At 41.4% G+C, this 70716-nt stretch overlaps 6 protein-coding genes, 2 long non-coding RNA genes and 1 pseudogene across 14 annotated transcripts in view; 5 read left to right on the plus strand and 4 right to left on the minus strand.

The window, feature by feature from the left end:
* Nucleotides 1-10568: 10568 nt before the first annotated feature.
* Nucleotides 10569-12140, plus strand: LOC127775989 (uncharacterized). The gene is made up of 3 exons (XM_052302303.1): nt 10569-10788; nt 10871-11041; nt 11241-12140. The coding sequence occupies exons 2-3, from the start codon at nt 10897-10899 to the stop codon at nt 11885-11887; spliced, it is 792 nt and encodes a 263-aa protein (XP_052158263.1). The 5' UTR covers nt 10569-10788; nt 10871-10896; the 3' UTR covers nt 11888-12140.
* Nucleotides 12141-17665: 5525 nt separating this feature from the next.
* Nucleotides 17666-20678, minus strand: LOC127776033 (uncharacterized). Of its 3 annotated transcripts, none has more exons than XR_008018096.1 (4): nt 20486-20678; nt 19892-20099; nt 18630-18886; nt 17666-18412 (listed from the first exon to the last, which is right to left on the minus strand). It is a non-coding gene; the product is annotated as an uncharacterized LOC127776033 (long non-coding RNA). The 3 variants fall into 3 exon arrangements; XR_008018097.1 differs by having other exon boundaries at nt 17666-18145; nt 20447-20678; XR_008018095.1 differs by having other exon boundaries at nt 20447-20678.
* Nucleotides 20679-21027: 349 nt separating this feature from the next.
* LOC127776034 (uncharacterized) lies at nt 21028-21680 on the minus strand. The gene is made up of 3 exons (XR_008018098.1): nt 21439-21680; nt 21234-21284; nt 21028-21112 (listed from the first exon to the last, which is right to left on the minus strand). It is a non-coding gene; the product is annotated as an uncharacterized LOC127776034 (long non-coding RNA).
* Nucleotides 21681-21777: 97 nt separating this feature from the next.
* Nucleotides 21778-33626, plus strand: LOC127776032 (dihydrolipoyllysine-residue acetyltransferase component 1 of pyruvate dehydrogenase complex, mitochondrial). 2 transcript variants are annotated; one of them, XM_052302350.1, is made up of 20 exons: nt 21778-21928; nt 24028-24102; nt 24199-24255; nt 24567-24603; nt 24664-24697; nt 25896-25945; nt 26041-26085; nt 26203-26276; nt 28989-29058; nt 29224-29619; nt 30489-30549; nt 30624-30668; nt 30762-30845; nt 31522-31598; nt 31677-31739; nt 32127-32197; nt 32285-32345; nt 32420-32480; nt 32566-32646; nt 33181-33626. In XM_052302350.1, the coding sequence occupies exons 2-20, from the start codon at nt 24074-24076 to the stop codon at nt 33237-33239; spliced, it is 1455 nt and encodes a 484-aa protein (XP_052158310.1). In that variant the 5' UTR covers nt 21778-21928; nt 24028-24073; the 3' UTR covers nt 33240-33626. The 2 variants fall into 2 exon arrangements, with proteins under 2 accessions (XP_052158310.1, XP_052158311.1); XM_052302351.1 differs by lacking the exon at nt 21778-21928 and adding an exon at nt 23527-23754.
* Nucleotides 33627-37351: 3725 nt separating this feature from the next.
* On the plus strand, nt 37352-41222 carry LOC127778087 (probable indole-3-acetic acid-amido synthetase GH3.7). Its single transcript, XM_052304739.1, is given in 5 exon segments — nt 37352-37853; nt 37959-38060; nt 38175-39025; nt 40258-40314; nt 40317-41222. Coding segments are annotated over 5 exon segments (1860 nt in total). The 5' UTR covers nt 37352-37533; the 3' UTR covers nt 40847-41222.
* Nucleotides 41223-41400: 178 nt separating this feature from the next.
* Nucleotides 41401-44588, minus strand: LOC127775789 (disease resistance protein RPM1-like; annotated as a pseudogene).
* A 5480-nt stretch (nt 44589-50068) lies between these two features.
* Nucleotides 50069-56554, plus strand: LOC127777456 (pentatricopeptide repeat-containing protein At4g20090-like). 4 transcript variants are annotated; one of them, XM_052304053.1, is made up of 5 exons: nt 50069-52100; nt 52627-52679; nt 52818-52901; nt 53015-54595; nt 54716-56554. In XM_052304053.1, exon 1 carries the CDS (start codon nt 50093-50095, stop codon nt 52013-52015), a length of 1923 nt encoding a protein of 640 aa, XP_052160013.1. In that variant the 5' UTR covers nt 50069-50092; the 3' UTR covers nt 52016-52100; nt 52627-52679; nt 52818-52901; nt 53015-54595; nt 54716-56554. The 4 variants fall into 4 exon arrangements, with proteins under 4 accessions (XP_052160013.1, XP_052160012.1, XP_052160014.1 ...); XM_052304052.1 differs by having other exon boundaries at nt 52818-54595; nt 54716-54867; nt 55456-56553; XM_052304054.1 differs by having other exon boundaries at nt 52818-53119; nt 54518-54595; nt 54716-56552.
* Nucleotides 56555-62930: 6376 nt separating this feature from the next.
* On the plus strand, nt 62931-63855 carry LOC127777527 (uncharacterized). The gene has a single exon (XM_052304134.1). The coding sequence runs from the start codon at nt 62931-62933 to the stop codon at nt 63474-63476; it is 546 nt and encodes a 181-aa protein (XP_052160094.1). The 3' UTR covers nt 63477-63855.
* Nucleotides 63856-66561: 2706 nt separating this feature from the next.
* The window catches only part of LOC127776846 (uncharacterized), a 6802-nt gene continuing 2647 nt past the window's right edge, over nt 66562-70716 (minus strand). Inside the window, exons 6-10 of the mRNA XM_052303408.1 lie at nt 70437-70542; nt 70270-70345; nt 70062-70173; nt 68695-69226; nt 66562-67002 (exon numbers count right to left, since the gene is read on the minus strand). Of these exons, the coding sequence (XP_052159368.1) occupies nt 66912-67002; nt 68695-69226; nt 70062-70173; nt 70270-70345; nt 70437-70542 (917 nt within the window). The 3' untranslated portion in view covers nt 66562-66911. The remainder of the gene's footprint in view (nt 67003-68694; nt 69227-70061; nt 70174-70269; nt 70346-70436; nt 70543-70716) is intronic.

Consider the following 70716-nt stretch of genomic DNA (forward strand, 5'->3'; position numbering starts at 1 on the left):
GCGACGGCGACGACGGCGCCGCGAAGCTACATGGTGCTAGGGCTCTACCAGCGACGAGAGGCGAAGGCGAGGGTGGCGACGGGTAGCGTAGACACCGGGGATCCTTTTAAAGGGGCAAGGAGGCGGCGGCGAAGGCCCACGGCGGACGGCGACGCGAAGGAAAGGTTAGGGTTCGGGAGAGAGAGACGAATCCGATTCGAGATCGAATCCACGAATTTCCAAAGCGAGATAGACGAGGATTCCAAAAGGAAAAAGGGTAGAGGAGATCCCGGAGATCATTTCCCCTCTATTGATTCCACCGGAGAAGGAAAAACGCGGCCGGATTTGGAAGGAGACGGCGGCGACGCGGCGCTAGGGTTCGGGCGGCGGCGGCGGCGCGAGGAAGACGACGGATCCGACAGGCGGGCCCCACCTGTCAGCGGCGAACGCGCGCGCGGGCGGGCGGCTGCGAACTGGGCCGGCTTGGGCCGAGGAGAGAGAGAGGGTTTTGGGCCAACTTTCGGCCCAAAGCCAAAAGAGACTTTTAAAAACCTTTTTCAATTTAAATTATTCATGAAATGCAATTCCATTTATTAAAAATACTTCCTTAGCTCAAATAAATCCCAGAAAAATCTAGGAATTATAGAATTAAGCAAAGTATTTAATGAAATTTTATCTGGCCCCATTTTATATTGGAATTTATTATTTAAAATTAGATCTTCTTTTCAAGACTTTTAGAATCAATTCTAATAATTCCAATTAAACAACAATTTATATATTTGAGATTTTTAGGGTGTGACAATCCGGCCGCTGGATGAAGTCGTCGTCACGCCATCGGTTAGTCGCCTTCGAGCCGTTGCACCATAGCCCGCCATCACGTCTCCTCCGCAAGCCTGCCGCCCCTACCGCCGCCTCCCCTCCCGCCAGATCTGGCGGAGTGGAGGGCTCCTCCCCGCCGGCAAGCCCTCCGCTGCCTCCCCTCCTCAAGCCCGCCGGCTGCCACCACCTCCCCTCCTCGAGCCACCCCGCCTGACGCCGAAGCCGAATCCGGCCACCCCGCCCGCCGCCGACCCCGCTGGCCCTACCTACCGCCGACCCCACCCGCCGCTGACGCCTCCCCTCCTTCCGCCACCGCCTCCCCTCCTGTCGGATCTGGCGGAGGGGAGGACGCGATCGCCGCTGCTGCCTCCGCCGGCCAGCCGCCGGCGGCGGGAGAGAAGGGAGGGAGAGAGACGAGAGAAGAGAGCGAGACAGAGAAGAGGCGAAGAAGAGAGCGAGAGAGAGACCATATCTCCTCACGTCGCCTTGTCGTGGTACGGCCCGCCGGCTCGGCTCGATTTCTGGGGTGTCGTTTTTTTAAAAAACCGGCACCTATAATATCAAATAGGTGTCGGTTTTTAATTAACCGACACCTATAATATATTATATGTGCCTTTTTAAAAAAACGGACACCAAATATAATAGGTGTCGGTTTTTATTTAGAAGCACATGTAATTACTTAAAGGTACTGGTTTTTTGCGATTTCAACTCATGGAGGTGGGAAAAGGCCTATAGGTGCCGGTTTTAGCACTACCAGCACCTATAGTGGCGACACCTATTTGATGTTTTGGAGTAGTGTAAATTAGTACAAATGTGAGTGGGTGAGTAATAAACTAGTACAAAAGTAGATATGTGGGGAATAAAGTATTGTCTTGGGATCATAAATACATTATATTTTAGGACAAATTTTAGTGTGATAATGTCTTATGGGATGGAAGGAGTACTACACCAACGTGCTAGAAAAATAAATGAGTACCATGCATGATGCATCAAGCAATGTCACTACAACAAACCTGGTAATCCATCACGGATTAACAAGATTCTTGTAGTGTGTGCCAATGTTTCGATGATATATGTGAATATGCGGAGTATACTGAACTTATAATGAAACATTAAACTAAGCAAACATTAGGCAGCGAAGAAGGGAGGGGTAGATGGAGGGAGTGTGGAGAGGAGGAATTCGCCGGATCTAGCTACCACAAGCTCGGGGCGGTTAGATCCGACCTCCATGAGCTCACAACGAACAGATCCACACATGGGGCGACTAGCACAACAGTGGCGGGCGGACAAACTTCTTCACAGCAGCAAGTGTTGGATACTCAGGTGAGAAGTGGGGAGACTCTACACCACCATCCTTGACTTTGTTGAATCCGACCGCCAATAGGTAGGTGGTGATGGCTAGATCTATGCATGGGTCCGCATCGTGTTTCCATGATTCAAGCTTCATTGATTCATTTATATTTTGCTCACCGATCTCAATAGGACAGATTCTCAATCCACACTCATAATGCGTACAAATATGGCGTTGGCACTAATTCCTTTTCTAAACTGGTATAAATTGCCTTTTCTGTGGCAGTGAAGCTAATGTAATAAAAAAAATAGACAACAAGAAAGTGTATCAATTAATATCATAGAATTTTGGTGAGTACAAGGAATTGCCACACAAAATTTGCATCTTCACTCGAAAACATAACATCAGGATAGCAGTGTTACTGTTAATGAGAGACAATAATAAACTTCCTTACCTGTTCTTCTTTTCTGATCTTCACTCACCAGTGCATCCTCGTTCGATCGTTGACATGCCCGGAGCTGAATCGACATGCCTTCCTCTTCATCATCACCTTCGGCCTCCATCTGGCCCCATCACTATAACTGGCTCCTGAATACCGATCTCAGCATCTCTCGGGATGCCCTCTGCTCCTCCTGATCACCCAAGCTCCACGCAGCTGAAGATTCTTCAGTCTTCACATCTACTTAACCAGTTACCATAAAATTTCTTCAAGTTTTTGAATCTATAGGTAGTGTTTGAAAAATTGTAGGTATGAGATCTTTCACAATTTTGTGTACACTTTAAGAGTACAAGTTACCAAAGTTTGGTTAAGTTAAAACAGTTGGAGGCAACAGCTCGTACATGCTCAAAATTATGTTTCAATATATAGATGACTACATTCTATTGTAATTAAAACATTTATGACCAAATGTTAAGAAAGAATTTATCATATCCACTGTTGGTATTTCTTAACGACATTACTAGAAATATAATTCCCAGCAATGGCGTAGAAACACTTCTGGTATATTATGGTTACAGAGTTTATCCGCAGGCGCACGGATATACCATTTTAGCATTTCACTCGAGAGTATTCCAAGGGTATCGTATTTGTTTTATCCCGTGGGAAGATCATGTAGATAGAACTCAACTAATAATTTATATATTACTTGTGATAATCATATTCTAAGCAGGGGTTAATATAATCTAAGGGTAGAGTGACACACAAGCATTACTACTCATCCTCATAATAATAAATAATCTAAGCTAGGTGGAAAGAAAAGAGAAAGAGAATCTATTCATATACTTCTAATATACATAGTATACGTACATTTTAGTTAACTGATATACTAGCCAATACCCTCTATCCAATGCCCTCCTGGTACTTCGAGAAGCCACCCCTAACTGCCGAGTTCCTTACGACAGCCCGTCATGACCATCCAACCGGGGCTAAATACGGAGGAATACCCTCCCCAGGAAATTAACTTAGGATTATATATAGGCGCGGAGGAATACCCGTATTGAGCTGTCACCATCAGCGGCCCACCTCTCATCCGCAATATATAACCCCAAATAATGATATCCCGTAATCTAGACACCACGTCTAAACTACCAGATACTACTCTAATGTTATCGTCATGACATAGAGTAATTGCATAAGCAAACACTATACCCGCACCAAAGGATCTCCCAGATAAGCTAGCAGTATATTCATTATAACTTGAACATAATGTAAAGTAGGTACTCATATACTCGGAAAGTATTTCAATACCCGGAATGTATTTAGAAGAGTATACTAATAAAAGTACAAAGCTTACAAAAGAGGAAAGGAAAGCTACTAGAGCCATACCCGAACTCTTCCGAAGGCTTCCGGACTCCTGATTCCTATTCTAATTCTATTCCACCAGCTAGATACTACTAAACTAAACTTGAGAGGAATGATAGAGCTCTTGCTTGAGGTGTGTGTTGAAGTGAAGAGAGTAAGCTCTTTATATAGAGGTAGGTATGACGGTTGTGGAAGGGGAATTGTCCGAAGTACCCTCCAACCGTCATTGGGGTGCAATCTTGGACGTCCATGCCAAACCCTAGCCTCAACGGTGGAGATAGGGGTTCGGCCGAACCCCCTGGTTCAGCCGAACCATGGACTGGCCCAAACCAGCCCATCTTCGGCTGGCGACTTCCTCTATTGCTCCACTCTGCAGACTTGTGAACTTTGGCCCAATTCATCGTGTCAATTTTGAGTTCTTGGCCCATTCATACATAAGTCTGGTTGTCGACATTGTCCGATTGATTTATCGTTTGTGTTGATGTCGATTCTCCTCCACTTTGTTGTCATTCTCTGTAAAAAGGTTAGTAGATCTAATACTAGTGAAATATTATTATTTTAACAAACATATGCATTGCAAGCATCACCAATTCTCTCATGTTTTAGTAATATTGACGGTCGAAACTGATCGATAACAACCGTCAACATCCACAATGAAAACATGTGCCCAAATTGAGCTATCTCAATTTAAGTTTGCCCAAATGCAGCCCATCTCCAAAACTGCTCACATCAACAATAATATGATGATAATAAATCATGTTCAAACAAAAAAAACAGCAACCAAAGATGGCAATATATGAGAATCGATCCCTCTGACAAGGGGTCCAGGAGGCGATATGCAGACTATACCAAAACCCTCGCACGCCAATCCTCCTCTCACTACCGGCGATGCATCAGCTCCCTGAAGGGATTCATCAGAGTTTTGACAGTATAAGAGGTAGATACTACTGGGCTGGTGACAAACATGCTAGGAAATATCATATGATTAAGTGGACTGATCTAGCCTTTCCAAAGGATTTTGGTGGTTTGAGTCTCACTGAAACAAGAGCTTTAAACATTGCCTTGATTGCTAAATGGTTGATAAAAATAGAGTCCCTGGATAAGAGTTTGTGTGTTGAGCTTTTGAGGAAAAAGTATGTGAGGAATTCTGGGGTTTTTCAATGTCCAGATTCTGGATCCTAGTTCTAGAAGGGGATTATGAATATCAGGAAATGGATAAGATTAGGTTCAGAAACGTCTTTGGGAAGGGGAGAGCACATTTGGTTTTGGCATGATGCGTGGTATGGCACTTGCCCTCAGAAAACTTGCTTCCCAAGGATCTTTGAGATTTGCAATCAACAAAATATTTTAGTTGCTGAGGTCTCTACAGATGCTAGTGTTCTCACTTTTAATATGGTACCTCTCGATATCTTCTAAAGGATGGTAAAATTATTCTAGGTAAAAACCAATAGTATAGCCTTTGCTAGTTGGATCATGACAAGGATGGCGCGTGCGTGTTCCATTTTCTTATGGAGGCATTGCCTTTGGAGGTCTATTCTCGCAGTCCAAAGTGTTGCTGTAGTGGTGAATGAAGAAGAAGCTCGTTGCGGCATGAAACTTGTTGTCATGTCGTTCTTCATTTTTCTGTTTATTAATAATTATATGATGACCGAATCCTAGCTATTTAGAGGCCACGAATTGTGTTGGGTTAATTGTATCACCTTGCTACAATATCGGTGATCGATAAAGCTTCTAATGGCTAATGAGACTAGACGAGAGTCTAACGACGATTGACAAATAACACGTACACATAAATCCATACAACTTTATAGGCCATTTATCATTGACAACAGTAAAGCTGATAATGGTGAGTTGTAATTTGTGACTGGAAAATTAGTACGACAGATTCTATCAATTGATATAGTAATTTAATTTCTAATTTAATTAAATTTGTTATTCTAAATTTTAATTGATCTTGTAATGTTCCTTTTTATGCTTCTTGTTATTATTTATTATGGTCATGGTTACCGGCAGTAGCAGCCGGCCTCGTGGCCACGGGGGCATCGGCGGCGACGGTCTCCCCGTCGGTGGTGAGGCCCAGGAGCCCACCAACGGTTGCCTCCCCTTTTCCCCATCTCTCACCATGGACCACCGAATCCGGCCGCCTCCGACCTCTCTGCCCTGCATCCCTCCACCGGCGACTCCAACCTCGACGTCTATGCCCTCCTCCTGGCCGCTATGGCGTTGAATGCATCAGGGATGGAGGCTGCCCCCATCCCCGAGGACTACTGCACCCACAGTGCCTACTCCGAGTACGATTATATATTCCTGCCGTGACATGTGCTTTACTTTTAATCATTTGTTGATTCTTGATTTTTTTTTCTCCATCTGTTAGATAAACATGCATGCGATCTATTTATATTTATTAATGGGTCTTAGTCGACTTGATGAATTTTTTTTTAATGAACATGTCGATGATGTGTTGGTGATGCGATATACTACCTCCATCCCAAAATATTTGACGCCGTTGACTTTTTTAAAAATGTTTGACTGTTCGTCTTATTTAAAAAATTTAAGTAATTGTTAATTTTTTTTCTATCATTTGATTTATTGTTAAATATACTTTTATGTATACATATAGTTTTACACATATCACAAAAGTTTTTGAATAAAACGAACGATCAAGTATGTTTAAAAAAGTCAACGGTGTCAAACATTTAGGGAAGGAGGGAGTATTAGTGATGTTGATCTTAATTGGATATGTCATATTTGTCTACTTGTCTATGTTGATTGGGGGATCTCGGGAGACCTGAGGTTCAGTTGACCACTCGAAGAATAGGTTCAATGCAACGGATTGATCGAGCTGCCCTTTTTTATTTTTTTTCTTGTGGGAACCATCAGTGCCGATTCTTAACCTAGCTGTGATGACCATATTATCAGTTCTGAATGTTTACTGTCGGTTCGATTTCTGGCACTGACTAGGGGTTACGACTTACGACCCGACGATGTGGCAACTGGCAAGCTCTACCCGCTTCATCTTCTTTTCTACGTACGGCTGTAGAAACCTTATCTACCAACGTACAAGGAATTAATGAATACGTACATTGCCCGGTCGTGCGATTCCCAATTTTCTCGAGTTAATTAATCAAAGAAAGACGCTGGAGAGAAGGATTTACGATTCACGAAACCTGTTGTCTGATTTCTGGAGCGCTGATTGTACGCCATTCCGGTGGCGCGCGCGCCCGGCCGCCCATCCGCGATCAGCGCGGCGCGTCCGTCCGGCTAGGTAGACCTCGATCGCAAGCGCCGCAGAAGCCAGAGGCGGCGGCGGAGCGGAATGGCACTCCTCCCTTCAATGGCTCTGTCCTCCCGGGGTAGGGGCCACGTTGGATTTCTTTTATACGTTGGATGCCAACTCGGGCTTGTTTAGTTGGGGAAAAATTTTAGATTTAGTTATCATATCGGATATACGGAAACGTATTTGAAATATTAAACGTAGTTTAATAACAAAACAAATTACAGATTCCGTCAGGAAACTGCGAAACGAATTTATTAAGCTTAATTAATCCATCATTAGCAAATATTTACTGTAGCACCATATTATCAAATCATGGAGCAATTAGGTTTAAACGATTCGTCTCGCAATTTACACGCAATCTGTGTAATTAGTTTTTCTTGTCTACATTTAATACTCAATGCTTTTTTTTTCCACATTTAATACTCCATACATGTGTCTAAACATTCGATGTGATGAGTGAAAAATTTTTGTTTTGGGAACTAAACAAGGCCTCAGGGTATGGACACAAAAGAAGGGTGTTCTCAAAAAGAAAAAGACACAAAAGAAGAACCCTTTAGTTCAAAAAAAAAGCAAGAAGAAGAAGGCCCCATTTGGTGAGGCCGATCGAAATCCCAGCCCATTCTGATTGGAGGTTTAAGTTTACGTATGGCCATCACAACTTTTTTGACAAGTCCATTTTATACACCTTTGCTTTCTCTAAAACACGGTTAAACACTTGGTATTTTAAATAGTTGGTGGGTGTTAAATATGGATTAATTAGATCATGCCATTACAATTTTCACAGTTTTAAAAAATATCACTACTTTTTAACCATTTGAAATACTATTACAATTCCATAGCTATTAAAATATACAACTACTTACCCCTTCTCTGTCACACCCGGAAGTTTTCCCTTTTTCTCTAGTTTCTAATTCATTAAGAAATCGCTCCGCGAAATTATTTAAGTTAATTTGGAGTTAACCCTAATTATTAAATGCATATAATAAGAGGAATTAGTATGGTGGAATTTTTATTGAGTTTCCCATGTTTAAATACGCTAACTGTATTTTTAGCGGAATTTACATAGCAAAGAAATAATTTTAATAAGTCACACCAATTCACAGGATTTAGTTTAATTAAGAAAATTCATTCCTCTCTCTCTTCGGCCGTCGGCAGTTTTTGGCCCACTCCCCCATTTCTCTCCCTCGAGCGCGCACGCCCTTGCTAGGCCGGCCCAAGGCCACAGCTCGCCCGCACTCGACAATGGCCGGGTCACTGACAGGTGGGGCCCACCTGTCGGGCCCGTCCCCTTCCTCCGGCCGGCTGCCCTAGCCGCCGCCTCCTCAGTCATGCGCCGCCCCGCCGCGCCATGTCTCTCTCCAAGTCCCTAACCAACTCGGCTTCCCTCCCCTGCATCTCCCGCGCTGAAACCCCCTCCTATGCGACTGAGATTAAACCCTATCCTAACCGCCGGCCGCCGCTAAATCCGCCGCAAACTGCACTCCCCACTGCTACAAAAAGCATCCCCGTACCTAGGGGTGGAAAAAAAGCTCGGGCTCGTAAACTTAGCTCGGGCTTGGCTCGAGCTTGGTTGGCTTGGCTTGGCTCGGCTCGTAAGCCAAATGAGCCAAGCCCAAGCTTCCTTTTCAGCTCGTTGCTGAAATGAGCCGAGCCGAACTGGCTCGCGAGCCGTTTGTTTTGTCTCGCGAGCCTAGGCCATCATGTATTTATATCGACTATTTTACTTTTTATGGCGTTATTATTTGTCAACTTGAAATTTATCATTAAGATTGTGAAGAATTGAATATAGAAACTTATTTAAATTGTACATGTTGATAATTTGTTCTTACTATTTTTAATAATTACAATATATATATATGAAGAGGTGTTTCGACAGGAAGGCTTGCAAGCCAGCTCGAGCTGGCTTGAGCCAAGCTCAAGTTTTAGCTTGTTTCCCTAACTGAGCCGAGCCAAGCCAAGCCAAGCCTAGTTTGCTGTGACCCCTGCAAGCTGAGTCTCGACTCGTTTCCACCCCTACTCGTACCCTCCTCTCTCTTTTCGCTCGCTCGCTGCTCGCTCCCGTGCCTAGGTCGTCGCCGCGCTGTCGCCCTAGCCACCGCCGCCATCTCCATTGCTCTGGCCGCCGCTCGCCATTGCTAGCCACCACGCCTCGGCAAGCCAACACCGCCATTGGGTTCGTGTCATTGTGGGCCGCCTCGTCCGCCGGTTCGTGACCACCGATCGCCACCGGATCTCGCCGTCACCCCCTCGGCGGTGAGCCGCCATTCATGTTCTCGCCGCTGGCCTCCTTTTCTCCTTTATCTTCCCTATCTAGTCCTCTTTTTCCCTACCTAGGGCCACCATCCTCGTCGTCGTCCTTCGCCGCCGGTCGTCGCCACCGTCGGTGAGGCCCCCTCCTCCTCCACTTTGTTTTGCCGTGTGTGCGCCACCGCCTCGCCGCATCTCCTCGTTGCCACCGCTGCTTTGCGCCGCCCCTCCGCCGACGATGACCATCGGGCTACGCGCTTGGCCATCTCCTCTCGGTCGGGACGGCTGGCTGCCTCGTTGGCGCCACGTGTGTGACACGTGTAGTCACGTGGTACAATCGCCCCCTGTCCTGTGGACTCGGTCCACCGTGGACTCGCTTGCCTTGAGTCACCGACGGGTAGGACCCGCATGTCGGCGACGGTCCATCCCCTCGCTAACATCAGCGCTATCCTTTGTTGCGCAATAAATCGTTTATTTTAATTTTGCTGATAGAAAATTGTTATTAAAACTTTTAAAATTCATATCTAATTCATCCAAGCTCTGTATTTAATATGAAAATTCATATCAAATTCATCCGAGCTCTGTTTATAAAAAATTGTTCTTTATAATATGAATAATAATAGCGCACTCAACACATGTTAATTTCATGGATCACATTAATACGATTGTAGACTGTGTTGATAGTCATGCAATTAGAAATAGCACGGATTTCAATTTAGTAATTCTAAAATTTATAATTTATAAATATATTATCGTGCCCATCTTGCACTCTCAATTTTAGTGTTTTAATTATTATTAAGAAGTTGTAATTGACGTGGACTTTTTTTAATTTGAGTATCTATAATTTCAAAAGGCAATCCACACATTTAATTAGAATTTAAATTTTTACTGTCAATACTAATAGACCGTGCAACGCATCGGTTGACGACTAGTAAGCACAAAACAGGGGATTAACTGCCGTTGTATAGATCAGACAGATAGACGACGACTCAAGATCGAGTCGACCGCATGCTTTTGTGCTTCCATCTATTCCTCTTCCTAGACCAGATAGGTAGAACAAGTATAGATCCCATGCAAAGTCGCTTTTTTTCTCAGCTGAATTGAAATATCTCCCGAAGCATATATTCTGACTCCACTTCCTTCCTTCCTTCATACTCCCCTTGAGCAATGCAATCCATGCATGGAATAATGGACCATTCTTAATGCTGCATTTAGCTACATAGTATATAGGTAGTTAGGCAGCCAGAGACCGTTCTGAATTTCTGAGACTGATACATATTTGATGATTCTCCATCACTAACTATAGCTCACTACTACACATGTTGTAGATTGAGTTCCTTGCTGCACTGCATGTACCAGCTAGCTTAAAGATCAGTAGCTTCACTCGCTTTGTTAGCATTGTAGGGGAGGGATAGTTTGCATATCAATTGAGGAGTTTGTTTGTTCATACAAGTAGGTTGTTCCAATATAGAGCAGGCCGGCATGCAGTCACAGATGATGTATGCAGGTGAGAGGTCGGCGGCGGCGAGAGAGATGGCCATGGAGATGATGGCACCGGACCAGAGGCAGATGGGCAGCAGCTGCTCTCTCTTGGGCAGGTTCATATCTAGAGTCTTCAAGTGCAGAGGTAAGTGTACTTATCACTTCACATATGCTAAATTACTAGCAATAATAATCCAGCCGGATACATATATGTTGATTAATTATATATGTACACATGCATATATGTAAAATTTGCAAGTGAGAATTAATTTCCGATGCAAATTAAGCTTGGCTAGTTGATGCGATGTTATTTTGTGCAAAATTTTATGGTGAAATTAATTAAGGGCGGCAAGGACGCATGCGGGGCGAGAGGATGGACTACTACGGCGCCACGGCCTACCCTGCCGCGCAGACGTGCTACGTCAGCCCGGCCGCGCCCGCACGCGCCGTGGCCTTCGCCACCGCCAACGCCATGCGCCCGGAGCCGATGCAAGCCCACGCCGTGGTAGCCATGCCCATGCCCGGCGCGACGTACGGCGCCGCGTCGCCTCGGCCCGGCGGCGGCAAGCGCAAGAAGAAGAAGTCCAAGAACAAGCGCGTCCGGTTCGCGCCGGCAGGGGCGGAGCCGGTGCCCACCGACGCGCCGCCGCCCGCCGCGCACTACGCACCACCGGCGGCGGCGGCGGCGAGCGGAGGCGGCCAGCTCCACCACCAGCAGCACTACCCGTCCGCCGACGCTGCCGCCGAGCCGTACTCCACGGCGGCGCACGGGCACGGGCACGGCAGGTACGCGTACGCGCCGTCGCCGCTGGCGCGGTGGGAGATGCTGGGCTCGGCGGGCACCCCGCGGCGGCACGAGTACTTCTCCGGCGAGTACCGGTGGTGCTACCCAACGCCGGTGCGCGAGGGCATCTACAGCCTCGCCACGGACGCCAACCGCCTCACCACCATCTTCAGCGAGGAGAATCCCAACGCCTGTGCCATCGTCTGACCAAGAAATTCACAATTGTCAGAGAATAATCAAAAGTTCTTCTTAGGGGACAAACTATATATATATATAACTAGTGATTAGAGGAATATGATGCTTTCAGCGTTTTAATTTGTAGATAAGGTTGGTGACAGTAGTGTGAGTGAGAGTAGCAGTAGTAGCTTTAGTTGGTGAAATGGACCTGTTCTAATGTTTCGGCTTATATTCTCATTGTCCCATGCATACTGGCTTTTGTTAGCACGAGTACTTTTGTTAACCAAGTTGGCAGTGTTAATTAAGTAGGTCTAGAAATAGAATTTGATCAGCACCAACAGTTTTTACCAGGGAGAACGAAAGGATTGATGCATGGATATGATGCTCATTATTCTATACCCATCATCTAATTTGGCCCGAAATTTACATATGTAAAAGGAGATGCTTCGTTATCCCCTACTCTACTCGCAGACTTCATCTGACTTTGCATGATAAAGGCAGAGAGAGGAGCACAGTACTTGGGACTTTGCATGATTAACGAGTAAATTTCACACTATGCCACCTTAAATAACCAAAGTTTTACAATAAACTAAGGCTCAGCCTATATTTTCATATACTAACATCACACATGGTTACACTTCTTTGCACCTTGGACCGGGGTTTACAACATAGATTAGCACACTAATAAGATATGTAGCTGGTTATATACTACATCCTATCAAATAAATCAAATGGGATTTCATTACACCGGGCAAATACCAAATACTTTTGCAGCATACTAAACCCTGCTTGGCACTCCTCTGCATTATAATCCAAAGCTGATTTTGAATTTTATTTTTTTTATTTTAAGATTGGTTTTATGTGTTTTTTTTTTGTTACTTTTGGTGCCCGTTGTATGTATGACTGCTAAGAATACAAGTAAAAATATATATATCTAATGTAATTCTTAAAACTCAAACTTCAAAATTCGAATTGAATTGAGTTGGATTATAATCTAAAGGAGTTCCAAAGCAGAGCCACTGGTATGTTGCGCCAGTATACCTTTCATGTTCTGTTATTTTCAACCAATTTACCTTTCAACATTGTTATGTTGCACCAACAATAATGCTATGGATCTAAACTCTAAAACATCTTTGATAACTTCACCACTAAATATATATATAATTTTGTGATACGGTGCATTAAATATGTAGTTCCGTGAAATGTTTGATGATAAATCTATAGTTTTGTGAAACACATTCTTAAATCTGCAGTTTTTTTCATAATTTAGTTCAAATATATGTAGTTTTACGAGTAAAGTCCATCACTGGTCCCTAAACTTGTACCTCTGTGTCATCCCGGTCCCTAAACTTGTAAGTCGACCGTTCAGGTTCTCAAACTTGTTCCACTGTGTCATCCCGGTCTCTAAACTTGCAGATCACTCGTTTAGGTCCTCCAACTTGTTTAGTTGTGTCACTCCGGTCCCTAAACAGGACGGTCAAAAAACTTTATATCAAAAAATAATTTATAACTTTTTCATGCAAAATCTAATGAAGACAAACTTTATATCAAAATTGTAGCACTCGACGCGACCTACAACTTTGTAGTTGAAAAGTTTTTGAATTAAAACTGTTTAGGGTCCCAAAATATTGTTGCATGTTTATAGATTTTGAAATTTTAATTTTAAAATTACATTTTGGGACAAAAAATGAATTAAAATAAAAAAATTCAACTACATAGTTGTAGATCGCGTCGAGGGCTACAAGTTTGATATAAAGTTTGTCTTTATTAGAGTTCACATGAAAAAGTTATAAATTATTTTTAAATATAAAGTCTTTAGACCGTCCTATTTAACCTAGATGATATTCAAATCTAAGTTTAAGGACCGGGGTGACACAACTGAACAAGTTGGAGAACCTAAATGAGTGATCTGCAAGTTTAGGGACCGGGATGACATAATCGAACAAGTTTGAGGATCTGAACGGTCGATTTGCGAGTTTAGGGATCGGAATGATACAGCGGTAAAAGTTTACGAATCGGTGATGAACTTTACTCTTTTATGAAATTTACTCAAAAAGAAAAGAAAAGAAAAGATGGCGCTAGAGCTTGTCGCCGCTGCTCAGAGAACTTGCGGCGCTGCGACAAGCTCGCCTCTGGCCCTCTGCTACCTTCTGTTTGCTCCTCCGTTGACGCGACCGCTGCTACTTGCTCCGCCGGCACCCCGCCACTGCTTGCTCCGCGGCCAGCACTGCCGCTTGCTGTGCCGCCGTCGCCGCTCATTGTGTGACGCTGAGGCCCTGCTCGCTCCTTTGCCGCCGCTGCTTGCTTCACTGGCTTCGCTGCTTGCGCCGACGACGAAGCCCTCGGTGCCGCCGTCGTCGCCGCTGCTTGCTTGCTCGGCTAGGGTTTGGAGCTACATTTGGGGCTGATTAACAAAGATAATAGTTATTGTTTCCTCATGTAAAAACATAGATAATATATATTACGGAGCACACACACGTGAGCTAGCCGCTACTCCTTCCATATCGGATTTTGGTTGGATGTGACACATTCTAGTACAGTGAATCTGGACAGGCTTTATATCTAGATTCATTGTACTAGAATGTGTCATATTCAACCAAAATCCATTATATTTAGGGATGGAGGGAGTAGTATTCATGTGTAAGTAATAGCGCTGTTTGTAGCAATATTATTATCAAAAAATAAATAAGAATGAGAAAACAAGAAGAAGATGGAACAATAGAAGAATATAAAGTTAAAGTTTTTAGTTTCACACCATTTACTACAAAGAACAATTTTAATAATATTGATATATTATCGATTAATGTGAGTATATACCATACCATGGATCTGAGCAAGCACCCTCATATGTTTGGGCTAGCTAGTGACTAGCCTCCTCTTTTTCTTACTTGTTTCTTTGAACGTATTTAGGTAAGGCAAAATTTGCTACAGGACACTAAAAAAAAATATGTAATTGACTGTGAGACATAAAAAAAAGTAACACGGCTGATGGACACTATAAAATTTGTGTAATTGGCTATAGGACACTGGAAGTAATATTTTATAATTTTTGAGTCAAAAGAGGTGAGAAATTTTTTGAAATGGCGAGATTGCCCCTGACACGAAGCGCTGCCACAGCCTCGTGCACGGCCAACTCCTGCTCACGCTCCATGCCTCCGCCGCCGCTACCGACGATAAGGAGGAGGATGGCGGCGGCGCAGCAGCCATCGTCACTGTGGTGGGCTCTCGACGGACCTGCCAGGGCTCATGCTCCTCCACCTCTCATCCCTCCCTGACCACGTCCGCCTCCGCTCCGTCTGCCGCTCCTTCCGCGCAGGCGCCGCCGCCAGTTACCTCACCAGCAGCTGCTCCCAGCTACAAAAATTTTGTGATTTCGAGTGGGGGAAGATGGCGCCAGGGGCAATTTCACCATTTCGAAAAATTTCTCACCTCTTTTGACCCAAAAATTATAAAATATTGCCTTCATTGTCCTATAGCCAATTACATAATTTTTGTAGTGTCCATCAGTCATGTCACGTTTTTGCTGTGTCTCCCAACCAATTACATGTTTTTTGAGTATCTTGTAGCAAATTTTGCCTTTAGGTAGGCAAAAGATGTTTTGTTTTGAATAAAAAAAGAAAAAATTTAACTAGATTATATTTTTAGAGAGAAAACATCGTGTGCCGCTGACTTTGTCCATGTTCTATAATATGCCACTGAGTTTGTTAAGTTCTACAATATGTCATTGTATTTTGCTTAAATTCTATAATATACCGTCACCGTCCATTTAGATTCCGGTAGTAATGTATAATTTTGTCCTAATAATTGAAATATCCCTAGGAAAAAAATTCCAAAATTTGGCCGAAAATTACGAAATATCATATTATAAACTAGGCAGAGAAGTTGCCCATCTCAAACTTTGTAAGTTTTACAATCTGTATGATAAAATTGTACTTCCTCCGTTTCACAATGTAAGTCATTCTAGCATTTCCTACATTCATATTTATGTTAATGAATCTAGATAAATATATATGTCTAGATTCATTAACATCAATATGAATGTGGGAAATGCTAGAATGACTTACATTGTAAAACGGAAGGAGTACAATGCTAACGGAGGTTAACTAGACAACGATGGTATATCATAGAAGTTAAGCAAAATGTGATGCCATATTAGAACTTGACAAACCCAACGACATATTGTAGAGCAGGGACAAAATCAGTGATACACAATGGATTGTCTTTATTTTTTATGGTTGTTCGGTTAACTACCTATCTACTATGATGCGGTATTTTTAGAAAAAGTTAAATTTTATGGTCCACATCTTACACATTAAATTACATACACTTATAATATAATTTTCAAATTATAAAATGCCCTATTCTCATTTTATAGGAGAAATATGGAAAAATGATTTATTATCTATTTAATTATGAGAAAAATATTCGTCCAAATTAACATATATGTAGAAAATAAAAAACAATATGAAAGAATTATGGATATACCTACTAATGTAGTCATCATATATCATGCAATGAGAAAAGAAGACCATAGTCGAATGCTTTATTATGGAGCAAAAATGATGGTATTATTTTTATCATCTTTTAGCGGAATCTATCTAACCATAATTAATCAGCCCGTGTTAGTAGAAGTCTGTATCATCATGCATGCAACATATCATGAGATTATTAGTTATAGCTAAGTTCACCGGCCCAACCATACTTAGCATTTCACGAGACTATCGGGTAATGGACAATTATCTTTAATTCTGCTAGAGAAAAAAAAAGTACTCTCTCCGTCCCATAAAAAACCAACCTAGGATTGGATGTGACACATCCTAGTAAAACGAATCTAGACATGCATATGTTCAGATTTGTTGTACTAGAATGTGCCACACCAGTTTTAGATTTGTTTTTTTTGACAAAGGTAGTAAATTACAGTCCATACTATGTATTCTTAAAAATTCTTAAAAGTTTCCATATAATGTTATTCTTTAACCATTCTTTTCATTTAAACAATAGCTAACTTTACATTTCAATTTGGACCACCTTATTCTATCCATCTCCAAGTTCGGTGACTCAGCAATCACTCCGCACATTAACTCTCTCTCTCTCTCTCCATTTTCTTTTTCCCTCCAACAGTTGGATAACCAATAGATCTTGCAAGGAGCCTGGATATAGCGCCTTCGCTCTTCGTCAGCTCAGCTCCTGCCTCCCAAAGTCCCTACAAACCTAACATTCCCGACCTCAACGGCAATCATAACAACCGATAGATCTTGCAAGGAGCCTGGATATAGCGCCTTCGCTCTTCATCAGGTCAGCTCCTGCCTCCCAAAGTCCCTATAAACCCAATATTCCCGACCTCAACGGCAATGATAACAATAGTGTGCATCACGATATGAGAGGAGAAAAAGACATGTCGGCTACTAGAGGGTAAGGCTACACATGTAAAGGCAAAGCGGAGGAACAATGGTGGCTCATGGAGAAAGAGCGGTGATGGTGGTGCGTAGAGTTGGCAGCGGTTGCTGGTGGTACGAGGAATTTGTTGTCGACACAATCGTTTAAGTATTGATGATATGTGGGCCACCAATTATATAAAGAAATAGTACTGGCTAGTTTTAAAATAGTAAAAATATTGAGATACTAGTTTGATGCCCGTGCGTTGCAACGGGTCTTAAGTAACGTGAAAACACAATAAACTTGTGCATTACTGTTCTGTAAATGTATTTGTGAATACAATAATAGTTACTTTAAAAACATTCAAATGATGTCAATCAACTATAACACTATGAATTGGACAATCTAAATTGCAAAGCATATACAATGGATTTAAAAATTGATAATAGACTGCATTTGGGGAGCGAATTATAGAAAGTATGCAATTAGAATATAGTCAGATTGTATGGCAAACAAAATTTTGCAGTTTTATGGTTTGGAGCTAAAACTTGGGCTTGTGCAGGCCTGCGTTTTGAGATAAATTAAGCTAGTAATGTGTGATGTCATGCATAAATCGTTCTAAACTTTAATAGTCTGAAACTTGCACATGTATTAATTCTGAAATCTGAACATGGCGTGCAATTTCTTGTCAACCTATCTGCACAGATAGCTCCCATCCACTTTGAAGGAAGATCTGACGATGATATACTACAGTGCATCTATCACTGCATATTAGTTGTATAACAGAACACAGGTGAACCCACAACTGCATGGATCAACATCCTCCCGTTCACCGAGATGATCTCCAAGCTTTATCAAGTCCCATAACTGAAGATGTCCAAATCTGGCACTGCAGCTTATACTATACTATACCTGTGTATCACGTTCAAACTATGATATATCAGATCATAACATCAGATACAATTGTTTGAGGGAAGCAAAACAAAATAGCAAATCCAGGATTCAAGGGAAAATCCTGATACAGTACAGCGCAATGATGCTATTTCATCTGGCTAACACCAGCATCCATGACTTTTAACCCATGAACAGAGGCAGACCAGCTCAAATTTACAGCATATCCCAGAGTCTGATTACATATTTTGGATACATAAACTCCTGCTTATATCCCATTCCTCCAAGCTGATTTTAGTGCATGTGTTTAAAACCATGAAAATAAGAATCAAGTCAAATAATAACCATGAATATAATTTTCAAACAATCACGAAAGGATCTTGAGTATAATACATCTATGTAAGTGTTGTTCTTGCTAGCTGGCCCTTTCACCGTGATAGCAAGAATCGATGGCAACATAGAATTTTTTTTTTTATAAAGCAACAACTAAAGAGTTTTTTTTTACCTCAAGCAGTGGAGGCAGCCATTCATTAAGTTTTAGAAGAAGCACAAGTACACGCCCTTGTTTACCTAAGTATTGGTGGGAACAATATCAAATTCATCACAAAGAAGAAAACAAAGTGCTTGTAGCACCCCCTTCACTAATAACGATCGACATAGCAATGCATGGTCATGTACTCAGTAATAAGGTAGAAATTTTATTCAACCAGCTTCTCGTTGAAGTTCCTCACCTCCATCCTTGACCACCGAAAAATCAGATGCCTGTAAAAAACAATAAATGGTCAGCATGGTCAAAATTTCTTATCAAGGCAAAACACTATAATGAACATATAGTGGGCAGACTATTGTACTCATGTTGACCTACGCCTCCACACCATGCCGCCTCATATCAAAAAAATGTATTCATTTGTATGACAATTGCGCACTACATTTCTGGGAACATCAATAAGATATTAATATTACCCTCATTCAATTCATATCCACAGAAAAAATAAAGAATCTCTGCATGTCCATTTTAACAAAATGATTAGCTGCTTGCTCATCTTGTTCTTGTAAATAGATTATGAAATAGGATGAAATTCATCCTATTCTGTCTGAGAGAGGCAATAGAGAACTGAGGATATACAAAATGATATGAACATGTTAATTTAGATTGCAGCACTAAAACACACTATATCTAGTGTTGTGGCTGTCAATAACCACCTAACATGTTCCTTATGGAATTGGAAGCAATGAACCAATGAGATCAAATCAGTGGTGGAACAAAATTAGTTTATCCTAAACAGTTATAGGAACAAAACTATATATAAATTATTACTTCTAGAAGCAACCAAGTATACTTTTTGAAACAGAGTCTTGCCATTTTGCCATAGAAAGTGTGCTTTAGTAGCCCTTCAAAAATATTTTTTCACTTATCCAGTATGCATACTGTCAGTTGAAAAGAGTTCATTACTAACCTTGGATAATATTGAAAGCACTATTCAGAAAAGGTTAATCTTTTAAGTGAGGATGGATTATAGTTGGACTAACCATCTTCCTTTGTCATTTTGATAAAGTATAGTTTAATTGTTGTTGATCTACCGTGTCAAATATAGTGCACGCGACATCATGTAAAGAATACAACCTTACCCTCTGAGTTGCCATTCAGGTAATTTCTCATATATTTATTCTATTAGGATGACTTTCAACTTTACGTGATGCTTCAACATATATTAATTGTTATTATGAAGATAAAACATGGCAGCATATGCATTCAGCAGAACTTACCTAGAACTATATTATATTGGAGAGGTAGATGGCATGAGGGATGAGTCTAGTCGCCAACCTAGTCGCGTCCAGCCGGGATCGATTCGCAGCCGCTGGGGAGAGCAGAGAGGCGATACGGTGTGCGACGGTGGTGGTGGTCGAAGGGGAGAGAGCGGAGCGGAGATGTGGAGGAAGGCGTCTACTTTGAAGCTGCTCAATCAATTTATCCCTAGACAATTCAGAGGAACCAAAATAATCATTTGTAAACTGAAATGAGATTAAAATGCAGATGGAAACACACAGACATATCCAAGGAGTAGATGCTATAGCAGAAAAAGACAGATTTTATAACGATGGCATCAAATGTACTGACAAATATCCACATATGAAATGCATTCTCCATCAGTTCAAATTACCTCAACACTGTATAGAACTATAGATAGAGCCGCAAGAAAGCATGCATTTTTTTTCCGTAAGAGACAGATGAACTATTCAGATATATAGGGAGGATTTAGCACTATTAGACGGTAAAACCAAACAATGTCCATCAGCTTTAAGTTAGGTTGGACACCATACCAGGTGGAGGTGTAGGGGAGGGGGGAAGCAGGTGGCTACCGTCGATCCGGTGGTGGCGCAGGTGGAGCGGCAGCGCAGCCGACGGAGGAGGTCGGTCGGAGGATCCCTATGACGGCGCAGGTGGAGCGGCTGGCGGCTCCTGTCGATACGGCGGTGGCATAGTTTGAGCGGCAGCGCAGCCGATGGAGGAGGTCGGAGTGCGTAAAATTTCAGGTCAACACATTGTCCCTCATCTGGCAAGCAAAAGCATAAAAACTTTATGTATAATATAAGCAGTAAAACTGAAACAAAGATAGAAAGCAATATGAACCATGAGTATGTCTAGAATAACAGAGAAACCTACTCAGATTTGCTATTTAAATTTGGTTCAGATAAATGCATATTACAAATAATTAAGGGAGGCAGAGCTGAGGCAAGCTTTAGCTAACAGGTTATTTCTACTTGATTGCAACGTCAGTATCACCGCGAAGAAATGCTCAGTATCGATAGTGAGCTGTGAAGCCCAGCATCTCAGAAATCAGGGTACATTCGATGTCATCCAATGGAAAATCGCATCAGTTGTTCAGAATTTACAGCCGAACCTAAGATTTGGAAATAACAGCCTCAATCTCCTATGGGGAAAATCAGTAACTCCATTTGCTTCAAGTGACTCTAGCATCGGTCTCACTGAAATCAACAAGGCACAGATCGTTCAAGCGTAACAAAACCAAAGCTATTGCAAGAACATACATAGATTGAAACTGAAAGGGAGAGAAGATGAAATCTAGGGTTTGGGTAACAAACACACACCTCGAGAACAAACGAATCGAAACTTGTCTTGTCGTTCTCAATCCTGCTCCTGTGAGGAAAAAAATCGAACACCCGATTAAAAGAAAGCAAGGCAGGAGGCGCCTCGCCCACTCCACCCTGCTCGGGCGACACGATGGCGAGACAAACACTACGGCAAGGGCATCCGCGGCGGCGCGTGAGGGGAGGAGAGGAAGAACAGATACCTGGGTGGGGCGTCGGCGGAGGCGGTGGACAGGGAGCTCCGCGAGCTCCTCCATCCCCGGTGCACCACCCTGCCCCCTAGCCAACCCTCCACATACCCGGGAGGCGGGGTGGATGAAGGGAGCGCGACGGCGGAGGCGAAGAGGAGGTGGACGCGGCGTCGGCGGTTGGATCACTAGCACGATCTGGCCTTGTGGGGAGAAGCGATTCGCGCGATGGGCCGATGGGGTCGCGCGTGCGATGGGCTCCCTCAACACCGTCCGATCTCCCGATCCCACGGTTAATAGGACGTGTGTCTCTAGTCTTAGTGTTAAGTAGAGAAGGGCGGAGTATCGCGTAAAAGAAAAAGAAATCTCCCGTCTCCTTCTCGTTGTCTCCTCCGCTCCTTCTCGCGCCGCCGCCGCCAAGACGAGTCGCGTCGCGGCTGAACAGGGGAGGGCCGGGCGGCGATCTCCATCTGGCGAGCAGCGGAGGGGAGGGATCCTGATCCTGGTGCGTCCTCTTTCTGATTCATCTCTCTCTCTCCCACCCCACCCCCACCCCCACCGGGACTGGAATTTGCTTGCGTTCGTCAACCCTACTAGCTTCTCTTCTAGATCTGGAAGAAGCTCTTCTCCTCCTCCTCCTTAATTTGATAGCCTTAAACCTCTCTTAATTCATAATTCAAGTAATAACAGTTTGTTTCTTCACCCAAACTTAGAACCCCCATTTGGATCCGCCCCTGTTCTCTTCTCTGTTATATATATTGCCTTCTAGAAAATATTTTTTTAGAAAATAATTCAGTGTCCGCTCAGAGACCGAGCACCCTAATAGGCAGAGGTCGAAATCTACCAACAAATGAGAGTTGGGCTGTGTTTAGTTCGTGTGCCAAAATTATTTTGAAGTATACAGACACACATTTGAAGTATTAAATGTAGACTAATAACAAAACAAATTACAGATTCCGTATATAAACTGAGAGACGAATTTATTAAGCAGGCTCAAAAGATTCGTCTCGCAATTTACATGCAAACTGTGCAATTGGTTTTTTTTCGTCCACATTTAATTCTCCATGCATGTGTCCAAACATTTGATGTGACGGAAAAGTTGGAAGTTTGAAGAAAAAATTTTGAATCTAAACACGGCCTTGGTAGGACCAAACCTACCAACAAAAGCTAGCGGCTTGTCTCACATCAAGTACTGGTCATGCCTGGTATATCTGCGAAAAGGTTGGTATGAACAATCTCCACACAAATGTTATCAGCTTGATCACCTAGTATTGTGTCGAACGGGTGTCCAATATGCTTGTAAGTTGGTTAATAAGGTATGTGAAGTTATGCTAACCGCATGAGATACACAACTAGTAACCAATTCAAGTGCTCCTAAAAGTGGTCAAGGTCCTCGTTCGTACCTCGACCAGAGATTGTAGTGATCCTCCCACTTTTACGAGTGGTCGAGATACAACTACACCTGGTCCTTGTTCGACAAGAGATAGTAGTGATCCTCCTACCTTTACGAGTGGTCGAGGTATGACTACACCTGGTACTCGCTCGACCAGAGTGTTAGCGATCCTCCCACCTTTATGAGTGGCTGAGGTAAGACTACAGCTGGTCCTCATTTGACCTATAAATACAAGACCCCAAGGAGGAGAAGGAATGGGGCCAATACAAGAGAATCCAAGACAATCCAACAAGCCTATATATACCCAGTACATAGCTACAAAAGCCGACAAGAGGGATCTAGAGCTATCTCCAATATTGCCAAGTTCTTATTTGAGAAAATGGACTATTACTAGCCGTCGAACATATGTCTCCAATATCGCCAATATTAGATTAGGTCGTTATCAATATTGTGTACTCGTGTGATATTGATATATAATGGCAACACTGGTTTCGATCAAACCTGTATAAAAATCCTTGTCTCCCGTTTCTTTTACCTCAATCTCGCATACGTTGTTGCCTGCGAGCTCAGAGGCGAGCGAGAGGCATACTGTGCGCGACCTCGGTCGAGTGACAGGTGCTAGGATGGACTAGGGCTGAGATTACGCCCCTTCATGCCTACAGAACAAGGGCCCACCCGACCCACAGGAGGATGGGCCAGGTTGTTCCTGTCCAAGCCCTCCACCCTTAACAGCATCTTGTGGAGCGGAGGACGGGTTGCGCTTGGGCCCTCGCGACCTGGCGGCACAACGCGGCCTGCGTTGAGGGGCCCAGATCGGCACAAGTCCCAGCCCTACCTGGCCACATGTTCTTCTCAAGGGTCAAGCCTGACAACAGACAGATCACACTGAGATTTCCAAATCCGGTGCCGCTGTACCCCGTCTCCGCTAGCGCCACAGGGTGAGCATCCAAGTTTTTCCCCCTTCCAGTTCCACCGAGGCACACAACTCGAATTCTCCCTCTTCCTCTCCTCTTCGGCTCTTCCCTCCGAAGTGGTTAGCCCCGAAGAGATCCAGCCAAGTAGCTTCCTTTGGCTAGCTAGGAAGTAAGCCTAGACCTGGCTCGCTTAGATTATATCCCAACTCCTGCTTTGCCGCATTCTTCCATGCTAGGGCGATCCCCGATTGGGGAGGTACTAACCTCTTTTTTCCTGCCATGTTTATCTTCTGTCAGGATTTTGGGCAAAGGTGGGGGTGAATTTGCATGAGGGTTTTGGTTGATGGCGAACATTCGGGCTCTTCTCATCGGGTAAGATGTGGATGCTATTCTACCGATTTATGGTAGGATAGTGTTTATGTTAGGCGATCCACTGCTTGATGATTTGCGCGTGTTGACATCCCGCAGGTTGGTACGTGCCAGGGGTTCCTTGGTGGACATTGGGCGATGCGTTTCTTCTTCAAGGTATAACGTTGGACGATTAGTCGCAAGATTGTTTTGTTTGATTGTTCTCCTGGATCCGTGTAGAATTATTCAATTGTTGCTGGTCTTCGTGTGAACACCAAATTCGATGCTAGGGTTAGCTGTCAATCCTGTGTCTAATATGTTCCAATTCATTTTGGTCTTTGAATTACATTATTGAATATTGTTGAATTGGGATGCCAAGTTTGGGGCATGTGCTTGGTAAAATATATTGCGAAAGTTGCAACTGCTTTATTATGTCGTTACATGTAGCTTTGCATTGCACATTTTTTGACAGAATGTTTATCTTCCAGGCCTTCATATCTAGCGTCACTGGGCAGACATTACAAGGTTAGCCAAAAGATTTATCCCCTTCTTATCCACAGTGTAACTTATATGCCATCTTTTCAGGTTCCCATGGAAATTCGTTGGTTATCCTCAACAGGTACATCATGTTATCCCATCCTTCCAATATATGGCATATTGTAGTATGCATATTGCTTCTTTGGTGTGGATGTGTTGAAATAGTACATCCCTTGGATAGGTCGTTGTATTCACAGGCAACTATAGATTATACAAGACAGAATATTTAATGGCTTATGGAACTCTGTGCTCTCGTCATAGTGCAATTGTTGGAACTTGGAACTTATCTCCTCATGGCTTGCATCAATTGAATATGTGAAATGTATATATTTTATCATAAATAACATGGACATGTGAAGTTTTACTTGTTTATTTGCTTCTTGTTTGTTCCACAACATTATCAAGAGAAAAATCTCACTTGCCGCAAAGAGAAGTTGGTATGCTAAGCAAGACATCCATTTGTACATTATGATACGATTATTCTAATTAGCGTAGGTTAGTTGATAAAGTACATCCATTTGTAGAGTTAAGTACGCAATCCGTAAGCCATTAATGTATCATTCTATTTCCTTTGCACATTTATGTGGTGTCTTTAGTGTTCTGGAAGCAAACAACACGGAAGCAGCGTTAGTTTTAAACTAATCGACTTCCCTGCGCACCTGCATGGCTAGGTATATACATGTTCTTTTGTATTTGAAAATAGAGTATGTATTTCATATACAGCTATTGGGCCTGCTCGGCTGCTGTGGCAGCAGCTTATTGGGCTGCAGCAGCAGGCCATGGGCACTGTTTCTGCATGTAGCAGCTGGATACGTCCCACAGCACGTGAGCAGGGCCCTTGTGCCTAATGCTGTAAATACAAATAGTCTTTTTATTGGAGAAAAAAATAAAGGATTTGGATCCCTAAGGATTAATTCCTATGAGTGTCATTCGGTTTGTAGGAATGCTGTACAGGAAAATCAAAGAAATTTTCCTTTCCATAGGAATTTTTCCATCTACTCAAACCTCTTGGAAAAAATCCTATGGATTGATGTGTACATGCATTCCTATTCCTCCACTTTTCCTATTCCCATGGGTTGAAATTCCTCCAAACCGAATAAGCCCTGAAGATGCTAGTATAGTTTGGACAGTTCACAATTAACAGTGCATACCTTTTTTCCTTATATCATATTATTATGTTGGTTTCTAGACCTTGAGAGTGAAATTTGAAGCCTTTTTCTACTGTTATAATATGTAATACAAAGATATCCTTTAAATATATCCTTAACTCTCTCCAACAGGGTTTCCTCCTCATCTGGTGGTTGGGATGCCTGCATTATCCCCTACTATGGTAAAAACATAAGCATCGGCATATTAATATTTACTGATGGCTCATTGTGTTCCCCCTTTCTACATCATTGGCAATCTAATATATTTTTTCATTAGAATCAAGGTAACATTGCAAAATGGAGAAAACAAGAAGGCGAAAAGGTTAGGATTTTGCTCTGGGATATTTCATAATAGAATTGAAACATCTTGTTTCCAATTCAGAGTTCTTTATTTCTTTTTATATATTAGTTTCGATCAAAAGTTATCTGTTGTTTGCAGATAGAAGTTGGTGATGTGATCTGTGAGATAGAAACTGACAAAGCTACGCTTGAGTTTGAGAGCCTCGAAGAGGGGTAATGTCCTTTGTTTGAGCTTTGTCTTTGGCTTGAAGCAAGATTTCCATGTTATTTCCTTAAAATCAGTGCTCCCTCCGTCATAAAATATAGCAACTTATAGCATTCAAAATTTGTCCCAGAAAAAGGGACTGAACTCGTTTAATCGTAGATCAGAGATTATCTGTATCATCTTCTTTGTAAAAACTAGTTAATTAGGTATTATCATCTTCTATAAACTAGTTATCTATGGCAGAGATTATCTATATCATCTTCTTTGTAAAAACTAGTTAAAATCAGTGCTCCCTCCATCGTAAAATATAGCAACTTATAGCATTCTTTGTCCCAGAAAAAGGGACTGAACTATGGCAGAGATTATCTATATCATCTTCTTTGTAAAAACTAGTTAAAATCAGTGCTCCCTCCGTCATAAAATATAGCAACTTATAGCATTCAAAATTTGTCCCAGAAAAAGGGACTGAACTCGTTGATTATTCTAGTAGCTTAAGCACTGAAATGACTGCGTCTTCAATGGCTCCAGTCCAAATATTGTGCTGGTGCTATAAACAGTGGCAAATGAGAGTAGCCTTTGGTGTTTAGCTGGAGACCATGTGCTCCTCCTACGGTTGCTTACCCTGGACGCATAGGGGCTGTTTAGTTGCCACCCTGATGCAAATATGCCTGGCCAGAGCCAAGCCTGAGAAAACAAACTTGTTTGGTTGGTGCCTTAACTCCTTCATACCCAGCCTGGCCTGAGCTCTCTGGCAGATTCATTAGCCTGACTGAGGCGATGAAATTTGGTGGCCTGAGCTCCATGCAGCGGCAGGCTGAGCAGAGTGCTTCCATGAGTACTACTGTAGTTGACTAATCTCATGCTGCAGCTGGTTGCTTTCTTTTATATGTATCATGCACCTAGACCAATAGCTTTTTATTGGGAAGTGTACTGGACTGGTTAAAATACTACAGGAAAAAATAATACCTAATTAATACTTACATTTTTCATGTACATATATGGATCTACGATTAAACATAGTTTTTACAAAGAAGATGATATAGATAATCTGTTTTTACGACCAAACATATTTTTCTCAAGCATATGCCTCATGCATGAATCATCCAAACCTACGCAACACTCAGCCACCTATTTTTTTAGGGATAATGCTCAGGTTGCCAACTAAACAGGCCCTTAGTTTGTTTCTGGGTGATCTGGTCAATTAACACTGTGGTGCGTTTTCTAGTTTTGAGGGTGTTTTTTAGGGGCCCCTTCTTGATCCCCCTCCGCCCTTTTGTATTTTTAAATTATAATGAACTGCGGTTCTCCTGTGTTTTGTAGGAAAAAAAATAACTTCTCTGCTTACTCCCTCATCTCAACCAATAACAATTATCCCCCATTTAATTTCACCCCTCCTTAATCTCTGTGAAACTCTGGAAGTACTTATATTTTGGAATGGATACAGTAGTATTTATCCAGTATGTAACAAACTAAATGTTGTTTTTCCTAGCTTGTACATATACGTTGCTAAGCATGAGTCTAGTGTTTTTTGTAGCTACAGATAAGTGCTTATCATTAGAATTCCCATTTGGTGATAGAACATGTTATGATTCTCCCAGAATAGCATTGAGATATTACATATTTTTCTAACTTCCACTTTATATGTACGTCTTATAACCCTTCTGCCTATTTTTTTCTCGAAAAAAATCTTTTGCCTGTTTCTTTATGCCATTTGGATTGTGGGTTAGAGGTTGGGAAATGATGGTTCTAATGGATCTGCACCCATGTTTAATTGGAGGAATGGGATATGCTGAGGCTCTGGGAAACGGATATGGAGACCTAATGTTAGTGAAACGGTGATCTGACAAAAGTGCTCATTGTTTCGTCCAATATACCGTTGCGGAGCCATTATCCTATCCAACAGCTACTGCGTAATCAAATTCCATTCCCAGCGTGCCATTTGAAAGAACATAATGTGTGATTTACTGGTTAACTAATCCAAACATGTTGCTGTTCATCCATTCAAGTTTAGCCAATCTATTTTTCTATGTTGAAGCGAATTTGAGAAGATATATTCCTTTATTTCCCTCTTTTGTCATATGACATGGAAATGGGCAGCATGTTCACAGTGCAATTTTGTTTAATCTATTCCATTACAGCATGGGAATAACATGACAGATGACAGATCACAGTTATATGTAACTACCTGCATACCATGGTTGGCTAACATGCTTTACATTTTACAAAATGAAACATTGATGTTCTTCTCCTAGCCTCCTAGATGTATTGTGGATTTAGCTTTGTTATGAGCTTTTCACACTTGCCTTTCTTTTGTGACACTATCTTTTCTTATCGTGAATATTTGTTTAACCTGTGTTGGAGGATATGCATCTTAATTCCTAGGGCATCGGAAATAGACTAGAGACCCATGGAATGTACATAAGGAATACGCTAGGGAATATGCCATGGATTATACACGTAATGTAAATAACTACCCTTGTTAGGGCCATGCAAGCGAGGAGCAGAATGAGGATTTTCCCTTCCCCCAATCTCTCTCTCTATATCCATGGATGAACCCTGGGGGCAACACACTCTTTACACAAAAGCCGTTTTCACTCCTTGTTCTCTTCCCTCACTTGGTTTCCTAAGACTAATGGTACCCGTACCCCGTTTGTTGTTTATGCAAAAATAATCTGTGCGTACCCTTTAAATTTCTGAGTGACTATTTGTCAATGTTACAGGTATCTGGCCAAGATCTTAGCACCTGAAGGTTCAAAAGATGTTCAGGTTGGACAGCCCATTGCTGTCACGGTATAGCTTCATTTCATTGAACCGTTCATTTCTATGTCTGAATCAACTGCTTATTTACACCATTGGCTTGTGTGCATTTTCTTTTTAATTTGGCCATGAACTGTTTACTCATGCCATGTTCTTGCAAGCATAATGTCATACTAACTATCCACAATCCATTGGAAGGTTGAAGATCTTGAGGATATTAAAAATATACCTGCTGATGCTTCCTTTGGAGGTGAACAGAAAGAGCAGTCAATTGCAAGTGAAGCACAAAAGGTTGAAACGTATGCTGCAAAAGAGAGCTCGATAATAACCCGTATAAGCCCGGCAGCAAAATTGCTTATCAAGGAGCATCGTCTAGATCAGTCTGTACTGAATGCATCGGGTCCCCGTGGCACTCTTCTGAAAGGGGACGTTCTTGCTGCATTGAAGTTGGGTGCCTCCTCAAGTTCAACCAAGCAAAAGAATGCTCCAGCTGCACCATCATCTCAGCCAACTCATGATTTCCAAGCTCAATCAGTCACCATTCCACAACAAAATGATGCATACGAAGATATCCCCAACAGTCAGATACGCAAGGTATTCTTTGTTTCATTATTTTTATGATAACAGACATCATGAAATATCTAGTCACACTTTATGATATCTTGTGCATGTGAAGAAAAGCTAAAAGACTAAAAGCATGATCCAAGGCTGATCTAATGGAAATTAATTTCAGTTCATTAAGTCTAAAACGTCAAGAACAAATTTTCATACTACTAGGTTATTAATATATAATAGCATAGTTTGTCACATTTTGAGTTGTTAAAATGTTGAAATGGCCGTTAGGTCATTGACAGGCTTGCAATCACCTTCGTGAGGACATGGTTTTGCCCTTGCCCATGCCAAACTCTGCTTATCCCCCATCTACCTATAGAGATGTCTGTAGAGTGGTGTAAAGTTTTTTTTGAACAACTATGCATAACTGGTACAGCCACTGGTCACAAAAGCATGCCGTTTTAGATGTCGGCATTGTCTGAAAATGCAGCTTTGACCACTAATTTCTCTTGCCACATATTTGTAAAAGTTAAAAGGAAATAATAATATTTGGAAATTATGTTTTGAGACAATCTACATGTGATCGCCATATACATATATGCAATATAAATATCTAAGAACAAATTGATGTTTAAACTTTGAAAGTTTGATTGGAAGCATATCCCCAAAGACATTATTTTGACTAGTGGGAGTAATAACTAGAGATTGGCTTTGGCTTTGTGCTTTCAGGCGTCAATTTTATAGCCTTTTATCATTAATTCATTTTCTTTTCTTTTTCTCATAGTTGCCTTGTTGAGCCTTTAAGAAAATGAACTTGCTTAAGTTTGTGTTTATAGCATTACAATGCATAGTGAATGATGCATCTTCTATTCTTGTTCTCAGTGTCCAACAGGTTCTTTTTTATATTGTAGGTGATTGCAAAAAGGTTGCTTGAATCAAAGCAGACCACTCCACATTTATATTTATCACAAGGTGTGTATTCATCTAATGCACATTTTGCAATACCTTGGTTGTGCTGGCATAATTATACGTTACATTGTTGTCAGATGTTATACTGGATCCCTTGCTCGCTTTCAGGAATGAACTGAAAGGTGTGCTATTTATCTTCTTTAATTTGATATATGAAGATTGGTTAGCTAACCTGAAAAGGTTTTTTTTCTTTCTCATGCTTTCTAATATTTCAGAGCAACATGGGGTTAAAGTTTCAGTAAATGACATTGTCATAAAGGCTGTTGCACTTGCCTTACGGAATGTACCAGAAGCAAATGGTAATTCTTATCTGAATTCATGCAAATGTGAAACTTGGTGGTTGTGTTACTATATCTTTGATTGTAATAGCAAGCATATCAGGTGCAAATCCTTGTTACCCTTCTTGCTGTACATTTAATCTCCACACTGATCTTGAACAAGTAATGACAGTTTTCAATCTGTTTGATCTTGGAGGGCTCATGCACCATCATCCGTAGTTATACTTCCAGCATTATTGTTTTTACATATGCTAGTGTCGATAATGTCACAAGATCCACAAGATCAAAGTCAGTGAACATGAATCATTCTCAAGTTGTTAGATGGCATGCGATGGAGATTTGCATGTTGGCACCGAGAAGGCGCACATGATACATCACCGTTGGAATACTATGAGCTATACTACTGGCAGTTCACAAATAACATGGTGGTACTGGTGGATATAGGCTAATTTCGTAACAGAATGGCAAAGGGTAGAAATACTATCACCTGACTACAATCATCTCAACCACTATTGATTTGCACCGCCCGACCAAACGGATGAATCCAACGATGTCATTGCATTGGAATGTTAGAAACTTAGAATTTTTGCTGCAAATGGACTAACTGAATATTCAATTTACACATAGTGGTTTAAGTCAACTTCTTTGTTTGGTCTAATGGATAGCTCATCATTATTCTTTTCTCATGAATTTCCAGCATACTGGAACAATGACAAGGAACAAGCCCAGAAGTGTGTTTCAGTTGATATATCTATCGCAGTTGCTACAGAGAAGGTATTAAAATTAAAAAGTACTGTTTATAATTTTTATTAGCCTATCCATGCACATTAACAATGACCTTTGCAACTTTAGGGCCTGATGACTCCTATTATAAGAAATGCAGATCAAAAGACTATATCAGCAATATCCTCAGAGGTATGAGAGAATGTTTAAAAGGTTCAACCTGACTGTCATAGTTTCAGAAGTTCTTTAGCATGAAATGTCACAGGCACATGTAACGCTTGTAATCAACTATCTTAAGACATGGTCTTGGAATGATTTAGAAATGTAAAATCTGTGGTCAACAGTTTTCATAGATACCTGACTGCTGGGACTTTCTTTGGAAAGTTGAGAACCATTTCTGGAAAGACCTGGGTTTTGTCTAGTGGAAGACAAAAGTCTTTGTATATGAAAGGCAGGACTATAAGTAGATAGTTGCATCTCGCTATCAGTTATCATATATTCCTGATTTTCGACCTTTAAAGTAGTCTTCATGTTTATGGTTATGAGATATAATCAGTTTTCCTTTCCCCATCACTGTAGGTTAAGCAGTTGGCTGAAAAGGCACGTGCTGGGAAGCTTGCTCCTAATGAATTTCAGGGAGGGACTTTCAGGCATGTGATATTTTACCCTTTTGTCATTGCTTTTGGGAAATCCTGTACTGCTGTTGATATTTGAATGTTTTGACATTGCTTCTGCAGCATCTCAAATTTGGGAATGTACCCAGTCGACCACTTCTGTGCAATCATCAATCCTCCTCAGGTTCTACCTCCTATCCTTCGATGCAATGGGATCCTTGAATCTGTGCTGATAATTGTTACTGTCATTTTTCTCAGTCTGGAATTCTTGCTGTTGGGCGTGGTAATAAGATTATCGAGCCTGTGGTGGACAGTGATGGTACATTTCCTTGACCATGTGTAATTCCTTCTAAAAAACAAATGCTTTTGTATTTTAACTCATATTGATATGTCCACTTGTTCAGGAACCGAGAAGGCTACAGTGGTTACAAAAATGAGCTTGACATTGTCCGCTGACCATCGTGTATTTGATGGTCAAGTAGGAGGTACTGATATCCTTAGACCTGTAGTTTAAATGTTCAATTAGCCATCATTGTTTTCTCCTTTTATTTGTTTTAAACATAAGAGTAAATTTCACAAAACTACAGGTTTTGTTGTCCAAGTTGCAGAAAACCACACATACTTTGACACTTGGCACTCAAGTACATATATTTTGGTAGTTTAGTTTCACAGAACCACAATATCAATGAATGGATTAACTCGTGATATGACGTGGCTGTTCCACTTAGGACAAGGACGTGGCATCCTATTACCAACCATCGCACGAAATTAATAGGATGCCTCGTCCTCATCCTAGGTGGAACAACCATGTCATCTCACAGGTGAATTCATTCATTGATAGTGTGGTTCTGTGAAACTACACTACCAAAGTATATGTACTTGAGTACCAAGTGTCAAAATGTGTGTGGTTTTCTGCAACTTACACCATAAAACGTGTAGTTTTGTGAAATTTACTCTAAACATAATCACTGATTCCATCTCTTAATTCGTCTTTCCTTTTTGTTTTTCATGGGAAGCAGGCAAGTTTTTCACAGAGTTGTCACAGAATTTTGGTGACATTAGGAGACTGCTATTGTAAATGAAAGTTAGTACTAATCGTGCTTTCAAATATTCTGTTGGAGAAAGGTTGGCCAAGAAAAATCTTTCCCATGCAGCTCGGAGCTTGGTTGCTTCACCTCCAGCCCGTACAAAAGTAACCAATTATTTTTTATTTTCTTAATAAGGTTAAATCGGCATTTCCAAGTATTTTTTTTTCTTAATTAATAATACTGGGATTAATGCCCCAAGAATTTTGCAGATACAGTGCCATTTCGTCTTTATGTGGCTGTGCAACATTTAATCCTTTATTAGATCCCGTTGTTTCATGAGTATTTCTAGCTGACGGAGCTCGCTCAACATTTTTTTTCAATGATTTCTGATACACATTGCAGCAATAAGAAAATGCTATATTTTTGAAGCATCATCATCACATTCTTTTCAGTATAGCTCCAGTCTTATAATTCTTGCGTTCTTTAGCTCTTTTATCGATTACCGAGCGATGGTTGGATTTGTACAATCATTATTTGGAAGTTTTACGCGTGCCAAATGTATCACGGTATTTCACGGGGTAATGAGAATAATATATGTTCCCATTTTGTCTTTTAGTTGGTTATTTTATTACTTCATCCGTTTCACAATGTAAAACTTTCTAGCATTGTCCATATTCATTTAGATGTTAATGAATCTAGACATATATATGTGTTTGGATTCATTAACATCTATATGTATGTGTGCAATGCTAGAAAGTCTTACATTGTGAAACGGAGGGAGTAGCAATTTTCAAGTGGTGGCGGAGCTCGGGCGATCACGCTTGGGAGGTTGCTCGGCCTGACAGTTAAATCTGGCATAAACGAATAGTATGCACCATTTATTCATCAATTAGAAGTTGATCTACATGATCTCTAGCAGATTTATAACTAAGGCTATGTTTGGATAATGGCTTAGTTTGAATAATGGGATGGGAAATCTTATCCCACCTTTTAGAAGGATAACTTTTAATCCTAGCCGTTCATTCTTCATATCTCGTTTCATCTCAACCCTTCACTCATATCCATATTTCAATCCCATCCCTCTTAACCTATTATCCAAACAGTGCCTAAGAGTTTATATCTATCGTCTATCTCAAAAGGTTGAGCTATCCGTATTACTGTGGCTCAAAGCCCATGCATCTACATATCTATCGTCTATCTCAAGAGGTTGAGCTATCCGTGTTACCGTAGAAATAATACATAACTATCGTCTATCTCAAGAGGTTGAGCTATCCATGTCACTGTGGCTCAAAGCCCATGCATCTACGAGTATTTAAGAGGAATGGAACAGAGGGAACGAGATGTGTGCAGAATTAACAAGAAAAATCTTCACCTCCTGATCTCATTCTGATATTCTTAAAACAATCATCTACTCCCTCCGTTCCAAAATATAAACATTTTTAGCATAGTAACAAGTCAAACTTTTTAACTTTAACTATTGATAGCAAAAGAATAAAAAAGATCAATCATGTAAATTGATGTTACTAGATTTATCATTAAACAAACTACCATAATATGCAATTCTTTTTATTTGAAACACCTCATTTTTATAAATATTGTTGGTCAATATAGCATCTCGAAGACCGTGTCAGAGTCTAAAAATGCTTATATTTTAGAACAACGGGAGTATTTAAAGTAATCCCATGATAGTACAAGTTGATTAGCAAACCCTACTAAGAGCATCTTCAAAAGACTATTCAAATTGGACTCTCCAAACATCCACGTAGCTAACTATCCAAATGATCTTTTCACAAAATACTAGATCATGAGTGACAATGTACCCAATCTAGGAGCTTTATCAACCGTCAAAAACAGGGGAGTTCCCTAGCCCATTATATAACTAGATCAATGTGATGCCAGCTATTTATTTAACTCCGTTGGCACAAAATTATCGTAATGATCGTTTTTAGAGACACAATTGACAAAAATAAAATAGCAATACAGCCCGAGTCTCTCCGAGATAGAGCCCAAATCGTTACACCTTTTGTGTGGGTCAGAACTTACCCGACAAGGAATTTCGCTACCTTAGGACCGCCGTTCACCGGGGCTTCAGTTGCCGACTTTCCTGTCATCAGTTCTTTTAACTTTCTTGACTTTTCGGTACTAGGCAAGTATCAGTTCCCATACATGATCTTGCGACTTTGCAGAGACATGTTTTTTTTAAGGTAAACAGCCACCCATTCCTCGAGTCTACTTCACAGTTACTCTGAAGAGACTCAAAGAGCCGACAGAAACACAGGTTGCAACTTGCAAAGACCAAATCGAGTGCCCATCTAGACAGACATCCAAAATCCGGACATGGCGATTTGGTGAGGGGAACTTTCCCAGATCCCAAATCTTACCAAGTGAAAAGAGAATTTGACCATAGAAGCAGGAAGAGCCACGTCATTTGGTGCATGATGGTCATCCGATTGAAAAGCAGGCAAAAATAATAGAACGAATCAGAACCGTATGATCATGCTGATCAGTAAAAATATTTGTATAAAAACCCATATATTCTCATATATTTACATTGAACACCTTACATCTTATTTCTTAATACATTACATTATTGTCTCCCCTATCATTATTTATAACTGTACTACAGAGCTGAGATGAAAACTCACATGCCTATTTATCCTAAAATAAGTTCAAATTTAATTTACAGGTTTGTTTATCCCATTAATTTTTAGCATTCATGCTATTATAAATGATGCATTACAACGTTTCACGTAAAAAGCCAGTCACAATCATTTCTGTTACTTCTTTTGAAATGTCCACCAGACAGACATGTTTCTTTTTTTTAAACTACAAATATATTTCTTAAAACTTCTTTTAAAATTTATTATCAGAATGGTTAAAATCGCGCGAATGTGCGACTTCATAAGCTAGTAAATTGGATAAAACCTAAATATTATGTGGCTCAACCAACTCCTGTGGTCAACTACACACCCCATCGAAAAAAAAGATAGATAGATTGACTAGTACACAAGTGGATGAATGATTAGATGGCCTATGGGTTGAGCCCTACAACAGATTAGCCTACCATTCTGACAATATCGGAGAAAATTAAAGAGAGGGTGGATTCTGACACTTTTCGAGGTGACGTACTCGCTTCCGCTTGTGTCCATGTCGCCCCGCTTCCTCCCTGAGTCTGGGATGGTTGTCAGCCCGGCTACTGCCATTCCCGCGCTTTTGCCGCGCCTTCTCCCGCTTTTCCCGCCGTCGCACTCCATTGTGTTGCCGTCCTCGTCTGCCACTATCGCCCGCCGCTGGCCTCGTCCGTCACCGTGCCACCGCCACTGGCCTCGTCTGCCATGGCTACTGTCGCACTCCACTGAGTCGCCATCCTCGTCCGTTACTGCCGTCGTCGCCCTCGTTCGTCGCCGCGGCATCGCCGCTGGCCTTGTATGTCATGGCTACTGTCGAACTCCACTGAGTAGCCATTCTCGTCGGTCGTCGCCGCCGCTGCCGGCCTAGTCTGCCATGGCCGCCGTCGCACTCCATAGGGTCACCGCCACCCTCGTCTGCCATGGCTGTCGTCTTCGTCGCGCTCCACCAGGTCGTCGCCCTCGTCCGCCATAGTTGTCGTCGCCTACATCCGTCGTGGCCACCACCGCCCTAGTCCCTTGCTGTCGCCGTCGCCCTCTTCCACGGTCGCTGCGTTCCTCGTCCACCCTGGTCGCCTATGTCCGCCTCAACCGTGGCCCCTATCCACCGCGGCCGCTGCCGGCGCGTTCTTCCACCACAGCTCGTCCACCGCGTGCATGCGCCGCTGCCATCGTCCTCTTCCGCCGCAGCTGCTATCCACCTTCGCAGCTACCGCCGTTGTTGTCCACTGCATCCAATCCATATCGGAAGAGAAGAGGTAAGAGGAAGGAGAGAGGAAGACATGGAAAGATGATGTGTCCATAAAAGATAAAATATTTATGGTACAGTAATTTCTATTATATAGACATTAGGTAAAACTTTTACTATAGATGATATGGCTATTTTTTTTAAGTCAATATTATTAACCTTGCTCTATGGTGTGTTTCACTCTCCCTTGCTTCAGGGGCAGCACCACGCCGTCCGACCTGTACCAAAATGGAGTAGGCCACTGACTAGTGTGGGGTTAAGCTGATAGTGTGCTGAGCTACGAGTAGTCCAAAGCTGAGTGATGTTGTTTCCAGCTGCAAGTCAAATCCGATACTACTATTCACAAAGCTGATAGTTCCCCTCTTCCTCCCTGTGCTTTTCCCCTTTCCTTTCTCTGATTTCTCTCAAATGAATTACTGTTACCAGTTGGTGTGATTCTCCAGCCGAAACTTCACCAACCAAGCAGGAATGGCGCTCCTGCTGCCGGAGTTCGACCCGGCGGACGTCCGCGCCGGCCGCGACCTCATCCACCGCCTCACCGCCGACGCCGCCGGCATCCAGCGGCGCGTCCTCCGCGAGATCCTCTCCCGGAACTCCGGCACCGAGTACCTCCGCCGCTTCCTGGGCGGCGCCGCCGGCGACGACGACGACGTGCGAGACGCATTCAAGAGGCGCGTCCCCGTGTCCGGCTACGAGGATGTCAAGCCGTACGTAGACCGCGTCGCGTCCGGCGGCGAGCCCTCCTCTGCCCTCCTCTGCTCCGACCCCATCACCTGCCTCAGCAGTAGGTAAAATTTCCGCAAATCGGGGGCGGCGTTGCTCCGAGTTGGGATAAACCCTAGCTCTTTGCCCTCACTCACGGTGCCATCTAATTTCCATGCGAACGGCGGCAGCTCCGGCACGTCCGGCGGGCAGCAGAAGCTGTTGCCGTCCACCGCGGAGGAGCTCGACAGGAAGGTATTCTTCTATGCTGTCCGGGCGCTCGTGAGGAACATGTAAGAGCATGACTTGTGGTGCTTTGCTCATCATTAATCAACTGGCATATTCTTGAATTTCTGTAGCAATTAACTTGCTCAATTAATATACTATATTTTGTGCATTTCTACTAGGAGCTTGCACACCGATCATGGTGAAGACGACGACGGCGGTGGTGGCGAGGGAATGTACCTCATGTTCGTCTTCCACGGTGACCGGACATTGTCCGGCCTGCCCATCCAGTCTGCTCTCACTACCTACTACCACAGCAGACAGTTTCAGGAATGCGACATTGGCGGGTTTGATAAGTGCACAAGCCCCCTGGAGGCAATCCTCTGCCCCTATGGCGAGCAGAGCATGTACTGCCAGTTGCTCTGTGGCCTACTTCACCGATGCAGAGTGGACCGTGTTGGTGCCAGCTTTGCCGCTGGGTTGGTTCGGGGGATCAAGTTCTTGGAAAATCACTGGGAGGAGATGTGCTCCAACATCCGGAGCGGGCAGCTCAGCGACTGGATCACGCATGCTCCTCTGCGTGATGCGGTCACTGGACAGTATCTTCAAGGATCTGACCCAGCTTTAGCCGATGAGATTGCATCCGAGTGTGCGAGGAAACCTTGGGATGGGATAGTCAGGAAGCTATGGCCTAGGGCACGGTATATCCGGACCATTGTGACTGGTTCAATGTCGCAGCACATTCCAATTCTTGAGGTGTATGGTGGCGGGCTACCGTTGGTCTCACCGATCTATGCATCTACAGAATGCACTGCCAGGATAAATCTGAGGCCACTTGATCCACCATCCCATGTGTCATATGCATTGCTTCCAAACATTGCTTACTTTGAGTTCTTGGAGGTCAAGGATGAAAATGGTGAAAAGGTACAAGGAACTACCAGGCTTGATGACAATTTGGGTGAGGTAAAAGTTGTTGACCTTGTGGATGTCAAAGTTGGTCGATGCTATGAGTTGATTGTCACTACCTTTGCAGGTAAGCTGTTGGGCTACTTTTTATCCCTTTTTTTCTCAGACATGGCTAGGTTTATCTTCTATCTGATCATTGAAAGCTCTCATCGATTTCTTGTAGCTATGCTTGCAATCATAATTTGTGTTTCATCGCATTTTTCAAAATCAGTTCTCTCCAATGTTAGGTAAATTGATTGATATCTGGATAATCATCTTTCAAGACCCATGACACCTATTTAAGTCCTCAATTAGCTTGTGAATGAGAAGTCCGAAATTTTATACTTGTTATATCAGCTACTATACGTTTATTATATTCAGGACACACATTTAGTGGAACAATGCAAATTTTGAATAATTACTTCAGATCCCATGGAAAAGGCAAAACCTAACATTTTTTTACGGAATAGCAGAATGTCTGCTATTAACTTCATTAATGGAGGAGCATACAAAAACAAGGTTTAAAGTTACAAGAAAAAGATAGCACTTGAAAGTTGAAAACTCAATCATAAGTAGAATGGACCAAGAAAACCTTAGAGCAAGATTCTCCATTAACAGTAGAATGTATCAAGTGCACCAAATGAGATTGTTTTTTTTTTTCTTTGTTAATTGTTTCCCCCTCAAGTTCTATTACTTATATGTAGTCCTAGTGGTGTATTAATTGGATTTTGCTTGTGTCATCCTGGCTTTGTTTTGCTTGTATGATATCCTATATTTGTAAGACAAATTTTGCTACAGGACAGTCAAAGTTTGTGTAATTTGCTGGTGGACATCGTAAAAACGTGCCACCGTTGAAGAACACCCTAAAAAATAGTAATTTGTTAGATGACATTTCTAGTCTAATTGGGGAGATAACTCTTCAAGAAGACGAGAATGCCCATACGGCCACAAGCTTCTAACCTGTTGTTGAAGTGAAAATTTGGAAATTATACAACTCTCAATATCCAATTATTCCAAGCATATCTCATATTTCATCTTCACTCTAGCGCTAGGTTACAGGCTTGTGGCTCCAGGGGCATGCTCGTCATTTTTCTCTCCAATTGGGCTAAAGATGTCCTTGCGGCAAATTACCAGTTTTTTGGAGTGTCGTCCAGCTGTGACACGTTTTTGTGATGTCCACCAGCAAATTACGCAAACCTGACCTGTAGCAAAATTATTGAACAAGGGTAGATTCCAACATTTTAGAAAAATAGGATTCTGAATCAGCCCAGGTAAACAGCATCCTGTATTTTGACTTTGTGACTTGTACATTTATAATAGGTCTTTACAGGTACCGGGTGGGTGACCTGTTTACTGTGAGTGGCTTCTACAACGCGACGCACTGTTTCACTTCTCAGGACGGCATGATTGCATCCTAAGCATCGATTACGAGAAGATAAGTGAGGAGGACCTTCTCAATGCCATTGCAGAAACAGATAAGTTCCACCTCAGGCCTCTTGGCTACAAGCTTGTTGGTAGCACTGCATATGCAGACATATCCACTTTGCCTGGCCACTATATCCTTTTCTGGGAGCTGACCAATGCCTGTGATAGCAATGTTGCCATTGACATCGACCGAACTGCCATGGAGAAGTGTTGCTTGGCAGTGGAAGACCGCTTCGATGAAATGTACCGAAAAATTAGGCACCGTGGCTCAATCAGTGCGCTCGAGATAAGGATTCTTAGCCATGGTGCGTTTGATGCTCTGATGGATTTCTTTGTGTCTAGAGGCACATCAGCGAGTCAATACAAAACTCCGACAGCCATTCGGTCGAAAGAGGCGATGATGGTATTGGAGGAAAGGGTTGTAGGAAGGTTTTTCAGCCAAGCAACTCCCAGCTGTCGTTCAGCCGAATTTGAGAGGAAATAATAATTGTACTGCCTGTTCGGTTGGCGTCTCGGTGACAGGAGAGGGCATGTTCCTTATGAAAAGTTCAGTCCTGATCACGAATAAGTGGCGCAGCATTGCAATTCGTGCACTGGAGAAGGATGATCCACTCATCTCCATCTTGGCACGTCCTTTTTCAGTCTGGAATTTGGTCTCAGGAGTATCATTTCTTCTTGTAAATTCAGAAAGAACTTCTGTACTGCTCCTTCCACATAGCCTTTGGCCTTCGGCCGGCGTAACTGTAGACACAACCCTTGCTCCGAGGTTTATAAGTTACCTCCGAATTTACTGATTGACTGTGTTCTCAAGTCCAAGTTTCCAACCTCACTATCTCGTTTACTGTGCACACGCTTTTCAAACTGCTTAACTATACGTGTTTTGCAAAAATTTTCTATAAAAAAGTTGCTTTAAAAAACCGTATTAATCTATTTTTAAAGTTTTTTAAGATAATAATTAATTAATCATGTATTAATCTATTGCTCCGTTTTGGCCGTTAAGCTTTGCAGCAAAAATGTGTTACTTACGTTCCTGCAAATTTTCGTATGAACTTGTTTTGCCAACTTCATATTAGAAAGAGAGATCCATTCCTTTTTTTTAAGGAAGAACAAAAGGCTGTTTTTTTCCTTCGCTATATTACTACCTTTTGTGATCAAAATTATTTATGGCACGTACATTTGCTTCGCCTCATTAGCATATGCAACAATCCACATATACAAGCTTTTTAAACAGGCATACAAAGTCGCGCAAAGCGTGATTATTTGGCTAGTATACAGTTGGAAGTAAAAGAGAAAAAAAAGGGCATCGCTTATGTGCTGCGGGGAAAAAAATGAATATTGTCCTGGTAGAGACTAACTTATTGGATCCTTTCTGCAGCCAATACACCATTTCTGCTGAACCCGACATAAACACGATGGACGTGAGAAATCACCGTCTCTGTCTTCTGTCGGACCCTGCCCACAAGCTCTTCTGCAGCACGGTCCAGAGTGAGCTCCTCAAGAGTCCTGACATGTTAGATACCGTAGGGCAACTGCTTTAGGTTTGGACAGACCAAGAGCTTGAGGTCAGTTAGGCTTGCCACAGCTCCTCTTTTCATCTCGATTTCATTCAGGTGTGGTGCACCTCGTATACTGAGCTCCCTGAGCTTGGGAAATGAGTTCTCATGGAAGTATATGTTCTTCCCATCATAAGCATCATAGAGTTGTAACTTCACCAAATGTGGTAACCTCTCAAGATTAAGGAATGTATCTCTGTCAAGCCTTGATCCCACAAGACGCAGAGACCCGAGGTTATTCAGATTACTCAGTGACATGAAGTGAGGCAGTGATTCCTTAGACAATGTACCTTTCAAGTACAGCTTCTGAAGTAATGGAGGGGGTCGAAGTGCTTCAAGATTCAACACTTCTTGGCTGCTATCTGCCTGGATCCCGAGTCGGGTAAGATGAATCATATTGGTGATGGCCAAGAACAGATGTTCACAATGGCAACTTTGCACCTTGCTGATTCGGAATGTTCTCAACTGTACGAGAGCACCTAGGTGATGAACCAATTCAAAGCTAGCTTCCATCATCAGCAATGTTCGCAGGCTTGTTAAGGAACAAATACCGACAGGTGCTGGCACACCAATGGAAGGAACAAATTGCAGAGAACCTACCACTGGTTTTGAGGTGACAATCAGATGTGTTAGCTTATGAAGCTTTGTGATCTCTAATGGTAGCTTCACAATTTTACCCTTAAAGGCATCCAACACAAGGAGATTTTAAGCCTTCCGATGGATCGCGGAAGCTTGGTGATTTTAGTTCGCCTGAGACCCAGAAAGCGCAAATTGAACAAGCCAAACACCTCCTTTGGTAACCTATCAATTGAACTATCCATGAGATCCAAAACAGATAACAACTTAGCAGATCTTGATATTGTTGTCAGTGAAGTAAAAGTTGTTGAATTCTTTAAAAGTAGCAAGGAGCGGAAATGCGGTGCGTGGCCTGCAATTTGTGCAATATCCCCTCTTTGAACTGATAAACGCCGTGCTTCTCCAATAAGATGGGTGCTTGAATGGTTAAAGGCAATGCAGAATTGTTGTTCGCGTGCCTTGGAAAGGGCAAGAACTCGAAGGACATCGTGCATTTGGAATTCCTTGACACATCCAGATTCATTCCTCTTCATCACCAATAATAGGCATCGGTTGACAAGTTCAGTCAAGTAATCCTCTGCTGTTTCCTCAGGTGATTTCTGCTCTGTTTCATCGATAAATCCCTCAGCGACCCAGAGCCGCACCAGCGACTTTGTCTTCATAACAAAAGCTTCAGGAAACATGGAGCAGTACAGAAAGCGGTTCTTGATATTGTGCGGTAGGTCTGCCAAGCTGATCTTCAAGATTATGTTCATCATGTCCATGACAGAATTGTTGGTAAGTTGCATCTCAAGATTTTTGTGCACCTTCTCCCAGTCTGAATGTGTCGAGCCTTGAAATGACAGAAGGCGCCCAATGCATATGATCGCAATTGGCAAGCCATGGCACTTGTCAACAAAATTTTGTGCCAATTGGAGCAATTCTGGTGGACAATCCCTATTTCCATTCTTCCAGAATGCCTCTTTACAGAATAAATCCCATGCATGGGACTTTACCAATGGCTGCAAATTAATTATGTTCGTCTCAGGTGCAAGCAATGCCACATCATAATTCCTTGATGTAAGAATTATTCGTCCAATAATATTGGCACCACCAAATGCATCCTTGCTATCAAACCAAACATTCGTACTCCACACATCATCTAGAACAAGGACATACCTTTTGTTCTCAAGGTAAGAGCGAATCGTCTCGACTAGCCTTCTGTAGCTTGATGCACCTTCATCATCTGGGAAATCTTTCTTCCGGTCGTTCTTGCGAAACTCTTGAACAGTTGTTCTTAGCAGATCATCCGCGTCATAGCTCTGTGACACGGTGATCCAAGCACAGGTGTCAAAGTCATCCTTGACAGCATTGTAAACATTTGCAACCAGTGCCGTCTTGCCAATTCCGCCCATCCCCCACACACTGACTATCCTGTGCCGCTGCTGCTGATCTTGCACCCATCTCATCAGCAAATCTCTGTTCTTGTCAACACCAACGAGGTCATCATCCCTCTTGAAGTGCACGGAGTCTGATCTCCAGTTTGAGTTTGAGCTGCTTCCCACCACCGACTTCACGCCTCTCACGACGACGCCCTTCAGATCATACCTAATCCTCCTCTCGGCAGCGCTTTTCAGGCTGACCTTGATGTCCTGCAGGTTTGCGGCCAAGCGAGACCATGTGCCGATCTTGCACATCCGCTTGAATGGCATCCTTCCACCTCCTTCGCCGAGCTGGTAGGTGAACTCGTCGACGGCATCCTCGATGCCGAAGGCGAGCCTCCTGATTTGCTTCACGAACGCGGAGGTCGTCTCGTCGGCGTCTTTAAACCGCTCGGCCGCCTGCAATAAGGCACGGATGCTCTCCAGCTCCCCCTTCACATCCCGGATCTCAGAGAAGAGGCGCTTCAGAGCTGATCCCTCCAGCCCGAGCAACGACTTCGCGAGCTCCACTGCTTCACTTGCCAGGGCATTCCCAAGTTAGACGATTAGTGAGCCCACAACACCCTCCGCCATGGCTTAGCTAGCTTGAGCTAAGCTATCGTTGGGAGTTGAACACACATTTCTTCAGTGTTTCTTCCTGCGGTTGGTAGCTAACTCATCTTGATCCCTTGTGTTTTTTTTTTTCCAAGAGGAACAACCGAACAAGCTCAGTTGCTCACTGCTTTATAAAATAATCCATCTCTCCCAAAATAAATCAACCTAATATGGGATGTGACATATTTTAAAACAACGAATCTGAACAATCTAGAATAGGTTGAGTTATTTTGAGACGGAGGAAGTAAGGCTGAGTTGGACAGCGCAGGTTTCGGACCGTGTAAGGGCCGGTTTAGTTCCCAAACATAATTTTTCACGCTATCACATTGAATGTTTGGACACATGTCTAAGGTATTAAATGTAGAAAAGAAACAATTACGCAGTTTGTCAGGAAATTGCGAGACGAATCTTTTAAGCCTAATTGCGCCATAATTTGACAATGTGGTGCTACAATAAACATTTGCTAATGACGGATTAATTAGGCTTCATAAATTCATCTCGCGATTTCCTGGCAGAATCTGTAATTTGTTTTGTTATTAAACTATGTTTAATATTTTAAATATGTGTTTATATATCAGATATGACATGTATTGGTAAATTCTTTTGCCAAACTAAACAGGTCCTAATTGAGGTTGGTGTCGCGTAAAGAAAAAAAAGGTTGGTGACCCGTGTGCACTTTCATGTACTGTAGAATCATTACTGTAGATGTCGGACGGAAGGTACACCGCGCACGCATGGCGCCGTTTGGTCAGCAGACAATTTCCAAGGCTCACCTATTTTATAATAAGGTAAAACGGTTTATTAGAAAGTAAAAATTATTTTATTGATAAAATTTTTATATATTTATTCGTAGCAACTTAAAGGTTAACGTTAAAAAAATTATGTTAAAAATATCTAACGATCAACTTTAAAATCAAATTTTAGCTTTTTTTTTCTGGTTTATTAGACCAAGGTGGTGTTTGGATCCAGGGATTTAACTTTAGGCCCTGTATTTAAACACTAATTTAGAGTATTAAATATAGACTACTTACAAAACTAATTACATAAATAAAAGCTAATTCGCGAGACAAATTTTTTAAGCCTAATTAATCCATAATTAGAGAATGTTTACTGTAGCATCACATAGACTAATCATGGATTAATTAGGCTCAATAGATTCGTCTCGCGAATTAGTCCAAGATTATAGATGGGTTTTATTAATAGTCTACGTTTAATATTTATAATTAGTGTCCAAACATCCGATGTGATAGGGACTTAAAAGTTTTAGTCCCATCTAAACAGGGTCCAACTGATGGGATCTCCCGTCAAGATGCGAAGGAGCCTTGAAGAAGATGGCGCCGTTGTTCTACCATCGCAAAGCACACGGAATCAGCTAGTTACAAAAATGCCTATGATTACTAAGGCTAGGTTCGTTGAAATGGGTTGGGAATCCATCTCCTGTGCATGGAAAACGAAGCAGTCCATTAGCATGTGATTAATTAAGTATTAGCTATTTTTTTAAAAAATATGATTTTTAAGCAACTTTCGTATAGAAACTTTTTATAAAAAACGCATCGTTTAGCAGTTTGGGAAGCATGTGTGCGGAAAACGAGTCGGAGGGAGTTGGGAACTACTCTCTCCGTCCCAAAAAAAAACTCAACTTCCAAAGTTTGGGCCTGATTGGTACAGCACTAATCCCGAGAACGCAAGCCACCATAACAAGTTTTACCTCTTGTTGAAGATCGAAACCGATGCAGCTCAACCCGAAAGTAAGAACTCGTTGAAGCAAAACGAAAGTAAAAGGGTGGCGATGCGCCGAGATTGTATTGAACGTGTGTTAGTTTGATTACATGGGGCTCGGGTCTATTTATACCCGAGAATTACAAAATATGTCCATATCGGACACGACTCTTATCTCTAACAAACTCTAAGATACTATAAGTCTTTGCGGCAGACTTTTGCCCAAACATATCTCTAAGTAAATTACATAAAATATCCTAATCAATAGATACAATTGCTTTCTTAGGACTCTATCCATGCGTGGCAATCATCATGAAGCACGTTAACCTAACCCGACAACATATGACGTGTCATATTGTCGGATTCGGCTCAATCGGTTAACCCTGTCCGACTCGAACTATGCCGATCTTAGTCGTAGCCGATTCGAACTTCAGCCGATCCTCACTCTGTTTCCGGGACAATCTCTATCTCGAACTCCGTCTCGATTCCTCCTCCACATCCGATTCTTGGATTACCAAATTTGGTCGTTAACACACATCCCTTGAAAGTTGGAGCAAATGTTTGGAGACAGTGTTCTCCAAAATCAGCATGACGTAAATGGTCGTCGTCTTTATGTAACCATCATCACTTTGATCTTCTAGCTCGTCGTCAATGCCCAACAAGTCTTGTGCATGTGTAGACCTAAGTAATAACAAAGTTCTTGATTTATGCAGTATATAATTGTCGTCAATATTGAAATATGTTTCAGCTAGGAGCAAGTTCACCTCTTGTTGTAGTTTATTTGCACGGCTACATGTGATTGGTCCTTGAAATGGTGTACGGATTGTCTCTCATTAGCGGCTAAGTCAGTTGATTGTCTTGTGTGTTCATGTGACGGGGGCTGGGGCATATCATAATGTTATAATATTTTTTTAAATAATTTCACATGATAAAAAGGATCAACTTGGTACCGCTTGACAAATATATAACACTAATTCAAATCTACATGCAGGGAGAAACATGTGATCATCGGTTTTACTTATTATTTAGAAAAAGTCAGAAAAATAAAGTCCCCAATACCTCGTCCTTCCCAGAGCATGCACACAACAATGAATAAAGTCCCCTTTGGCTCAGGATCTTCACACTCCAATCCTCCCCCCTTCCTACCTTTTATCTATCAAATTAAAAGACAAACTATGAATAATATTGAAAAACCCATATTTTTAAGCTATACATCTAATTTCTAATCTAATTGTTGCTCTATTAAATAATTAAACCAACAATTCATGATCCATAATGGAACATAAAATAAAATAAGAGTTGTATGAAGTAAATTAGAAAAATAGAAAAATGTCAATATGGATTGAATTAAATCAATTGAGCAGAATACAATAAATTTGTAAAAAATAGTTATTACTTTTCACAAATTGGAACAACCAAAGTGTATGTTCCATTGCCATAACCATGTTTAAGTGATTAGATGTTAATGACCTTCCATCTATGCTATATATCATGGCATTATGAATTTCTCAATGTATTATTGCATATATAAAACACATAATTGGTTAAAAACTCATATATGCTACTATTAACTTTAAATTTAGGACTCATGTTGACTGGTCTTTTTTTAGAAAAAACACTATAGATCACATATAATAGGAAGCGAGTTGTACAATATGTATGTCTCCTACGAATTTATTGACAAGTTTTTTTCTAGAAAATGAAGAATTACTGATAATTGTTTATAGTAATAAATTAAATATTATATAGTTCAAACCTTACAAATATCATGTAAAATAATATCTGAGCAATATAGATGGAGAAAATTTATAAAGAAATTGTACTTTTTCAAGCATGAAATGTGTCATCTAGTCGATATTCCATCTTACAAGTTAGTCAAGCTTATCCGACTTTACATTTCACGCGTGCTATCTTTCTAGTTAATCTTAACATATATATGTGCAACATTCGTAAGTCATAATTGAAATCCTAAAATCACGTTATTGTGCTTCCTCTCAATTGTAATATTAAGAATCAACGTGCTCATTAAAGATGCAATGGAAATGGTTTAAAATTTCATGTTCAAAATTTTCAAACCATACACGATGACTTAAAAACGACGGCAATTCATTTCGACGGCTAGGGGTGCCTGTGATTTTGGTGGTGTTTGAATCCCGAGACTAAATTTTAGTCCCGGTCACATCGGATGTTTGGACACTAATTAGAAGCATTAAACATCGATTAATGACAAAACCCATTTCATAACCTGGACTAATTCACGAGACGAATCTATTGAGCCTAATTAATCCATGATTAGCATATGTGGCACTAAAGTAAACATGTGCTAAAAAAACTAATTGCATAGTTTGCATGTAAATTGCGAGACGGATCTTTTAAGCCTAATTACGTTATGATTTAATAATATGGTACTACAGTAAACATTTGCTTATGACGGATTAATTAGGCTTAATAGATTCGTCTCACAGTTTTACATGTGGAATCTATAATTTATTTTATTTAATACTTCAAATGTGTGTCCTTATACATAAAAACGAAATTTGAAAAGCAACTAAACATGGCCTTTCTCTGAGAACAGAGGATAAGCCTCCTCTACAACTGACGAGACAATACGAGAGGTGAGTATATAAAGTACTGAACAAGTGTACGGAACAATCCACTATATGATAGAACAAAGAAAGGCTAAGGATCATTTTGCATAAATTGCATTTTATTACTACAAACTTATAATACGAGGGCAGTAAAAATAGAATTTAAATACCAGAAAGTAAATACATAAACTAAGTTATGAAATTTAGATAAAATCCAACAAACCCAACATATTAATTTATCCTGCACACACAGATCACTCCAAAAAAAAAATTCACAAATCTATCTCTCATGTGAAATCCCGAGTATGTCCATAACCGAAGACGCGGCTATTCGAATGGATTGACGCCCTATAGAGGTTATACAACTTTATCTACATGATACAGTTTGGTGCCACTAAACACCTAAGAGTAACAATTCCGCTACCTCACCCTAAACACTGGCTTCCCTCACGGACGGTCCAGTTTTTGAAACATCGGTATACCTCGTGGTAACCGCACAGTTTTCACAGTAACCGTGAAACCGTGGGCTGGCGGTAACTCTCCCAAAAATGGTCTGGAGAACCTTGCTTGGCATGCGCTTATGTTTCGTTGTTGATGATCAACGAATGATTAAATTCATGGTGGATGAAAAGAGTAAATAATATAGGATTAAATGGCCAATGCTCGCATTGATCGGGAGATGTAAAGACTGATGATTGATTTTCTCTTCACTTTTTTCTTAACTGCTGGTGGATGGGATTGAAGCAGCAGGTATGGCAGCCGTTGGGTGGCATGTGCGCGTGAAGGGAAGGCGCAAGGTCAAAAAAATATTGTTTTATGTGTAAATTTCTAATCTCACAAGATTTTTACTCATATTAACATGCAACATTCGTAAGTTATAATTGAAATCCTAAGATTGGAATCATGTTTAGATTGTGCTTTCTCTCGATTATAATATTAAAAATCGACGCGCTCGGTAAAGATGCAATGAGAATGGTTTGAAATTACACAATGGCTTTAAAAAGATTGTAATTCATTTCGACGGCTAGGGTGCCTGTGATTTGAGATGAATTTTGATTTTCGAACACCATTAATGACAAAAAAAAAAACCAAACGAATCTCATTGTTATACCAAAAGTTTTGCACTTGCGGAGTTGCAGTGGGCACTGGGCAGTGCCATCGTCCTCTCCGATAAACCCTAGAGCGAGATTTTTGCCAAAAATCCCCAAATGCCCCTCCTCGTCCCCTAAACCCCGCCCCGCCGCTTTCCTCTCTCCGCCATGCTTCTCCTCCCCCCTCTATGCCCCCTCCTCTCCCCCTCCGCCGCCGCCGCCTCCCCGACCCACCCCTCCCCGCCGCCGCCCGCCTCTCCCGCTCCGAACCCTTCGTCTCCTCCTCCTCCGATGACGACGACGACGACTCCCCCCTCTCCGCGGATCTCTTCCCGCGCGCCGGCGCGCCCACCCTCCTCACCGTCGCGCGGGGGCTCGCCGCCGCCGACGACCCGGTCCCCTCCGCGTCCACCGTGCTCGCCTTCCTCCGCCGCCTTCCCCACGACGCCTCGCCGCACCTCTTCCCCCACCTCGTCGCCGCCCTCTCCCGCTCCCGGGGGGGCGGGGGCGGGGGCCCCCTCCTCGCGCTCCGCCTCTTCCTCGCCCCGCTCCACCCGGCCGCCGTCACCCACCACTCCTTCAACTCCGCGCTCCTCCGCTTCCCGCTCCCGCCGCACCTGCTCCCGCCCTTCTTCTCCCGCTCCCTCCGCCGCTTCCCCGGCCGCCTCGCGCCCACGCTGCTCTCCTTCAACCTCCTCCTCAAGTGCGTCTGCTCCTCTCTCGTCCCGAGGGATCCCCGCCGCTACCTCGACGTCGCGCTGCGGATCCTCCACGAGATCATCCCGGGGTGGGATCTCGCGCCGGATAAGTTCACCTACTCGACAGTGGTGTCCGCACTCGCAGATGCCGGCCGGGTGGATGACGCGGTGGCGCTGGTGCACGAGATGGTGGCGGATGGGGTGGTTGCGGCCGAGGCGTTTAACCCCGTTCTGAGGGCGATGCTGCGAGCCGGGGATGTCAAGGGAGCAGCCAAGCTGTTTGGGTTTATGCAGCTGAAGGGGTGTGTGCCGACCGCCGCGACATACAATGTGTTGGTGCATGGTCTGTTGGTGTGCGGGAGGGCCGGGGCGGCAATGGGGGTGATGAGAAGGATGGAGAGGGAGGGGGTGGTGCCAGGGGTGATGACGTACGGGGCAGTGGTGGATGGACTGGTGAGATGCGGGAGAGTGAAGGATGCGTGGAAGGTCGCGGAGGAGATGGAGAGGAACGGTCTTGCACGGAATGAATTTGTGTACTCAACTGTCATAACAGGATTTTGCAAGTCTGGGGAAATTGACTGTGCGTTGAAGGTGTGGGAGGCGATGGTGGCAAGTCCGGTAAGGCCAAATGTTGTTTTATATTCAGCAATGATTGGTGGCCTTGCCAATTTTGGGAAGATGACGGAGGCTGAATTGTTATTTCGAGAGATGATTGATTCAAAATGTGCGCCAAATATCATTACTTATGGGTCGATGATTCAAGGATATTTCAAAATTGGAGATACGTCTCGGGCTCTTTCTGTCTGGGAGGAGATGATAGGGGCTGGGTGCGTGCCAAATGCTGTTAGTTACAGCATATTGATCAATGGACTCTGCAATGTAGGGAGATTGAAGGATGCTATGATGGTCTGGAAGCACATGCTTGACCGTGGCTGTGCACCTGACACAATTGCTTATACTTCAATGATCAAGGGCTTATGTGTTTCCGGAATGGTGGATGGTGGTCTTCGATTATTTTATGACATGCTGGCAAGTGGTCATGCTGATCCAGATGTCATCAGTTATAATGTCCTGCTGGATGGGCTGCTCCTGGCCAAGGACCTCCCACGGGCAATGGACTTGCTGAACAGGATGCTTGACCAGGGGTGTGATCCAGACACGGTGACATGCAATATTTTCTTGAGGGAGTTTGGAGCTGGAGAGAGGAAGGGGAGGGAGTTCTTGGAAGGCCTGGTTGTGAGGCTATGCGACAGAAGAAGGAATATGGCAGCTGGAGAGGTTTTAATGGTAATGCTGGCTAAGTACATTGTGCCAGAGGCTCCCATTTGGGAGATTGTGGTCAGAGATGTTTGTCGGAGGAAGAAGGTTTGGAGAGTGATTGACAAATGTTGGGATGAGATTTGGGGGCCTTGATGATTTCTTCCTTTATGATTTTTCATTCTTGATACCAAAGGAGCATGGAGCTCACATACTGGAGGTTCTTGACACTCCATTTGTTGTAAGTTGTAATTTGTAACACTGACTCATTCATTTCTAACAAGATTTTGACTAAATAAATTGATTTCTATACACCATTGTGCTTGTCGTTGAGCATCGAACTTCCCTTTTGTCCTGATCTAAATGGTGTAAAGTGTATACATTGCTGTATGGGAATGCCTTTGGTGGAACTTTATGAGTCTGTCACTTTTTTCTCTCTCTGATTGGCCTCGCCGCCTACTTTATGATTTATATCCCTTCTTCATAGAAGAAACGGGTTGCTTGGGAGTTATAACAAAAATATCATGTTAAAAAATTCAGCACAACTATTATTTGTTTTGTCTACCAAATAAATTTGTAAAATATAAGTTAGTTCTATGTGTAACAACTTTGTAATGTCCATGCTTTTGTTATAGTAGGCTTTGTAATTTTCTTGTCAATTCTCTACTGCAAGATATGGTGCCTTCAGCTTATTTTGACATGCCAATTGATTGGAATGGGTAAACAAAGGTGGCAAATATATTATCATTATTCATATGTTTTTGCAGGAGTTGCACTTTGGCAGTATGGGTTTTATCATATTCTGGATTTCATCCTACAAGTAAGTTATCTATTTTTGTTTATTCTGCCTCATTCAATCAGCATAAGTAATGCCCTGTAGTTTGGATTCAAACGTTTCGCCTTAATCCATGCATTTCTTTCCTCAGACCTGTGCACTGTTTCTCACCTTTTTTGTCAGTTACTATATTCCAAAGAAAGACATGTGGGTGCTTCAGTTGCATTGCCCTGGATTCCGTCTTGCTGATGGTCGAAAATCATACAAGTGAAGTGTTTTTAGAGCTTGTTGTTTTACCTATTTGAAATTCTGAAAGGTTTTATCCCTTAGTTACTTATGTAATTCCTATCAATGGTAAATTTCTTACTCATGGTTTACAGGATTTTACATTGGACTGGTTGCAGACAGTGACTCAGTGAGCCAGTGATGCGAGGAGCATTCCTGAACCTTCTAGTTGCTCTTTTTGCCTTGGAACGTGACAACGTGTCAGAACCTGAAATATATAACTGAATTTCTTAGTTCATAGTACTATAAAAGAACTACACCTTGTGCTTTGTATGGCCAATTCATTATGACAGCATTTTAGGAGTATAGCTATGGCTTCTCCAGCATTCTTGGTTTCAGAGATAACTATACAGTGTCTCTTTTTCATTGACATGGGTCTTCATACATTTGTTTTTGGATACCAGAGACATGGGTCTTCATGATCAGATCCTCATATTTTTACTTAATATTTCAAAATGTTAGTGGAAGAACTGCTCATGTGCAAGAATTATTCTGAATATCTATATGGATGTAACTAGTTATTGTAAGATGTAAGTACTTACCTGAGGAATAGTGTTATTGGAGATAAATTGTTCATTATTACAGATCTTAGCTGCAATATAGATTTCGCACGGAAACACAGTGTGGCACAAAGATTTATTTTGTATGCTTCAGTACTTCCTAAATATCAAATGATTTTGGATTGCAGTGATTTCGAACTTGCTTGCCTCTGTTATTTGTTTCGTTGTTAACAACATGCTTGAAATTTGTTTTGTGGTTCTTATAATATTCCCAATATATTGAAATTTGTGCTACCCTGACATGCCCTTTTGTGGTAATTCATCAACTTTTTACAGAGAATTCTCATCTTTAAATAAGAGGATAATTTCTGTTTGTGAAACTTTTTGCATCCATAGATTATTAACTTCTGCTTGATATATATGAGAACAGCATCAGATAAAACAACAAAGTCGGTAGTATCTGCTGAATTTTGATATCTGAAGTAGATCAAATTTATCTACTGCTGTATTGCGTGCTTGCCTAGATTAGTTTAAAGCACCATTTGGTGCTTGCAGATCTCTATTCTCGCTAATCGCTATCTTTCATTGCTTTAGCAGAACATTTATTTTACTATAAATAGGCTGCTCTGGCAGTTTTGCATATATGCTAGAATTACCAAGACATTGCTGTGATCCAGTACTAGTTCTAACATACTACTTAATTAGAGCCTGATCCTTCTGCATCACTAGCCTTCATTGAGAAATCATCTTTTGTGCTATGCCAAACTATTGACCGTTTATGAGATTGTAGTTTCTTGTTTTCACATAGTAGATATTCTTTCTGAAAACTTGAAAATGTACCAATTATTTATAGGTATTTATTGAGTTGTTTGTGCAGGGTGAAAATAACATGAACTGCTTTATTGTGTGTACATGATTCTTTCCTTTAATCATGTGCTCGTGATTTGATGTGGTCGACACTGATTGTAGAATGGCTCAAAAAGATGGCCTGAGCGATCTTAGAAATTTGTCTCCTCATGTTCTTGTGAGAAGCAGTTTTCCTTCTGTGCAAAACATGATTGCTTAATATTTCCAACACACGCTGCTCTGTCTTTGCAGGCCATACTTAACATGTGTGACAATATTGGCGGTACCTTAATCGACATGAATGGACCTCTGCCTATGGCATACTAAATGGTAACTTGCCAATGCCCTTCCATTTTTGAAGCTGTTAAAATCACAGAACTTCTCTTTTTTGCTTTTCTCCGAGATGGATTTCTTGATTTGAGATATGGTGCTGCATTCACTAATGTCCAGAGCATGGTGGCACTGCACATAATGAACTGCCACGGTTTGCCTTCAGCGGCGTCTGTCTACTCACCTGTGTGCTTCTTGTGAGTTGTGAAGCATCCATCCTGACATTGCGCCATATTTCACATGGTGGTTATTAGTAATATAGAAGAAAAAAGGTAAGTGAATCAATGAGGATACGGATTGTTTCTGGAAAAATTTTACACTGTAGCATGTTCAGCCATTCAGGATCATTCCGAGTTATATCATCTTCCAAATGTACCCACATCTGTTGTAGGAATTTTACAGGATTATGCTCAATTCCTCCAAAAATCATTGTAAGTGTCCCTTTGATTCATAGGAACAGTGTAGGAATTTTAGAAGATTCCAATCCTATGGAAATAATTCTTATGAAGGCCTTTGAAACAAATGATTGAATCATATCTTATCATTTAAAATTTCTATGGAAATATGGAATGAGCAATGCTATAGAGATTTTGGAGGAAAGCTAGTAAGAGGTTCAATTTCTTGGAAAAAAAATCATTCGAGTTTATCTCTCTCATCCGATTCTTATATTTTTCTGTGGTCTAATCGAACAGTCATTCTTGTGTTTTCTCTGTTACTCTATTTTACCAATCGTGCGTGAATTCAAAGGGGCCCTAAGGTTCCACCATCCAAAGGAAGTCCTTAATTGATTCTCTTTTGTGGTAACCTTTCTGTTAAACCTCTTAAAAGTTTTATCCTCATTTTCATTCGTTCTGCTGCAGGGGTCGCAGCTCGTGCATACAGCATTCGGAGGAGCAAGGTTAAACCGTTCGATGGAATCATCATGGAAATTACCAGCTTTCTATATCCTCGACATGTGTATGTCTGAATAAGCAGAACATGAAGTCTACAGTTGTACGGTGTACTGCATAAAGTCAGAAGCTGCGTATCGTTTGTTAGGTACAGTGCCATGTCGAGGCATTTACTAAGTGGCCCAGGTCAACACTGATGAGAGCTTTCTTGAAAAGTGGAGACGCGATGGTTACTCCTTGGCCAAAGGACAGTCCTTCCATTTCCATCACAAGAACGGCCAACCATGGAGGATTAGCTCTCAAGTCATGTGGGCAGCCGTCCATTTTACGATGGACCGCGAGCCCTTCGTCGATGCCTTTCGTGGTCTGAAATACTTCATGCCCTGTCAGGTTCCCCAAGCTAAGGGTGCATTTAGTTTCACGTTAAAATTGAAAGTTTAATTAAAATTAGAACGATGTGACGGAAAAGTTAGAAGTTTGTGTGTGTAGAAAAGTTTGATGTGACCTTTTTTTGGAGTTCAAAGTTTGGAACTAAACATGGCTAACTGAATTTTGGCTATGTATGTCTGTTTTGGATATAGAGACTGGTTTAATCCATTTCTTTAATTAAAAAAAGTGAATTTTGATTACTTTCTTCTGGGTTCAAATTATGGTTTATATCATCTAGCTTTTCTTTATTGCTTTTGAGTTAATACTGATTGGCTTAGATTTTTTTTTCTTATTACTCATGACACATGATTGATGTAACAAAAGAAAGCCAACTCTAAAGAATTAGAAAACGATTAAAGAAACACCTAGACAAATTTAAAAATGAGTTATAGAATTCAAATATGATTCTGGCTTATAGGTTGACGAGCTGACAATAATGGAGAGCGTATTTCAGGTCACATTTTTGGATGGCCATTATATTCTTTCCATGTCGAAGGTGAAGATAAAAGCTCCTGACCAGGCCAAACAAATCCAGCGAGGCATCCAAATCCAACCAGTCAATCGATTGTCCCCCACTGCAAGTACTCATACCAGTACACTACAAGCTGACCTAATGACCATGACTTGCTCCTTTACTTGTGCTTTTGAGTCAAACCATCCTGCACCTGCAATGCAATTTCCACGGCAGTTACACGATGGAGACAGCCCAAACCGAACATGCCAGCCTAGGCACGTAGAAGAAGAACAACGGTTTTTTTATGGGCGATGCAGGCTAGTAACAACATTTCTTATTCATGACGAAATGGAAATTTGACGATGTGGTCGATCCATACCGTATAAGATGTGTGAATTTGTCATCCTTCTTGCATTCGCGTCTCCTTGCATTGTAAGATCGATCGGCTCAATTCAATTCATGTAGGAGTTTGGGACAACTTCATAACTTCTGAAGAACGCCACAATATTAGGTGGTATCTCATTTGTGGATGTTGAACAATTGGTCCAAATAGAGTTAAATTCGTTACGCACAAACTATAGCTGTTATATTTCCATTCAAACAAAGTAATAATGTGCATGGAAGATGTCAAAGTTGTTACACTATAAGCAAAATTACCCAATATGCTTAAACAAAATATGGCTGTGTGCGTCCTGGTTAGCACCAAAGGTAAATATACTACTATTAAAAGATAATAGTGGTGTTGGTGACGAGTCTGCCACCACCACCATCACTAACATGTGGGCCATGATATTAGAATTTTGGGAGTCATTTGTAGTATATAGATTGCAAATCTTTAATTTTCTAAGCATGATATTTTTTTTATGAAAGGTTGTGTTTCAACCAAATAAAAATATATTTTTTCAACAAGGACTTAATTTTGCTATTTTCAATACTTCGTTGCAACGCACGGGTTTTTGGTTAGTTATTGAAAAATGAGCAAAATCCCGCTACTGTTTTTATCAGGACTCCCTTTTCACTTTTTCCTTCTTCATTCTAGCCTTCATAAATCCAGAAACGTTGCGAAGAACAGCCGGCTGCTAAGTAGGAGAAAAGCTAAAGACCGATCACCAAGCCGTACGCAGCCGTCATTTTAGACATTACACTCTTTCATCGCAAGTTAGGCAGAGCAGCAGATATGAACTAAGCACATGTTTGCCAAAAGCAAGTCAAACTATTCACGGTACGCCCGTATGTGCCGAAATCTGCTTTCAGAGATCGGATGCCAGTGCCCTTGCCACTCGATACCTTTTTCATTTTCTTTCAATAATCATCTTATGGTGTGCTAATCATATAGGCAGCCGAAAATCAACAGCGTCGTATATTTAAATATACAACATCATACGGAAGAAGTAACAGAAATTCTCAAGACTATTGTAATCCTCTCTTCCTCCTTATCTCCTTCACAACATATATATATATATACCAATCATACAACATATATATATACCACACTCAACTCGCACATCAAGATATAAAAAAACAAATGCAACGTATGAATAGTAACGTATTGTTCACATTCGAATTTATCTTTTTATTTCTCTATGTGTAGGTTGAATTTAAACTTAATTTTTGTGAACTGATAGATATATACCATTATACTCTATATTATAGATTTTTTTTATAACTGTTTGCATTAAATTTAAAATAAAAAGGTATACGAGGGAACATCCCCGATCAAAATCGTCTCCCCAGTAACGGAGCACAATCTTTTTTCAAAGCTGCACTTCTTAGATGCAGTAATTATCTGCCCTTTTTTCTTGTATGCAAACCATAAAATACTTGCAACTAGAATTTCTGTTAGGCAGTGTGGAGAAAAAGAAATTCTTTCTTCCATAGTTCCATGAAGCAGGGGATCTGCCCCATTTCCTGTATAACCAACACATGATATCAAGTAGGTTGGGCTCTGTTTTTTCTCCTTTTTTAGCAGAAGTAGATGTTGGTGGTTATGACTGAAGACTCAACGAGGATGTACTAAAAAAAATCATATTCTTGCAAAGCACCACCTCCTAGATGCAGCAATTATCTGTTTATTTGCATCCCAAGCCATAAAATATTTTCCAAGTAGAATTTCTCAGAGGCAGTGATGAGAAAAAAGAAACCATTTCTTCCATGAAGCAGGGGATCTGCCCCAATTTGATATTGACATCAAGTAACTTGCCATGTTCCTGAAGATGATCTCCGACAAAAGATGGCAATGGAATCTTTGTTGGTAGGTAGGGCTCCTTTTTTCTTTCCTTAGCAGAAGTAGAATTTGGTGGTGGTGACTGAAGAAGATTCAGAGAGCGTGTGATCCTAACTCCTAAGCATGCAATGATGCACGTGTTTGGTGAGATACATAATTAGTAAAGAGATGTTGGTTATCACCTAACTGAAGCGGGTAATGACCGTCGTGTTTTGTAATTGACTGCCTTGACTAGGAAATCCTGAGATTATGCGTGATGCTCCCAGCTGCTGAATTTTGACTTGAAATGTTGAGACAACCTACTCTGATGGATGGAGCATTTTGTTTGTCTTTTCAGTGCATCCATTCAACGGATTTCATCCTGACTGAAATAGTTGGACCAACTAATTCAACAGCAAGCATAAGTATGAAAGTAAGGGAATGGACTTCGCAATTTATGAGGTTTATGTCTATGGATGTCTCACAAACAAGACACATCTTGTTTTCTTGGACAAAATGGCTTGAAACAAATACACATCTTGTTTCATGCAGAAGCAGAAACTACCTAAGCATACCCTGAACTGAGAAATAATTTTCCTTACAAGCAAATCATCAATTTACATACTAACTCTCAGTTACATTAGATCCTTGCATTGCTAATGAATTCATAATTTTGTAACCAATCAATTTTCAGAATTATTATCAGGTTGAAAACCTTAGATTCATTTGGATCGGGCGATGTCGTCGTTCTGTCGGTGTGTACTTCGAAGGCTTTGTTTTTAAGAGTTTTTCCCTTGTTGAACTGCTGTTCTTTAGTTCAGTGTGTCCGGTTTTCCTTTAATTAACCGTGCCGTTTTGAGGTTTTTGGATTCGGTTTTTCTTATAAATTAGATCAACTCTCTTCTTCTATAGTGAAATTGCATGAGCTCTCTGCCTGTTCCTCGATTTTTTTTTCAGAATTAACACATGACATTTTTGTGGGTTTTCAGTTCACCAGCAGACAGGCCTGCATCACTTGCGAGCTAACTGAAGTTCAGGTTGGTAGGATACTTCATTAAGATTCAAAGATATCAACTTGACAGATAAAATGGAACTCCAAACTTATCTGGAGCAATACATATCGCACGATTTCTTACCTGAACCCCGTGTCCAACAACTCATAGATTTGGTCTCTTTAATTTCTTTCTCTAAGATAAAATGACCCAGCCTCTTTTCTTACCTCAGGGGGTGAAACGATTTGGTCAGGTCTCTGATGTGCACAGAATTGAAAATCAACTCTCCCAAATGTCAAATGACATCACTGATCAAGACTGTTCCTGGTTAAGCCTGATGCACGCCGCAAACCATAATGCCATATCCTAATTAGGAGTTCCATTGGTCCAAGCAATACCAGAAAGCGACAGAAATGTAAGCCGACTAGTTAATTTCTATCGAGACAATCGAGGTAAGCATAAGATATGATTTCATCTAGCAAAGTTTAAAATCATGATGATAATAAGTATTATCATAGTTTTACTAGGATTTTAATAAGGTTAGAGATTTGGCTCTGGCATTTATCCCTCGGAGTTTATGTGTTTGTTGAACGTACTAATGAGTATATATATGGTTTCGTTTGGTGGAAAACTTTTATAGTAGCTGCAGTTTTTTTCAGAATTTTAAGCTCTCTCAAATAATTAACAATCCAGATTCTTATTCATATTCTGACAGTACGTAGTTATAGAAGTCAAAAGAAGTTAGAAAATCCAGCTTCTTACCATCTCTCTTTTCTCCCCTAATCTTGAGCTCTCGAAACAGGGCCTAACATACTCATGTGATGCATGTAACGGCGAAAACTGTTCTCAAGCAGGCCGGACGTTCACCTAGCTCTCTGTCATTGTGCCTCCAATGTACCGTCGATGTCTGAAAAAAGTGGTCGACTGCTAGCTCCGTCAAGAGACGCGTGCATGTATTAATTCCATGTACTCGAAAAAATGAAAACGAAGGACGAAGAAGCGAAGCATGTTCAGATTTCTTATGGGTTTTAGGCCTTCACCGTTTTGTTGACGGCTTCTTGCTCTTCAAAAGGGTCGTATTTACGCGCGTCAGAACTGCATAAAAACGCAGCTGACGTATATATATCTGGCCATTCATGGCCATGCGTGGCCGATTGCCCATCGACACGAGAGATATGGATCGATGTAATATATTTATCGGATCATAAATAAACACTAATATCTCGAGAGGACGTTAACTCGTTATTATATACCATCTAAATGTTATAAAATATAATATACGATATATCGTTCTTCAAATTCGATCTTTACAAGTTTAATAATAATAATAGATTTAACTGAAACACTTTATATTTAAATTTGTTGTTTTAATTGTGAAAGATAAATTTAAACTTGCATGTTGTGAAGTGATATATCATATATTAATTTATCTTGCTAAAAAAATTTTAAGGACACGAGGAAAAATGAAGGGAAACCCTATCTCTAGGATTAAAAAGTCTCTCACTAGAGATGTTATCAAAATATTGGTCGTGATTCAATGACGGGCGAAAAATGGCCGCCACAGGTCAGCCGCCATGGGGGCCGTACATCGAGGAATTAATAAACAGCAACGTGATCAATAATTCGTTAGTCAATTAACTTGATGGTATTTTCCGAGTGACAGTGCATTAATTTGTTTGTACAGTTATCGCCGTGCAGAGTCTTAGTACGGACTCCCTCCGTCAACAAATAGATGTCATGTTAAGGTCCGTGCGTCCAGTAGATCGATCTTCTAAAGCTATTTATATTTTGGTGCTCCGTATATGGAAAAATGAGTGCTGGTTTAATATATTTGAAATTATCATGAGATTTAAATTTGTCGTAGAGAAAAACATTGGATATAATATAAACTTTATGAGTGAATTTTCACAAAACTGCATATATTTGATAAAACTGTTATGTGCACTAAAGCTTTGTTTTGCGAAACTATAGATTTAACACGGAACATGAAAAATTTGAATTTAGTTACAAGGTTGATCCTTGTCTTATGTTCAGTTTTTGTTTTTTAGTTTTGTAGTATATAAAACTGCCACTAAATTTAGTTTTGCCATAACATGGTTATAGGATCTGCATTGGTGCAGAGTATATCATAGAGTAAATTTGGCAAACTACATATCCTTATCAAACTATTCCAAAACTACGTATTTAAGTCGGTGTGTCATAAATCAATAGTTTTATAATAAATTTAATATTAAATTTATAGTTTTGTGATACAACGTATTAAATCAGTAGTATCATGATTGTTTGGTCAAAATATCTATAGTATTATTCTATTCTATCTTCATTATTAAGTTTCATGAAGAAAATTGACTAAAAGAGCAAAATATTTTAATCATTCCTCTGAGGCTCTCACCATGTAGGCTCCCCGAGGCCAAAGCATTTTGAGCCGCAACAAACCAACAGTTAAGTTTTAATAGTGGAAAAGGCAAGTCCTTGACTCCTTGTGCTTATGATCTCTTCTGGACCTCTCCTTGTGCTTATGATCTGTTCTGGACCTTGTTCAGTTTATGTAGCTTCCGGTTCACCCAAAAGCCCATTTTTTAGGTTAAACTCCAAGAAGCAAAAGATGTCTTTATTAATGATATTTTACTTCGACACTATATTGATCGAGCTTGGCTTAGATACAGTAAAAAAATTGCTCCACCTCCATGTATGCTCCGTCCATGCCTAGAGACATGAAATCGACATGGACCACATTTTTTAAAGTTGTATGAGTATAAACAAAATGAGCATACGTCTAGTACGTCGACACATGCATGGTTTTATATATAAAAACAGTTGACTCCAATTAAATCACATAATTATATATAAAATGGTGTTCTTTCATTACAAGTAAAATCCTCAAAAGTTGTTTCCAAATTTCATGTTTCATTACTACATACTTCCTCCGTTTCACAATGTAAGTCATTCTAGCATTTCCCACATTCATATTAATGTTAATGAATTTAGATAGATATATATGTCTAGATTCATTAACATCAATATAAATATGGGAAATGCTAGAATGACTTACATTGTGAAACGGAGGGAGTAATTTGAAAAGAAAATCGAAATGTCGCTACCACAAATGAAAGACTTATCACCACCGCCACTGCTATAACGATGTTCATGATCCAATTAGACTCTCCTACCGCTATCTCTATCATCTTATTTACGTCAATTTACCGCGTGGATACACTTGAGCCAACTTTTAGAGGTAAAAAAGACCCATTTGCATAAGATTACAATTACATTAGATCAGACTTTAATTTGCAGTGCTAATTAATCAGGCAAATCTTTCCATGACCCCACAAATTAAGTCTGACTTTCCCCCCATCCACGGCTATATATGGCGCGAAATCAATCAAACCCGCCGCCTCCAAAGCAGAAAGGAAACCCCGCGAAAGGAAAAGCCTCACAAATTAAGCTGGAAGCCAACAAGGAGAAGGCGACGACGGCGGCGGCGAGCGATCGCAAGGTTATGGCCGGCGGCGCGAGCCTCCTGCACGCGGTGGCGGCGCTGATGAGCACGTGCACGCGCCGGCTGCAGCGCGCGGCGAGGCGGGTGTCGTCCGCCGCCGCGGGGGCGGGGAAGCAGGGGGCGTCGTCCCGCGCCGTGGTGCCGTGGAGGAAGGCGCTGTCGCTGCCCGCCGCGGCGACGGCGAAGGTGAAGGCGGCGGCGGCTGGGGCGAGGCGGGAGGAGGGGGACTCCGGCGGGCTGTGGCGGAAGGAGATCCTGATGGGTGAGCGGTGCCAGCCGCTGGACTTCTCCGGGGTGATCTACTACGACGCCGACGGCCGCCGCCTCGCGCACCCGCCGCCGCCGCGCTCCCCTATGCGCAGCCCTCTCCCGGTCTCCGGCAAGCTCGCCGCCAACGCCCGCGCCGCGTACTAGCTAGCCCGCGCCGTGTTCTTGGGCAGGGCAGCCTCTCCGCGGACGAGCGGCGGTGGTCGCCGGCGGCGAAGCTTGCTCGCGGCTGCTCTGTTCTTCTTGTGGGTGCTCGTGTTGTGTACATGTAGCTGATCATCACTAGATTAATTTAATTAATGGTGTTCTTGCTGCCTGCCCTTCTCTTAATCTCTCCTTGTGTCTTCTCTAATGGTCATGTGTAATGATAGATTTATTATGCAGGGATTTTATTGATAATTATATATATTGCAAGTCGATCAGCAAGATTTGGTCATTTGGAGTTGTGTTTGCAGTTTTTCTTCTTGTTTGAATTACGTTACGCACTTACGCTGATGGGGTTTATCAGTGGTGCAAATTGATCTGATCTTCACCGCAATATATTTATTTCATTTTGCAATTATTTTGCTCGCACAATATAATTTCTTAGCATTGTTGTACGTCAACAAGTCTTAAATAAAAGGACTCCTACAGGCCACTTGCAGGGAAAAAACATCTTTTTACTGGAGTGAAAAAAAAATATTGGGAGTAAAATTCTGGTGATTTTTACTGACGCACACATGCTCGCCTTCAAAACTGAACCTGAGTAAAAAAAATAAAAATAGAAATAAAATTTCATGTCACTGTACTTTGTGATTAATGGTAGAGTGTTATGTTTTATTAGTTCCTTTCTGATTGTACCTGCAGTATGCATCATTTCTGTGCTCATCAAGCAGAATTTTTTTTTACAGAATTAATGTATGTAAAATACAGTTTGATTTCCTTCATTATCTATTATTCCGTGGTTTGTGACGCGGGCAAAGTGGTACAAGCGCGGACTTTGCAGGTAAACGAGAAAAAGAAAACACCAATAGCATGTCAATTGGGACTTGTCTTAGTCACAGTCTCGCAGATGATCAAACTTGTTTGAAGATATTCAATTGTGGACGACAGAGCTTAGATATTTTAAGCAGGTCATAAGGGAGAAAATTGTTTGTAAAATAAACCCAAAATAAATGGTGTATTTCTTATTGTTTGTCAAGACCATTAATTATATTCCTGTCAGATTTTGGCTCCCAAGTATTACCTTTGGACATAGAGGGAGGTTCTTGGCTGTCTACTATTTGACAGAGCTACATTGACAATTTGGGGTATCTAATGACATCATGTGCTTGATCAAAATGATTAATCCAGCTTCTTATAATGTGCAATCATGTGCCAAATAATACACAGATTGTGTACATTTGAGGGGCAGAATTCATATAATCTGCAACATCATGTCCCATGCAATGATATCCCAACTGAAAACGGTGTATCACTAGATCTCCAATAAAATGGTTGCACTTGGCACTTGGAAGAGGGCCAGCCAAACTTATACAATCCAAGCAACAATATTATTATGCGTGTACGGATGCATCATGCTGGCTTCCACGAGTCCAAAGGCATAACACTGAAAGTGAAATCCTCATAGAGACATCACTCCCTAACTCCCCTATTCTTGTAGCCTCAACGAACCCTATATCTTGCTTCTTGGACACTTTAGGACCATTTTGTTTTGATGAATTGGATGAGTAATTGACTGTTCGATCCTATAACTTGTTTGGTTTGATGAACATGGAGTATTACCTCTTCATAGAATTATCAGAAAAATGCACCTGCTTAATTTATCCAAAAATAGAGAATATAGTCATCTCACCAAAATCATGCATGGGATGATATCTGAAGATTGATCTACCCGTCCTAGATAGTTTGATTCCTCGATCTAAACAACCCATAAAGTTACAAATCGTCCATCTTCAGTTACTCAATATTTTTGTTGCTGTAAGTGTTGTACCATTTATTGTGTTGCTACAATGAACCACAGCAGGTAGCATATCGCTTAACTTAAACAGGAAGAGTTGTCCATGCATAGAGAGATTTGGTGAGACCACTCATGGTCATGGATAAGATCTAACAGTGTGCATATCAATGTGATGAGTGTTACTTGTGGTTCAAGACATGTTTTGCCCAATTTACCAAGAAAAAAGAACACGTATATCTTACAAGCAGACAGGCACCAACCAACCAGTGACCAAACATGAACAGGAAGCTCATGGTGTGATCATTTCATGCCATGATATGATCAATATAATCAAGTTCGGTTCTATATATAGATCAATCAGATATGCATCATATCCAAGAGTCCCAGAAGCAAACATCAATTGCTACCGGTTTGCCCATGGCGCAATCGATGGCAAAACAGCTAAGAAACCATGAGACCACACCACCGGCTGGTGCCCACAAGGCTGTAATGGTCTGAAACTCTGAATTTCTTATAACAATTGCAGTCAGATGGGTCTCAGCAATAAGAATTTCTTGCAATCATGTCCGTCCATTTTTATATCCAACCGTGTACAAACCCTTTCGCATCTTTGCGTACATCAGATCAAAAATAGACGGCTCAGATTGAAATCCACCGGATAGATTTGAGGAAAAGGGTGCACCACATGCCATTTTTCAGGCCATGCCATGTTGCCATGCACATGCGCCCCACAGTGCCACACAAAACACCCCAAGGAAATGTGCTGATGCCACCACCCTCAAGGATCATCAAAGAGCATCCCCATTGGCAAATGCATGATTGCAGCGGATTGTTCACAAGGGCCCCACTCGGGAGAGGGAAACGTCAGAGGGGAAGTGTAGGAAACCGGGAAAGAAATTGAAGGCATTAATCGAACAACCACCAACTATTTCAGGCTTGCCAATGAGCGAGCAGTGGACGTGCCCTACACCATGTTTGCCTCTGAATTTTGCGTGTGAAGGAACTCCAGCTCCATAACAGCAACTTCATTCAGTGTCTGAGCTTGTGTACGAGCTCTTTCAGAAAGAGAAAGAAGATGGGTTACTTGACGTTTTGTAGCTAGCGACAGGGCGTCAATCAGCTCAGCTACCCTGTTGCTGCACCTGATCCATCCTGAAGCTCACCCATTTCTAGTACTCCATGAGTTAGCACAGTGTCTACATGGCTCAGGATTAGCAAAAAAGTACTCCAGAAACCATTGAAACCTACAATCACGGAATTGGGTCACGGCTAAGTGTAAAGGAAAACACATGCTTCACTTCATGTTTATTACTCAAATGGAATGGTGTACACCAGTGTGAAAGATAACTGTCCAGGTGAAACAGCATCCTTGGAGGAAGGCAACATTAATATCTACATAGATCATGGTAAATGAAACTATGAACAAACCAGGGTTTTACCGGTGACACTAAAAGGCAGGAAGCCACGAGGAAGCACAAAATGAAAATAATGATTCTGGGCCCAAGGCAACATGCACTGACTTTACCCTACTACGGACAAGGAATTGTTTATAACTGACAGCCGAAGCCCTGATACCACAGAACATAAAAATGTTAAGAGAAAAGCTGACATACAACAATGCAAGGGCAGGTTAGTTTGCAGGCTTAGTCAGCTGGGACTCGCCATCTCCTTACAGCCCTCTCAAGTACTTCAGCTCGTTCATGTACACGTGCTGCTTCTTCTTCCACCCAAGACCTGATATCATTTGGCCAGTGTAAAAAATTCATGGGTTAAAATTGTTACAAAATTCATGGGTTAAACAGTGTTAAATACATATTTGAGCATCCAAGGTGTACACTTGTTTAACAATACCTGATATCACCTTGGGTTAAACTTGTTAAACAAGTGTACACCAGTGTTCTTAAAGCGACAAGGCACCAGTGTTCTTAAAGCGACAAGGCGAGGCAAGGCAACGCCTTACACACAAGCACAAGAGGCATACTAGAGATATACGAGGCAGAAAAGAGAGGAAGAACATGAAGGGGCGAGGAAGAGCAGGGAGACAGATCCATTGGCGATGAAGGGAGCAGCAGGAGGGAGACAACCATCTCCTCTTTCCATCTTCCCCTCTTCTCTTTCCATCTTCCCATGTCGCTATGTTTCCAATCTCTGCCCGCCCTATTCTCTATTCTCTTTCCATCTTTCACCCTTCCCTCTCCCTAAATCGTCGCACACGAGATTTCCATCCTATCTTCACGCGATTTCCTTCCCAGCATGCGCAATTCACTACAGCGCATGCGCCCTTGACCCCACCTTGCCCATGTCTACCTGATTTCATGAGATATTAGGATCCAAGACGTGAGGAAGGGTAGGCGGTGGCGACGCTCTGCTCCCTGATGGTGCTCAGATGCCTAGGCAACGCTTTTAAAACCATGGTGTACGCCACTGTTAAACAAGTTTACCCCCTCCGTCCCAAAAAAAAAAACACAATCCTAGCTAGGAAGCTAGACACATGCATGTCCAGGTTCATTGCTAGAATTGGTCTTTTGTTGGGACAGAGTAGTACTTACCAAAATACTCAAATACCATGGCTACAAGAATTGGCCTGATCCATAAGTATAAATTTTGTGGGTTAGTCTGTCTTTGGGCTTTGAACTCTTCTAGAAGCCACTGTCCATCTGGAACTTAAAAACCAGTTTTTTTCACCCTTAACTTTCAGAACCTGACAAACACCCTAGAGCCTATATTCTACAGCAGTTTGGTTTGAAATAGCAGTGGGTTTCTCTAACATGAACTTTCTATTGGACAAGTACCACTGATGCAGAGCTAAGTGATGTGCAAAAGCAACCATTCTTTCAAACAAAACCACTATAGAATAGGTTCCAGGGTGTTTATTGTCTGGTTTTAGAAGTTGAGGGTGAAACAACCCTTTTTTTTAGTTCAGGCTGAAAAATAGACTTCAAAAAGAGTTCAAGACTCCAAAATGACCTTTCTTAAATTTTATTCTGATGACTGATCTTCAGCATTTCTTCAAAACCATCAAATATAGTAGAATTTTAGAGCGTTCATGTTAAAAGTTCAGTAAAGAGTTACTTTATTGTTCGGAATCTAAGATATGCAAACTAAATCAAATCTAAGAGTTGGGTACATAGTTCACATCAGATTAACCAGCTACCAAACTACTTGCATGTGTTTGCAAAAGATCATACAGATAGCAGCAACATCTATGAAGATATATCCAGAAAAATATTTTCAAGTGAAAGAGTTGGGTTTAAACCACAGCATCTAAACTACCAGCTCCTTTAAAGGAGTAAAGAAAGCATCTAGTTCTGAACTACTGCGCATTACATTACATGTATTCATACAAGTGCAGGCGCTAATAGTTTCAAATATGAAAAGATCAGGTAATAATTAAAAGGAAAATGTAAAGACTGTATAAAGACAGACCTTAGCATAGTAAGAGCTTCCTTCTCAGCTTCAAGATAAGATTTAGATTCAGAGACAGCTTGATGCTTCCTATTCACATCAAATGAGAGCTTTTCCAGGTTTTGTTCCTCAGTCATGACCTCTAGACTTTCCATGGCTAGTCTATCATACATCCCATCAATCTCTGACCTCAAATTCATAAGTTCCTGATTCTGATGTTCTAGAGCTGTTCTCTCTTTCAGTAAGACCGCAAGTTCCTTTTCTCTATCTGTTTTCTCATTTGCAAGCTCTTGCAGCACATGTTGAAGCTGCTTATCAACTGCAACCTCACGGATTTCCTCCACTTTCATCTTGTCCTCCCAATATCTTTTTATATCTCCTCTATTAATTAACTCTTCCATTATTTCACCCATAACAGAAAGCTGGGATTGATTCTCTGCTTCTAGTCTGTTCAATTCATCACGTATTACTTCTTCCATTCGGCCACTGGTCAGTGCAGCAGCTGCTTGCGCTTTTGTAACAGGTTTATGTGGTTGAAGGCATCTTGTGTTTCCTACAAAATGTAATTATTGTTCAAGTCAGCTGAAGTACATTGAAACAGGATAGCTATGACCTTTTCTTTGGTCACGGGACACAAGGATATGGATAACAAAATCAGTCACAAAAAAGGCAGAAGAAAGAAAGGTTTAGAATCAGACTGAACTACATCTTATACTGATGGGAAACATGTCCATGCACGAAAATCAGCATAGACAATGTTCTTCCATAAGCTCTATTTTCATAACAGTTAAATTGAAACAAATTACGGAATGGCAAGCATCATATTTTTTTTATAACTTTTTGAACCTTTAATTTTTAATAATTTTGAAAATAAACCCTTCCAAAACTTATTTTCAAGATTTGAACCTTTGGCCAAGCCAATCAGGCTGGCGTGGCAAAACAATACTGCCACGCCGGTCTGGCTGCCGTGGCAGCATTGTCTGTCTTGCCACGCCACTCTAGCTGGCGTGGCAGAACAAAACTATCACGCCTGCTCTGGGTGGCATGGCAGCGTTGTCTGGTGTGGTAGGACAAAAATATCACACCTGCTGTGGTTGGCGTGTCAGTGTTGTTTTGCCATGCCATGCGGGCTGGCATGGTTAAAAGGTTCAGAATTCTGAAAATAAGTTTTGGAGGGGTTCATTTTCAAAATCAAAATTTAAGAAGGTTCAAAAAAAGTAACAAAACAAAACGAATATTCAAACCACTAGTATAAGCACACAATGCTTTAGGGAATAATAGGTCTTGCTATGCCTAAGTTAGCATAACAGAATAACCATAATCTTAGTAAATTAAGAATCATTCGGTCAAAACATCAACACAAAATAAAGACTACTAACAAATCATACCAAAAACTTTGCTGATGATGCTCTGTTCACCACCCATCAAATCTATAAGTATAGATGATGGTACATCAGGCCAAGCCCTCAAATCCAAAATGCGAACATTTTTACTCAGCATCTGGACTGTAACCAGAGTCAGGATTTACAAAAGAATGAAACCAAGTAATATTATAGAAACATTGCAGAATATCATAAGAACAAAAGATATATGTACCTTCTGGTCTAGTTCAGTTGCAAATGGATGCTCCACTAGTGCTTTCCAATTAACAAGATCAAAACGTGATAGATAACTAAAACCACCACACACAAAAGAAAAGAACATAACAAGTAAGAAAAATGTATTAGCTGTCAATAAAGGGATAACAGAAATTTCATACGTACCTGTTGGGTAGGAAGTTTGAATTTCCACTGTCACTAGAAGAACCACTTGTTGATGTTCCCAGGAAGTTCGATAACTTGCTAGATACAATGCCTGATTCTCCTAAAGCTTTTTTTTTTTGTAATGGACAAAATTAGAGTTTATAATCACACGCTATTAAATTATAGGCATCTGGAAATCCAATGGAGTACTCCTTAACAAGAAAATCATGGCCAAAGTAGCGTAGAGAAGGCAGGCAAATGAAGACAGGCTCCGATATCTAAGAGCATTGTTGAGTGAGTT

This window comes from Oryza glaberrima, chromosome 6 (assembly GCF_000147395.1).
Source record: "Oryza glaberrima chromosome 6, OglaRS2, whole genome shotgun sequence".
Taxonomy (NCBI): domain Eukaryota; kingdom Viridiplantae; phylum Streptophyta; class Magnoliopsida; order Poales; family Poaceae; genus Oryza; species Oryza glaberrima.

What these genes read in the sequence shown, in the direction of transcription:
- LOC127775989 (XM_052302303.1), top strand. Translation starts at nt 10,897, where the DNA reads ATGCAGTCACAGATGATGTATGCAGGTGAGAGGTCGGCGGCGGCGAGA. An exon ending in TAGAGTCTTCAAGTGCAGAG is followed by an intron (nt 11,042 to 11,240) that starts GTAAGTGTACTT and finishes AAATTAATTAAG; the next exon opens with GGCGGCAAGGACGCATGCGG.
- LOC127776032 (XM_052302350.1), top strand. Translation starts at nt 24,074, where the DNA reads ATGGCGAACATTCGGGCTCTTCTCATCGG. An exon ending in CTGCATTATCCCCTACTATG is followed by an intron (nt 25,946 to 26,040) that starts GTAAAAACATAA and finishes TTTTTTCATTAG; the next exon opens with AATCAAGGTAACATTGCAAA. An exon ending in CCAACAGTCAGATACGCAAG is followed by an intron (nt 29,620 to 30,488) that starts GTATTCTTTGTT and finishes TTTATATTGTAG; the next exon opens with GTGATTGCAAAAAGGTTGCT.
- LOC127777456 (XM_052304051.1), top strand. Translation starts at nt 50,093, where the DNA reads ATGCCCCCTCCTCTCCCCCTCCGCCGCCGCCGCCTCCCCGACCCACCC.
- LOC127777527 (XM_052304134.1), top strand. Translation starts at nt 62,931, where the DNA reads ATGGCGCGAAATCAATCAAACCCGCCGCCTCCAAAGCAGAAAGGAAAC.